We start from the raw sequence: 72,089 nt of genomic DNA on the forward strand, positions 1-72,089 counted from the left end.
AACTATTGGTCAGTTAATTCTCTCACGCATCAATTTACAAATTCATTTTCTTTCACATGGGGCTTGGCTGGTTTAAATTTAATGCACGCATCATATATGTTGTTTAGTTCAGACTTATGCATGTGCATGCATTGTCATTGATTTAACAAAGACATAGCATGATTATGTACATAAAAATAGTATGAGTATGCATGTGTCTGCGTTCTGCGAACGGGGTACCCAGACTTGGTTGCCTGCGGCCCGAGGCGTGGCTCATCCAGCGGCCTAGTACGACCCATCTTCATCAGCAAACACTCAAGACCCTAGCGAGGGTCAAGCCTCGTGAGGCGGACGACACAAGACCTCCTCAGGGGCAGCCTCACTAGGTTGCCTCATGAGGAGTGGAGAGATCAAGGCGAGGGGCACCTCGTGAGGTTTCCGTGAGGTTTCCGTACTCATTTTCCTCTTTGGTGCTAAAGGGGCAAGCGCAAGCGAGGAGTCCCGAGGCATCATGCAAAGGTTTCCATATCAGTGCAATGAGATCAAGACCGACAGGACGGCAGGATGGAGGCCACCGCGGAGCCCACGACGGCGTCACCACCAGAGTCTTTGGCAGGCGAAGACCACCTTTTGTCAGGATAAGTTCTACTAGTTGTCCCCCTTTAAATTGGCCGTTGTGGGATCCCTTCCCGCCTAATATTTGGGAAGAGGACCAGGGCCTCTATAAATAGGACTAGCCACCAACGTAGGGAGGCATCCCATCTGGGACTGGATCCATTCTACCCAGGCCACCATACAAGCTCACCGAGCTCAAGAACACCTCTCCTCAGGAGGTTGTTCATCCCTTGTACTTGTTCATCCTCAGCCTACAAGGCAATCCACCACACCACAATAGTGTAGGGTATTACACCACAACGGTGGCGCAAACCAGTATAAACTCTTTTGTCCCTTGTTCCACGGGTTCGGCGAGCTCAAGGGTTTTCCGGAACCCATAAGGGTTTGCCGGAACCTGTAACCTGACATTTGGCGCGCCAGGTAGGGGTGCACTGAAGTTCCACTCCTCCGGTGGCTCCGCCTCTCCGTCCGGTCCCCATGGCCAGCGCTGCTCCCCCGACTGGATCGGAGGGCGACCACGGTGGTGCCAGGGGGCTCAGGGCCTTCACCCCCGCCTTGCGGGGGTGCAGTGGCCGCACAAGTTCAAGCCAGAGATGCCGCCTCGGTACGACGGCGTGGCGTATCTATCGGCCTTCCTGCTGGCATATGAGGAGGCCGTCCTGGAAGCTGGAGGTGGCGACAAGGTCGTGGACAGCGCTACTCCCCCTCCATGATACTCTATGGCTTCTTGGGAGGAGCTGCGCGGCCTTTTCGTCCCACGCTTCGCGGCACCAGCGCATGTCGCCGTCATGGCCCTCCTCGGCGGCTCGCAAGGGCCCCCTTGGACCGACACACCAAGCAGTTCTTCTGATAGATCGGCGCTGCCTCTGTGCAGCGGGGAGCTCCTCCAGGATGGGCGGTGCCCAAGGCCGACCTATACTTTGACTCAAGGGATCACCCTGCTACCACTCCCGGCTCGGGTGCGCTCCCAATGCTCTTCACGCCCACCATCTACAACGTCGCCATGACCAAGACTCTCATCGACGATGGAGAAGGCCTCAACATGCTCTCTGTGGAAGTTTTCGGCTTGCTTCTCATGTCGTACGGCCGGCTCCGCCCCACAAAGCCTCTTGTAAACACCTTTCTCTATAATTCCCTTCAATAAGCTATTTTCTTGCTCAAATGTAACTTGGCTAAGAGAATCATTAGTGGAATCAAGAGAACTAGTAGAAGCAACAACATTGGTTTTAGCATGATTATTGTTACTACTAGAAGAAGAATCTTTCTTGTTCTTGTTGCTAGATTTAACTTGTGGCATGTAAGTAGACAAGAGTAAACACTTGGCAATGTAAGAAGAACTTTCCTTGTGAAGATCATCATTGATTACCTTTAAGAACTCATGCTATTGCTCAAGGTTGAGCTTTTCAAAGCATAGCTTCTCATGAGTCTTGAAAAGTTCTCGATGATCTTCCAAGGTAGTTTCATGAGCTAACTTAAGAGTGTTTAGTTCTTTAGTTAGACGCTCAATCTCCTTCTTATAATTGTCATTCATTTTATATTGATTAGCATGATTAATAGAAAGTTCATCATAGTTTTCATAACTAGAGTTGTCAACAAGTAAATCAGCATCACCTAGCAAATCATCTTCATCACTATTGAAATCAACATACTCGGGGTGTGATACCTTTGGGCCTTTAGCCATGAAGCATCTTCTAATTCCTTCATTTGGTGATTCAAATATGTCGTAGGAGTCGGTTGACACAAGTGCTAGACCAGCAACACCTTCATCTTGAGTGTATTCGGAGTTGGAGTGCTAACTTCTTTCGGAGTGATTGTCGGTGTTGGAGCCGAATACCCATTCACCAACATGAGCTTGATGTCTTCGTTTTGTGTAGCTCTTTCATGACTTGTCCTTCCTTAACGAACCCTTGTTTCTCTGAGAGGGTCTTCGCTCATAATGATCATCTCTACTCCTTCTCTCTCAAGGTGGTGATTCTTCTCTTCCACTTCTTCTTTTGGGAGAATATTCGCTCCTTTTGTAGGGAGCCGTACACTCATTGGAGTAGTTTCCGTGTCTTCCACAATTGTAGCAATTATGTTGACTTGAAGATATTTTGTCATTGTAGGACCTTGACTTGGAACTTCTTTCCTTGCTTCTACTCTTGTGGAACTTGTTGAAGTTCTTCACCATTAGGCTCAATTCTTCATTGAAGGTTTGTTTCTCACTTGATGATGTGGGAGCATCACATGAGGCTTTGTAAGCACTACTTGACTTGTTGTGGAGCTCTTCCTTATCCTTAAGTGACATCTCATGAGCAAAAATTCTTCCAATGACTTTCGTTGGCTTGAGATCTTTGTAATTGGGCATCATTTGGATCAATGTGCACACGGTATCATATTTTCCATCCAAGGCTCTTAGGATCTTCTTGATGATGAATCTGTCGGTCATCTCTTCACTTCCTAAGCCAGCAATCTCATTTGTGATGAGAGCAAGCCTAGAGTACATTTCAGCGACACCTTCACCATCCTTCATTTTGAACTTGTCAAGTTGACTTTGAAGAACATCCAATTTGGATTCCTGAACGGAGTTGGTACCTTCGTGCATATCAATGAAAGTATCCCAAATTTCCTTTGCCTTCTTAAGACGGCTGATTTTGTTGAATTCTTCGGGGCAAAATCCATTGAAGAGAATATCAAAAGCTTGAGCATTGTATTGCAGCATCTTCAACTCTTCCGCGGTAGCTTCATGGTATGGTTCTCTCCCATCAAAGAATTCACCTTGCAAGCCAATACACACAATAGCCCAAACGGCGGGGTTATGTCCCAATGCACGGAGCGGAGCCGTAGGGCGCGGTCGGGGTCGACACGGCCCCCATGGCCGAGGCGGCCGGAGTGGCGTCCTCATAATTTCTCCTCCAACTGCTCCACCCCTGGCACAAGGTCATGTGGGGGATATGGCGCTTGAATTCATCATCAAGCTGCGCGAACGTCCCCATAGTCTTCTACGACTCCCTCGCCCTTTCACCAAGGTGATGGAGGTCGACCGACCGCTAATGATGCGGCTGCACATGAGCGGCTGCTGCAATGTCACCGTGTGGGTGAATGTTGAGTTCCCCGCACCCTGCATCATGCTCCTAAGGCGTGGGAGGAAAACATTTGCCCGCGCCCACTATCTTGCGGAGGGGCAATGTGATAGCCTGGCTTATTAGGGATGATAGACTACTCATATCAATAAGGAATTCCTTCTTTTCCGGATGGGTGACCGACCGAGAAGTTTCTCCCGAGTGCGCACGAGTGAGGACAAAGTGCGCAGAAAAGACTAGTATTGATCTATGGGGCCAGTCTAGATCCCGCCAGGATTAGTAACCACCTACGGGTGTGTTCGGGGCGTTATAGGCAAGTCCCTCGCTTCAAGTTAGTGGAGTCTGACATGCTCTGCGTCAAGGTCATCGGGTGTTCATGCACTCATCTCGGGTGCAAAGCTCGAGCAACGATGAAAGCTCCTCCTCGAGCAACAGTGACGAGGAGGACACGGATGGTAAAGACGACGATGGTGAGTCCCATGTCGTCGAGCCTTAAATACGGCGAATCGAACTCCAACTAAACATCGATGGCACCATCGTCACCAGCTGGGCACTGGCAGCACCATCATGTGCAGCCGAACTGCGACAGAGTGATTTGTCGAGCGGTGGTTGACCTAGATGCCATCGCCACCTCCAGCTGGACTCCGGTAGGCTCGTGGGCTCCAGCTTCGTCTTCCTTGCCGATCTTCCTATCGAGCCATGTCCCGCTGGTCCTGGCGGGGGTGACTAGGGCATCGCCTAGCCTCTACCTCCATCCCTAGCTTCATCTTCCCTGCCGGGGAGGTGCTCTCCTGATCTTGTCGGGCAGCGTCCCTCTAGTCCTTGCGGGGGTGACCAGGGTGTCGCCCAGGTGCTCCTTTTGCCCTCCTTGCTCTCCGATGTAAAACCTAGGAGGAGAGGGACAAGAAAGGCATTACGGAGCACTTCCCTTTTTTAATCAAAAAGTGTAGGCATTTTTCGTATTTGAATCAAATTTAAGTACTTCATCATCCATGTTAGTACTTGTATGATTTGTACTTGTTATTTCAGCAATTTAAAAGAAAATCATGTCAGGAAACCGTTCATGCTTTTGACGTTTAGAATGCTTTGTCCTCTAGACTCTTCCGCAAGCAAGGTTCCGGCAAGCCTCTAAGCCCATCACAAGCTCTCACGGTCAATGAAGGATATTCCTTCTCCCAGGAAGACCCGATCAGACTCGGAATCCCGGTTACAAGACATTTCGACAATGGTAAAACAAGACCAGCAAAGACGCCCTATGTGCGGACAAATCCCGATAGGAGCTGCACATATCTTGTTCTCAGGGCACACCGGATTGTCCAAACTTCCGATAGGCCAACCCAGAGTTGCCCCTGGTGGTCACCGGTGGCCAACAGGTTGGACCAACACTCAGAGGAGCACTGGCCCGGGGGTTTAAAACAAAGATGACCCTTGAGTCTGCAGAACTCAAGGGAAAAAGGCTTAGGTGGCAAATGTTAAAACCAAGGTTGGGCCTTGCTGGAGGAGTTTTATTCAAAGCAAACTGTCAAGGGGGTCCCATTCCCCCAACCGCGTAAGGAGCGCAAAATCAAGGAACATAACACTGGTATGACGGAAACTAGGGCGGCAAGAGTGGAACAAAACACTAGGCATAAGGCCGAGCCTTCCACCCTTACCAAGTATATAGATGCATTAAATTAAATAAGGGATATTGTGATATCCCAACATATCCATGTTCCAACAAGGAACAAACTTCAACTTCACCTACAAATAGCAACGCCATAAGAGGGGTTGAGCAAAAGTGGTAACATAGCCAAACATCGGTTTGCTAGGAAAGGTGGGTTAGAGGCTTGACATGGTAATATGGGAGGCATGATAAACAAGTGGTAGGTAGCGCGACATAGAGATAGAGTGAACAACTAGCAAGCAAAGATAGAAGTGATTTCGAGGGTATGGTCATCTTTCCTGAGATCCCGCAAGGAAGAAGAACGAGTCCATGAAGAAGACAAACAGACGTAGTCGAACGGATCCTCACAACTCCGGAACGAAACTAAAGCTAACGAGAGAAGCAACCCGGAAAGAAGCAAGCAACATAGTAAACAACCATCACATAAAGATGGCATGATGCACAACCAAGTATGATGCATGTCCGCTTTAAATATGCATGGCATGGCAAAGAGCATCAAACAATACTACAAATTAAGTGAAGTTCAATATGCAACGAGGTGCATATTGAAGAAACACCACATTTAATTATTTAGTTCTCTCCCGTTTAAACTACTCAAAAAAATTAAATGTTGTTTAAACATGGCAAGAGGTGAAGCATAAGTAAACTAAACATTTAGGGAAGATTAAATTAGGCTGGAAATAACAACAACCATTCCGGAAAAATCCCCATGTGCATTTGTGTAACGCCCCGGATACAACTTTCCATATTTGTACTCCGACTCTTGCCTTTTTCGGAGATGCGATACGATATTCCCTCATGGTTGGGCTTTGTCTTTGTTTGCTTTTGTCCATGTCATGCATTTCATATCATGTCATCATGTGCATCGCATTTGCATACATGTTCGTCTCATGCATCCGAGCATTTTCCTCGTTGTCCGTTTTGCAATCCGACACTCCTATGTCCTCCGGCGTCCCCCTCTTGTCTCTTTTTGTGAGCGGGTGTTAAACTTTCTCGAAATGGACCAAGATTTGCCAAGTGGCCTTGGCACACCATCGGGAGACCGCCTGTCAAGTTTCGTGTCATTTGGAGTCCGTTTGATATTCCAATGGTTAACCGGGGAACCGTAAAGGCCTCGTGTGTGTTGCAGCCCAACACCCCTCCAAAGTAGCCCAATAACCCATCCAAACACCCTCCATCCTCTCGGCCGTTCAATCACGATCGCGTGGCCGAAAACCTCACCTCATTTGGACTCTCCTAACTCCCCTACCTATATATATGTGATCCCCTCCAAAAATCTGCGGTCCAAAACCCTAGCGTCTTCCTCCTCGCGCCGCCGGACATGTCCAACCGCGCCGGACATGTCCGCCGGACACGTCCCTTCGGCCAATCCGAAGCCGCCACCTCAGCATCCGCCGCCCCGCGCCCAATCCCCTGCCGCAACATCAGCGCGCCGCCGCCCTATCCCTCCTCCGTGCCCGCCGCTGGCCCGCGGGGCCCGCAGCCGGCCCGCGCGTCGCCCGCGGCCTGAGCTGTCAGCCGCCCGCGCGCTACCGCTCCGCCAGCGTGCGACCGCCGCCCGCCGCCCGATCTCCTCCGACCGCGCCCGACTCCGCCTACCACCGTTCGCCGCAGCCTCACCGGCGTCGCCCGTGGCCGCGCCACCCAATGCGCCGCCCCTGCTCCTCGCGCCGGCGACTGGACCAATCGCGCGCCCCGCCGGACCTCGCCGCGGCGTATCCGGCAAGCTCCATTGTCGTGCCGCCTAGATCCGTCCTCACCGTCTCAAGTGACCCCGTCTCCCACTCCGGCCGTCTTCCCCGTCAACTCCGGCAAGGAATCCCGGCGAACCTCGTAGATCGTGTGAAACCCTAGATCTGGGATCCGGAGGTCGTTTTCATCTCCAAGTTTTTTTCTGTAACATTTTATTGCCCTGTTCATCCTACCATAACTCTGTAATCGTAGCTCCGTTTTGTGTGTGCCATATATCAAAATGTTCATCATGATGTGCTCTTCATTTTGTTCCATTGTAACATGCTTGTTTGAGTCCATCTTGATGCCCAAATCATTGATGCAAGAGTGCTATAAAATGTTAGGTGCTGATTCTTAACATATCATGAGCATTTGTCATTTTTGCCATGATTATTGTGTGCTGCATATGGACTTGAGCTCTACATGTGTTTTGGGCTATGCCATGCCATCTTTACAGGGGTGTATGCCATGTATTTTTGTGATCAATGTGGTGACTAGCACAAGCATGAAAATTAGCTCTCGTAATATTGCTGTTTCAGGAACTTAGAATTTCACAAAGTCCTTTCCGTGCTGTTATTTTAATGCCATGTATTCATGTTGCTACAGAGAGATCCATGCTTCTTTTGAGTATGTTCAGTAAGGGTGATTTGGACATATGGTTGTGCTCTATCCATCCATGTCCCTGTTTGCATTTATGTAGTATCCTAGCATGTATTAATATTTCTCCACTTTTGATATAAAATGTTCCTGGCAGATTGTTTACGTGTTAATCAACTTTGCCAAGGTTGTTGTAGTTGATCCATGAATGCTATGAGATTGTTCTTGCCATGGTTAGCTTCATGAACATGTGTTCCTGATATTGCTATGCTTATCGTGTCATGCAATGCCTTGTGATGAGTGAATCGAGCTCGCAAACATGCCTTCATAATTTTGTTTATGTCATGTCCAGTTTTCTGCTAAGTCTGAATCTGTAACGAAACTTGCGATGTTTACATGGGTGTCATTATGTCTTCTTATCCGTTTTGGCTTATGGTCAGTAAGGTACTTTTGTTATATGCTTTGAGTATATTCATGCCATGCCTTGTATTGCTATGTTCTGTTCTTGTAGCATGTTGTTAACTTTCTCTAAACATTGCTTCCTGATGTTAATTCCTGCCATGTTGTTATTGTCACCAAGTTTGTGATGCTGATATCTTTTGCAGTTTTGCCATGCTTGTTTGAACCATTTATGTTGTGATTTAGCCGTAGCTCAGTGTTCATATTTTGTCAAGCATCTTGAGTAGATCACTGCCATATGATTTGTTGCTATGTTGGAGTGCAGTAGCTTAGTTTCTTGTTGCATTCTAGATGGCATCGTGCTGTTAATCGCAGAATTGTGCCATTCTTGTTTTGCTTGCCATTTGCAAATCGTGCATCCGATTCCGGTGATCTTTATATTGATTTCGACCGAAATCAACTCATCTTTCCAGCGGCACACTTGGTTTGCCAAGTTGAGGCCTGGTTCAATCTTTCCCTTCCGAAGCATGCATATGCATTGCGTATCACATCCCGCATGTAATGTCATGTTTTGCATCATGTTGCTTGCGCATTGCACCGTGATTGATTGTTGGTCCTTTGCTTGTGTTCTTGATTTGGGTAGAGCCGGGAGACGAGTACGTGATCGAGGAACCCATTGAGTACACTTACGAGGATCAAGCTTTCATCAACTCGAAGAACTTTGCAGGCAAGATGACCATACCCTCGAAATCACTTCTATCTTTGCTTGCTAGTTGCTCGCTCTATTCCTATGCTGTGATACCTACCACTTGCTATATCATGCCTCCCATATTGCCATGTCAAGCCTCTAACCCACCTTGTCCTAGCAAACCGTTGTTTGGCTATGTTACCGCTTTGCTCATCCCCTCTTATCGCGTTGTTAGTTGCAGGTGAAGATGGAGTTTGTTCCATGTTGGAACATGGTTATTGTTGGGATATCACAATATCTCATATTTAATTAATGCATCTATATACATGGTAAAGGGTGGAAGGCTCGACCTTATGCCTGGTGTTTTGTTCCACTCTTGCCGCCCTAGTTTCCGTCATACCGGTGTTATGTTCCTTGATTTTGCGTTCCTTACGCGGTTGGGGGAATGGGATCCCCTTGACAGTTCACTTTGAATAAAACTCCTCCAGCAAGGCCCAACCTTGGTTTTACCATTTGCCACCTAAGCCTTTTTCCCTTGGGTTCTGCAGACTCAAGGGTCATCTTTATTTTAAACCCCTGGGCCAGTGCTTCTCTAAGTGTTGGTCCAACCTAGGCGATGTCCGGCGCCCCCTGGGCAACCAGGGTCTATGCCAACCCAACGTCTGGCTCATCCGGTGTGCCCTGAGAACGAGATATGTGCAGCTCCTATCGGGATTTGTCGGCACATCCGGGCAGCTTTGCTGGTCTTGTTTTACCATTGTCAAAATGTCTTGTAACCGGGATTCCGAGTCTGATCGGGTCTTCCTGGGAGAAGGAATATCCTTCGTTGACCGTGAGAGCTTGTGATGGGCTAAGTTGGGACACCCCTGCAGGGTTTTGAACTTTCGAAAGCCGTGCCCGCGGTTATGAGCAGATGGGAATTTGTTAATATCCGGTTGTAGAAAACTTGACACTTAACTCATTTAAAATGAATCAACATCGTGTGTAGCCGTGATGGTCTCTTTCTGGCGGAGTCCGGGAAGTGAACATGGTTTTGTGTTATGCTTGAACGTAAGTAGTTTCAGGATCACTTCTTGATCTTTTAGCTTCTCGACCGAGCTTTGCTTCTCTTCTCGCTCTCATTTGCATAAGTTAGCCACCATATATGCTAGTGCTTGCTGCAGCTCCACCTCACTACCTTTTCCTACCCATAAGCTTAAATAGTCTTGATTGCGCTGGTGTGAGATTGCTAAGTCCCCGTGACTCATAGATTACTTCCAAACAGTTTGCAGGTGCCGATGATACCAGTGCAGGTGACGCAACTGAGCTCAAGTGGGAGCTCGATGAAGATCTTGTTCATTGTGTTGTTTCATTTCCAGTTGATCAGTAGTGGAGCCCAGTCGGGGCGATCGGGGATCTAGCATTAGGGGTTGTGTTTCTTTATGTTGGTTCTATAGTCAGACCTTGATTGTATTCTGGATGATGTAATGCTATATTTATGTATTGTGTGAAGCGGCGATTGTAAGCCAACTCTTTATCCCTTTCTTATTCAGTACATGGGATGTGTAAAGATTACCCCTCTTGCGACATGCCTACTATGCGGTTATGCCTCTAAGTCGTGCTCCGACACATGGGAGATATAGCCACATCGTGGGTGTTACAAGTTAGCAATTGAAGCAAACAACAATGTAAACATTCTTGATGTTGTTATCATGATGCGGATGACATGTTCAAGTTTATGCAATTTTATGAAAATGTTGACATGAGCATATTATGAAGCATTTGTCATCGTGGCGAAAAACGAAAGGGATGCCACGGCAACGAATCCAAAAATGAAGCCACGACAACATATTGGTTCTGGTAGCTCATGAAGATACCGGTGTAAAAGGAAAAGTGACGGGAGCGTGTCATGCAAGGATGGTGGGGTGCTCCCGGATACCGGGTTCCCACATTTCGGTGACAAGGCAAAAGAGGGGAACGACTAAGGTTCACGGGCAGATACAACGTCCAAACATGCATCTCATACAACACATGCATTCGTTCTCGGACGGTCGTTCTCGGCGGTTATACCTTCGAAGCATGCGTTTCGAAGCTGATCGGTTCATAGAGGAAGTAGTCGTTCACGGGTCGTCGAGGGAAGTAGTGGTTCATGTCCGTAGATGTTCGGGGTCACGACACGGAACTTGACGTCCACGGGGTCTTCAGCGATGGTCGTGGTACATGTTCCGTAGACGTTCGGGCGGCGGTAGTGGTACACGTTTTGAAGGGGAAGTAGAGGTTCACGTTTCGTAGTCGTTCGAGGTCGCCAATAGTTGTACACAGTCGTTGTTGGACTTGACGGATCCGATGCCTCCGGACGTAGTGGTACATGTTCGTTTTTGGAGAGGTACTTGGCGTTCTTCATCTCGCAGTGTAGTCAAACTTAACGTATCCGAGGGCTCTGGGCGTCGTGGTACTTGTCGAAATCCACATCGGATGAAGTTGAACATCTTTAAACGGAACTTGGCACGTCCCAAAATCTGCGGGTCTTGGCATATCTTGGTCCTGGAGAGGTCTCCGAAAAAGAACATGGCGTCCACAGGGACATGGAGCCGCGGTCTTGGCATCGAGCAGGAGTCGAAGGCCAACGAGGGGCGTGGTGGACGCTGCTGTTGCCTGCCAGGAGGCGAAGCAAGGCGATGACGAGCTCAAGGCGGTGCTGGAAGGACGGCGACGAGGCGGACTAGGCTGGCGAAGCAGGAGGAAAAACAGAGGAGGTCGGGGCTGGTCCTGGTCACCGGCGAGAAGCAGGGCGTGGGAGGAGGAAGGCCATGGCGCAACTGCAGTTGCTCGGCGGCGAGGTAGAGGAGCCGGTGGAGGCGTAGGTCGAGGCCGGTGGCGCTGCTACATGGCGGCACGGCGGCTGGACGTCACACCGAACGAAGCAGCAGGGTGGCGCTGGTGCTGGACGATGAGGACGAGGGGAACTCCGATGGGGCTCGGGCTCCTGGCGAGCAGGACGAACGGGAAGGAGGACGCGGGTCGACGGGGCAGTGCGGTCCACGAGATGGTGCAGGGCAGCGGTGGTGGAGGAAGGAGTTGCGGGTGCCGGGCCATGGGGTTCAGGCGCGAGAAGTTGGGAGACGAGGGAGATGGGGCGCTAGGACTGGCGGCGCGAGATGAGGGTTCGGTCGGCCTAGGGTTAGGTGTCGGTGGTGCGACTGGGCCTTGGAGGCCGGCCCAGTAGAGAGGGAGGGCTGTGCCTAGGGAGGACGGAGGTTGGGCCTTAGGCCAATTTGGTGGGAAGGAAAAGGCCAGAGGCCTGGTCGGCTGTCTCTCCCTTATTTTACTCTTTTCAAAACAGCAGAAAAAGAGAAAGAAAAGGGAAGAAAAGAAAAAGGGTAGAGAAAGAGTTTGGGCATGGGGATAAATTTCCCTGACTCGCAAAAATGTGTATGATCCATGAACAATAGGAGTGGACATGATTGCAAGAATTAAATTCAAAGTCATTTGAATTTAATTCAAAAGGTTTGAACAAGGACTATGAATTAGAAGTGTCCAAAAATGTTAAGATTTTCAGAGGAGCCTCAAAAATGGGGAAGGAATTGTCGTCAAGGTTTGGGGATCAACTCGAAGCAGAAATAGCATGGGGTTATTTTTGCAAGTGTGTTGTGATAAATTCCAAATTAAAGGAATATTTGATATAGCTCCCTAATATTGGGAGGATATGTTTTGAAGAGAATCACCATGTGAATTCCCTCGGTTTAAATGGACTGAAGATCCATGCAATTTATTTAGTTGAGTTTTAAAACGGGTTACATGATGACATGATGCAATGCACATTATGCAATTGATGAATGCAACGAACAAAACAAATCACACGACGAAACCCAGAAATCATGGAAGGCACCTAAAGCTCTGGTCTTGGGGCGTCACAATACTCCACCACTATGAGAGGATCTCGTCCCGAGATCTAGGATGGCATTGTAGAGAAGCCGGAGAGGAAAAGAAGAGGTAAAACTAAGTTGCTTCTTTGACAAACGAGTGAAACCAAAGAACCTTGCTAGGTTAACCAATTTCGAGAAGAGAATACAACGGAGATGAACAAAGTTGAAAACACTCCGTTAGAAAAGAGGAACAAGGAACATTACTAGAACCTTGTAGGTTGAAAGACATAAGAAAAAGGGTTCCAATGGACAAGAAATACAAGCAAGCACTCCGGTTGAAAACAAGATAGAGAAGGAACAAGAATGATATAATTTGGACAGCACTACGACTGTAAATGGAAGGAATTGAACATGATCTTGACAAAACAAGATGATGGGTCGAAGAGAGCAACATCACAATGCCTGTGGAACAAATGTAAGAATGGAATGAAAAGAACGGAGATGAGAGAACCAACATCTCTCACAACTGAACTTGAGAGAGCACTCTTATGAAAGGTTGAACGGAGTTGTTGGAAATCAACAACAGAAGATATGATTTTCAATGGTCTTAAGGAAAACATCCCCAAATTATGAGGTGAAGACCAGCCACTAACGAAATGAATAAATTGGATTGAGATCAACAAGGAGATAAAAACTCTTTCATCGAGATGAGAAGCGGAAATTGGATCATAGATAAGCACCATAATGGCAACATTCCCAATGGAAGGCTTTAGGTGAAATCTATACCAAGATAACTCCAAGGAAGAAGGTGATGGGTTTAAATATCCCATTCCTGAACTTGTGAATCATGAAACACACATAAATTGTCAAAAATGACATAACCCCATCTCAAAAGATAAGGTAGAAAGAATTGCACTTCGGAATGCAAGATGAGGAGTAATCGATCTCCTCAAAACAAACATGTGTTGAGTACCATGTTTATCTTTGCGTATAGTTTTGTGGGTCATACCTTCGAGAGAAATCTTCAAGAACAATTGAAGAATGAAAAGAATCCTTGACGAACCTCCATGTTGAGCCTTCATGAGAACTCCGGTAATGAAAGAATGATCAAACGAAAGGGAAAAGAAATTGAAAACACAAGGTGAATCCTTGCAAGGACTTAGATGAATCTTCGTGGTGATAAAATTGAGAGATCTTGGAACTCCGGGAAAGTATGAAGCACTTGAACTGAGAATTTACTCATCGTGAACAAACTACGGAAGAATGAATCCATCAGTTGGATGAAGCAAGAATAAGAATTATGTTATGTGTATCCTTCACCAATTTAAATTGATGACAAGCAACGGATTTGGCATACTACTTATTCTCGTAGAAAGCATTAAGATAGATATAGCGCCAACTTGGGAAGGTCTTTGACGAACCACCAGTAGGATTGAAACAACGAATAAATTGATATGATAACGAAGGAAGAGAAATCTTGAACGAACCGCCGTAAGGATTGAAAATGAACAAAGATACTTGAGTGAATCAAGATGCAAAAGAATGAAGAGATCACGAACTAATTAGAGAATACTTGAATGATGCACCGGTAAGATTTGGAGAACGAGAGCTGAAAGCTGGAATGAATAATTTTGAGATGATGGGCTCCGGAGAATCAAACTGAAAGGACTCCTGAATTGGTCCGGATGGGTGAAAAGAATTCTCACAATCGAAAACAATGATGAGATGATGGCATAAAGCTTGACCATGAATCTTGAAGAGAATGGATCAAGATTTGGAGGAAAAAACTCTTCTTTGGTCTTCAAATACCGAGAATGACGACAGAAACACCATCAAGAATTGTTGAGACACTCCGGGATGATTAAAAGAGGAAAGGTTGAGCCAAAGATGAAACGAATTTGAAAGATCTTCGAGAAATACCTATGACTGATGATAATTCATTCTTACGTCAAACTTGGAAAAGAATTTGAGAGTAGCTCCGGAAAATTAGAAGAGTTAGGTAGGATCCTGGGAAAAGACCTGTGGGTTAGGGCCCACTCAAGAGATACACCGTTTAACGATTTAAAATAGAGAATGCGTCGATTGAATTAAATGGCTGGAATGAGATAACAAGCTCGAAATAACTTGAACGGAATCAAGAATGTAACCGTGAATCTTATGAGATATCTTCAGCACTCCGGAATAATTGAATAACGAGAAGNGTGGATGATGAAGAGGTGCACCGGCATGAGAAGACATTTGAAATGAGGAAAGGATATGATCGACAAAGCTTGAATTAAATCCACTAGAGAAGAAAAGAGAACGAAGAATAATAAACTTGAAGCTTCCTTACTATCTTCCTAAGAATCACCGGATAAGAACATTGATTGAAAGGAATGAAGAGACTTATCACAAATAAAAGGATACATGATTAAGAAATCTGAATCCTCGAAGAAAAAGGGTGGGTGGGTGGGAAAATAAAGGCAACTTGGCAGATGGAATGAACAACATTGAGAAAACTTAGAGTTGATCTTGCGGATGTTGAAAATGATCAGATCCACTTGAAGAGAAGCACACTGGTTGGAAAGAATTGAAAAGAAAACCTTGATGATCAAGAAGGATTAGCATCCACATAGAAATATTCTTAGGGAAGGCATGGAATCAACACTTGACATTGAAGCAACTCGAATACCACAAACCAAAATAAAACAAAGGATCTGGCTTGCAGAATAAGCCGGAAACAAACATATGATAGATCACATATCGTATCATGTGTTTGTTGGAAAGACATCCTACGTGATACTTGAATTCCCACTTATAAACTCCCGAAACTTTATGGTTATGCAATCAGGTGTTGGGGATACAGGGGAAGCATAATATCTCACCCAAACTAACAATCCCTACATCCAGCTCTATCCATCCTTCAACACATAACCAAGAAACCTTCGGAAATCATGTACCTCAACCTTCGAAAAGCATCTGTTATACGAGTTATGGCAATACTCCCGAACTCCCGCCCAGTATTGGGTGGTGTCGAGGTTATCTCACCAACAACTGCATAAAAGAGATTTTCGATGTCGGCGAACTCAGGCATTCTATAACTACAACGATAAAATTGTGATGACAACACCTCGGACCTCATCTCCCAGGGACACTGCCACAATTCCTAAATGCCAGGAGGCACCAAGAACAATGTTCTCGTCACAAGACTATCGGAATGATTCCAAGATACCCGCGTGATCCTAAATTTTTTTAGTGAAATTTGAGGGGAGAAAAGTCAAAACTTCTATGCCAGGAGGCCTCACCAGAGCGATGAAGGGACGGAGGAGTAAAAAGAATCCTACTATCTGATATATATATATATATATATATATAATCCTAAGACTCAAAACATTTTGTTCTAGACTCAACAACGTCAGTGATTCGATCAAGCAGGGGGCTCCTAAGTTGGGGATGGCTCTGATACCAACTTGTAACACCCATAATGCGGCTATATCTCCCATGTGTCGGGGACGACTTAGAGGTATAGCCGCATGGTATGTTTGTCGCAAGAGGGGTAATCTTCACACAATCCCATGTACTGAATAAGAAAGGGATAAAGAGTTGGCTTACAATCGCCACTTCACACAAATACAAGTTAAATATACATCATCCAGAATACAAACAAGGTCCGACTACGGAACCAAAATGAAAGAAGACAACCCCAAATGCTAGATCCCCGATCGCCCCAACTAGGCTCCAATACTGATCAACAGGAAACGAAACAACACACGAACAAGATCTTCATCAAGCTCCCACTTGAGCTGGGTTGTGTCACCTGCACTGGTATCATCGGGACCTGCAATTGTTTGGAAGTATCCGTGAGTCACGAGGAATCATCAATCTCACACCCGCGAGATCAAGACTATTTAAGCTTTAAGGGGAGGAAAGGGTAGTGAGGTGGAGCTGCAGCAAAGCACTAAGCATATATGGTGGCTAACTTACGCAAAAGAGAGAAAGAAGAGAAGCAACGCACGGTCGAGAAACTATAAGTGATCAAGAAGTGATCCTGAAGCTACTTACGTTCAAGCATAACACAAGAACCGTGTTCACTTCCCGAACTCCGCCGAGAAGAGAACATCACGGCTACACACGCGGTTGATGCATTTTAATTAAGTCAAGTGTTAAGTTCTCCACAACCAGACATTAACAAATTCCGATCTGCCACATAACCGCGGGCAGGGCTCTCGAAAGTTTATACCCTGCCGGGGTGTCCCAACTTAGCCCATCACAAGCTCTCACGACCAACGAAGGATATTCCTTCTCCCAGGAAGACCCGATCAGACTCGGAATCCTGGTTACAAGACATTTCGACAATGGTAAAACAAGACCAGCAAAGTCGCCCGATGTACCGACAAATCCCGATAGGAGCTGCACATATCTCGTTCTCAGGGCTCACCAGATTGTCCAAACTTCCGGTAGGCCAACCCAGAGTTGCCCCTGGTGGTCACCGGCGGCTGACAGGTTGGACCAACACTCAGAGGAGCACTGGCCCGGGGGTTTAAAATAAAGATGACCCTTGAGTCTGCAGAACTCAAGGGAAAAAGGCTTAGGTGGCAAATGTTAAAACCAAGGTTGGGCCTTGCTGGAGGAGTTTTATTCAAAGCGAACTGTCAAGGGGGTCCCATTCCCCCAACCGCGTAAGGAACGCAAAATCAAGGAAGATAACACCGGTATGACGGAAACTAGGGCGGCAAGAGTGGAACCAAACACCAGGCATAAGGCTGAGCCTTCCACCCTTTACCAAGTAGATAGATGCATTAAATTTCAGGATCTCAGGAATTTCACTAAATCATTTCCTGCTGTTATTTTTATGCCATGTATTCATGTTGCTACAGAGAGATCCATGCTTTGTTTGAGTATCTTCATTAAGGATGATTTGGACATATGGTTGTGCTCTATCCATCCATGTCCCTGTTTGCATTTATGGAGTCCCTTGCATGACTTAATCTTTCTCTACTTTTGCTATAAAATGTTCCTGGCAGATTGTTTACGTGTTAATCAATTTTGCCAAGGTTGTTGTAGTTGATCCAAGCATGCTATTAACTTGTTCTTGCCATGGTTAGCCTTATGATCATGTATTCTTGCTGGTAGAATGCTTAGTTTGTCATGCAATGCCTTGTGGTGAGTGAATCGAGCTTGCAAAGAGGCCTTCATAACTCTGTTTTGCCATGCTCAGTTTTTCTGCTAAGTCTGAATCTGTTAGTGAACTTGCTATGTTTACATGGGTGCCATCATATCTTCTGATCCTTTTTGGCTTATGGTAAGTCAGGGACTTCTGTTCTATGCTTTGAGTAGATTCATACCATGCCTTGTATTGCTATGTTCTGTTCCTGCAGCTTGTCGTTTGCTTACTCTAAACATTTCTTCCTGAAGTTAATTCCTGACATGTTACTTTTTTCACGAAGTCTATGATGTTGATATCTTTTGCACTTTTGCCATGCTTGCTTGAACCTGCTCTTGAGTGATTTAGCCGTAGCTCAGTGTTCATATTTTGTCAAGAATCTTGAATAGATCACTGTCATGTGCCTTTTTGATAAGTTGGAGTGCAGTAGCTTAGTTTCTTCTTGCACTCTAGATGGCATCGTAATGTTAATCGCAGAATTTGTGCCATTCTTGTTTTGCTTTCCATTTGCAAACCGTGCATCCGATTCCGGTGATCTTTATATCGATTTCGACCGAAATCATCTCACCTTTCCATAGGCACACTTGGTTTGCCAAGTTAAGGCCTGGTTCAATCTTTCCTTTCCGAAGCACGCATATGCATTGCATATCACATCCCGCATATCATGCCATGTTTTGCATCATGTTGCTTGCGCATTGCACCGTGATTGATTGTTGGTCTTTTGCTTGTGTGCTTGCCTTTGGTAGAGCCGAGAGACGAGTTCGTGATCGAGAAACCCATTGAGTATGCTTATGAGGATCAAGCTTCCGTCAACTCTGAGAACTTTGCAGGCAAGATGACCATACCCTCGAAATCACTTCTATCTTTGCTTGCTAGTTGCTCGATCTATTGCTATGCCGCGATACCTACCACCTGCTATATCATGTCTCCCATAATGCCATGTCAAGCCTCTAACCCACCTTTCCTAACGAACTATTGTTTGGCTATGTTACCGCTTTGCTCAGCCCCTCTTATAGCGTTGCTAGTTGCAGGTGGAGATGAAGTTTGTTCCTTGTTGGAACATGTTTATTATTGGGATATCATTATTATATCTTGTTTACTTTAATGCATCTATACACTTGGTAAAGGGTGGAAGGCTCGGCCTTATGCCTGGTGTTTTGTTCCACTCTTGCCGCCATAGTTTCTGTCATACCAGTGTTATGTTCCTTGATTTTGCGTTCCTTACACGGTTGGGTTATAACGGGAACCCCTTGAGAGTTCGCCTTGAATAAAACCTCTCCAGCAAGGCCCAACCTTGGTTTTACCATTTGCCACCTAAGCCTTCTTCCCTTGGATTCCACGGACTCAAGGGTCATCTTTATTTTAAACCCCCGGGCTAGTGCTCCTCTGAGTGTTGGTCCAAACTAGAGCCCCTTGCAGCGCCACCTCGGGGAAACTTGAGGGATGGTTTTAGTTGTACGGATTGCTTACCCGGTGTGCCCTGAGAACAAGATATGTGCAGATCCTATCAGGATTTTTCGGCACATTCGGGTGGCTTTGCTGGTCTTGTTTTACCATTGTCGAAATGTCTTGTAACCGGGATTCCATGTCTGATCGGGTCTTCCTAAGAGAAGGAATATCCTTCGTTGACCGTGAGAGCTTGTGATGGGCTAAGTTGGGACACCCCTATAGGGTTTAAACTTCCGAAAGCCGTGCCCGCGGTTATGGGCAGATGGGAATTTGTTAATGTCCGGTTGTAGAGAACTTGAAACTTAACTTAATTAAAATGAATCAACCGCGTGTGTAGCCATGATGGTCTCTTTTCGGCGGAGTCCGGGAAGAGAACACGGTCTCGTGTTATGCTTGAACGTAAGTAGTTTCAGGATCACTTCTTGATCTTTATAGCTTCTCGACCGTGCTTTGCTTCTCTTCTCGCTCTCATTTGCGTAAGTTAGCCACATACATGCTAGTGCTTGTTGCAGGTCCACCTCACTACCCCTTTCCTACCTTAAGCTTAAATAGTCTTGATCGCGAGGGTGTGATATTGTTGAGTCCCGGTGACTCACAGATTACTTCCAAACATATGCAGGTGCCGATGATGCCAGTGCAGGGGACGCTACCAAACTCAAGTGGGAGTTTGACGAGGATTTGGGGCGTTACTATGTGTCTTTTCCGAATGATCAGTAGAGGAGCCCAGTTGGGGCGATCGGGGATCTAGCATTTGGGGTTGTCTTTCTTTATTTGGTTCCATAGTCGGACCTTGATTGTATTCTGGATGATGTAACGCTGTATTTATGTATTGTGTGAAGTGGCGACTGTAAGTCAACTCTTTATCCCTTTCTTATTCAGTACATGGGATGTGTAAAGATTACCCCTCTTACAACATGCCTACTATGCGGTTATGCCTCTAAGTCTTTCTCCGACACGTGGGAGATATAGCTGCATCGTGGGTGTTACAGCGTGGGGCGGCGACGTGCGATGAGGCAAGCTACCAGGTGGTGCAGCGGCCCCAAGGTGACGCATGTGCGCTCCCTACGCAACCACGTCAGCGTTAAGAGCACGTGCCACCAGAGGCTGTGGTGCGTGGGCGTCATGATCGAGCTCCACCCATGCGGCCTGCACTCGTGAGTGTAGCGGGCTGCCGCGCCTTCACCCCAGAGTTGTGCCGCGTCGTTTGGCCTGGCAAGTTCAGGCCAGACCTGCCTCCACGCTACGACAGTACCCCCACCTGCGGATTTCCTCCAGCTCTACTCGCTGATCATCAAGACAGCGAACGGTGAAGAAAAGGTCAGGATGAACTGGTTTCCCATGGCTCTCAAGGACGGCGCGTGCTCCTGGCTCATGCACCTCGTGGAGGGGTTGATCTCCTCTAGGGATGAGCATCGCGAGCGCTTCATCGCCATCTTCCAGGGCACCCGTGACCGCGCCCCTGTGGTGGGTAACCTGCAGCGCGTGAAGCAGCAGACGGGCGAGATCCTACACAAGTACATAGAGCGCTTCACAAACATTCGCCTCAAGATCCCAAAGGCGTCGGACGAGGCCATCATCTCGGCATTCATCGACGGTGTCCGATACGTCAAAATAAAGGTGGAGCTCGCTATCCACGAGGACTTGTGCTCAGCCCTAGAGATGTTCAAACTGGCAATCAAGTGCGCAAGGGACGAAGAGGGCCGCCTCTCACTCATCGAGCTCCCGGAGACCGGCCCCAAAGACAAGAAGGCCAAGGCTAAGGAGGCGAAGCGCAAGGGTCCCGTCATGCTTGTAGCTGAACCCGGGATGAAGCATGGCCATGACCACGACGAGCCTCCTAGGGGTAAACGCCCATTCTGCATCTTCCACAACGTACATAGCCACAACACCAACGACTGCCAGGAAGGTGGTAACACACCATCGGCACGCCCACCATCAGCAACGTTCTCATCACCAAGACCCTCATCGATGGTGGCGTGAGGCTCAATGTTCTCTCCCTTGAGACGTTTGAGATGCTCCAGGTGCCCTATGATCAGCTCCTGCCCACCAAGCCCTTCTCAGGAGTGACCGACGGCTCCACCATACCCCTGGGGCAGGTGTGCCTTCTCGTCACCTTTGGCACACACGACAACTACCACACCGAGCTCATCGACTTTGACATCGCCTGCATCGGCCTCCGGTACAATGCCATCCTTGGATACCTTGCCCTCGCCAAGTTCATGGCGGCAACCCACCATGTCTACAATGTCCTCAAGATGAGGGGTGTGGCAGCATCGTCACGGTCGCCAGCGATCAGAAACATGCGGTGTGCTCCCTCAAGCGCTCCTACCAGGCTGCTGCAGCTGAAAACTCTGACAATGATGGTGTTGTTCTGCCTCCCGAGGCCACCCCCAAGAAGAAGAAGCTTCTCCCCAAGAATCGTCGTGAGGCTGTAGTGCTTGCCGACGGTACCTCAGGTTCCATGCCCGCTGCTGGGGCGGCCCTTCCTCCGCCTAGGAATGTGCGCCCAGCACTTCCCTCAAGACGGGCTGAGGGGCTTCCATCTAGAGAGCCTCTGACCTGACTAGTGTGACGAGGGAGGTGCTCGGGCACCACTTGGAGGTGTGCTCCAACACGCGCCCTTGCCAGCAAGAAGCGAGGCATGAGGCACCAGGCGCATGAGTATTCATTACCAAGGTGATTGAGGAGCTTCAGGAGACGCAGACAATACGTGGTGAGCACCGCCCCGCACCACCCAGAGGGTCATAGCCCTCAACATGGGCAGCGAGCTGTGCGTCTGCGTCAACATCCCAGGCCTCAACAGCGCCGCTTCGCAGGGTCTCTTCTGGCCCTCGTGCGTAGGCCGGAGTGGAGGCTACCCCTACAGCTACGTCAGCATGCCGTTTGGATCGCTGAATGTGGGCACCTTGTACCAGCGCTTCGTGTAGCATGGTATGGCGTGTCACGAGGCCAGATGCTAGGCGGTCATGTCTGAGGAGGCCTCGGACCCGTGCGAGCCCCCTAGGCTTCGCGAGCTCCCCAAGCCTTAGGAGCCGTCTAGCTCATGTGGAGCAACTTCTGCGGCATGCGTCTCCAGCTACCTTGACGCGTCTACAACACTGCTGCCAGGTGACCTTTTGGTTTGTTCAGTTGAGGGCACCCCTCAGGCTGCATTATCCTCAAGGAATCAGGGCTCGCCCCTACAGCTATATCGTTTTGCACATGTACCAGGACTGGCTTTGCCTTTATGAATTTCCTAAGTATTCCAACCTGCACGTCCGGTGCTTCGCCACCGTGAATGTCGCTGCACCCTCACAAACCTGCCCGCGACCACCTCATGATTAAGGACTGGCATGACGTTTGTGCTCGGGTCCATCCCTGCAGCATTTTTAAACCCAAGCGACCGAGCTCTGTCTTGTGGGCCAGCTCCCGTGTGTGTCACCTCCCCGGGTCCTTGGTGCCTTGTTCTCGCATAGGCTAATCGCGAGTGGATGAGTAAGGGTGCACAGCCTGGTTCATACAACAAAAGTTTGGCGCTTTACCGTCACGGGAGCCACGCGCTGGGTGTCTTTCTATGGGATTGTTGCATGAGAAGACTGGGCACGGCATCTGTGCTCGGGTCCGTCCATGCAGTGTCGATAAAACCAATGGCTGAGCTTTGTCTGGCAGGTCGGCAACATTCACGTAACCTCCTGGGGTCATTGGTGTTCGGCCTTCTCATGCGATAACCTTCGGAGGTTCATTTGGCGCAGGGCATCCCCACCGCATAGGTCTCATAAGCGCGCTCGGCGCCAGAAGATTCAGGTGCAACCCACCTTGAGGTAGGACCTCGTGAGTCCCGCGCTGGCTCACGGGTGCCCAGATACACCTCCTCCCATTCTGTCATGCTAGCCACACGTACGAACGGGGTTGTACATGCCCAGGAGTCTGCCCCCATGGGAACTCCCACCCACGCCCAAGTGGAAGCCCCATGCTCCACGCTGGTGGATGACACGGTCACACAGCGACTATGCCCATGCCCAAGTGGAAGCCCCGTGCTCCGTGCTGGTGGATAAACAACTGAGGGCACCCTAGGGGTTGCACCAACCTCAGGATTGCTTCACGGCCCTGTCATGCCGCATTCCCCTAGAATGCGTGCATGAGGGGGCTGGATATGGGGGCTACGCTCAGGCCCAGCCTAGCACACGCCACCTCACCAGGTCCCTTGTACCTGGTCTTCCCGCGTCCCTCTCGGGTGAAAGCTGGCGAAGAAAGGTATGGAGGACACCGGATTAACTTCGTCACAACACACGTTTCCTTCATGAGGGCTTCTCATACACCAAGGGGGACCCTTGAGCACAGCGACTCAGGGGCCTCACTAGTCATGTAGCCCCTCGCCCCTCGGTGTCGTCCTGGCGATCCGGACGCCCCAACAGCGGTCGAGGTATGCACGGGGCTTGGCCCTGCCGACGCAGAGTGCAAAAGCAAACAGGAAAGAAACCAAGCACGAATAGGAAAACTGCGGAGTCCTAACAGTCATTACAAGCATAAAGTGTTCCACAAATTCAAACAAAAGTCTTACGCCTCCGCAAGGCACGAGAAATGTTGCAGGATAAAAACTAGGATGAAGCACCACCATCGTCTTGGCCGTCATCGCCGCCTGTCCTGGTCATAGGGAGCTCGTCATCGGCGATGCTGCCACCATCATCGCCGCTGCTGGCCTCCACAACAATGGGTGTGGCATCGGGGATGCAGAGGAACTTCTTCAGCAATGCATCCACGTGACCCTTCACGGCTTCCGCGACAGCAGCGCGAGACTCTGGAGCGACCAGATGGATCACCACGTCAAAGTCGAAGCTAGGATCCTGTAGGAAGAGCTGGTTAAAGAAGCGCGTCGCAGCTACGATGAAGAGCGAGCGGCACTCCTCCTCCAAGATGGAGTCCACCTCAGCGGTGGCACCCTCAAGCGCTTCGGTGAGCTTGGAGCATAGCCCCGCAAAGCCACCTTCTGCGGCCACCAGCAGCTCTACGTATCCTCCCCTACATATAGAGCATAGCGCCTCACGAGACCTGAGCTCAATGGAGAGGAAGGTTTCATGTTCCTCGGCCGCCTTCTTCTCAGCAGAAATAAGGATCTTCTCCCTAGCCTCCAGCTAAGCTGTCACCTCGGAGACGTGTTAGGCATGGGACGCCTGGGCTTTGTCCACCTACTCCTTCAGATTGGCCAGGCGACCGCGCTCCCCGGCCTGGTCAGTGATCACCTGGGCCAACTTGGGGTCACAATCGGTGAACTTTGCTTCACGGGCCTTGAGACCCTCCTCCGGCTGCTGGTGCCATTGGGCTTGCGCGACTTACTCCTCCTGAAGGGTCATCAGCTTGGCCTCCGCCTCGTTGTAGCGCTTCTTGGCGGATGCTGCACTGGCCAGCGCCGCGTCGCGAGCTTCCTTCGCTTCGGCGGCTTCCTACCGACCCTGTGCGGTGGCGGCTCTGACCATGACCTAGGCCATCTTGGCGGATGTGTCGACCTGGAGCCACCCCGAAATAAGCCCCATGCGCTCCCTCGTGAGGCACCTATCGGCATCTTAGAGGTCGGCCCGGATTCGGCCAAGGGCGATGAAGGCTTTATCCAGGGCCTCGGGCCTGATGAGCGGGCCGCAGTTCGCCAGCACAAGGGACTGGCGAGGAGGCGGCATAGGCGCATTAGCCAACGCCATGGTCAAGGAAGTGGTGGCATGGCAGCTTGGGGCACCGGAGGCTCCGAGCTCCCTTGAGGCACAACAAGGGCGGACAGCTTCGCATCCTGCTGGCCTGCGGGGGCTGGCCCCTCCTGAGGCTATATCACCACATCCTCAGGGGCGCGCTCCGTCGCGAGGGGACAAGGGACCACCTCCTCCACCTGCGTTGGGGCCGTTGATGCCGCAACGAGGGGTGTCGCCTCCTGAGCCCCGGTGCCCTTGACGGACGTTCCTCCAGGCAGCGCCAACAAGGCGACAGGAGTAGGTGGATCACTCGAACGCTCGGGCATGGTGCTGCCCGAGCGCCCGGGGTTGCGTCAGGTCAGCCTGATGCATTTCCACGCCCGCCATGGCCGCAACCAGAGGCTAACGGCTCCCTCAGGACTAGGGGCTCCTTCGGCTCTTGGCTCTCCTTCCACTTCTTCATCACGACGCCCAACTTGGTCATCAGGAGGGGAGTACTATGGGTCTAGTGGCAATCTATGCTTAACTCAAGGGCAAGGTAGGTTACTTACTCATCAGGATCGACCCACGTCCTCTTATTCTCCTTCTTGGTCGGAGCTGGGGTACCCCCTCCTTTCCTTGATGTGCCCTTGGTCGTGCTTGGGGGACCGACGGGGTGCTCTTCGGATGGCATTAACGCGGCGCTGCCGCCTGGAGAGGCAGAGGGGTCGCCCTGTGGGGTCACGGCCGGCAGGGCCACATCCGCCCCAATGGTGGACGCCCCATGTGACAACCCGAGAACGATGCTCCAGATGTCTTCCATTTATTCGCCGATGTTGCCTTGTCATTCGCTTGCATGTTGCACTTTTCCATGTCATCATGTGCATTTCATCTACATGTTTTTCAAAACTTGCATCCATCCGGGTCTCCGAGTTCTCTCCGTTGTCCATTCTGAGTCCAACCACGCTCGCACACGCCCATGCCACCTCCGAATATTTGTTTATTAGTGGGATAAAAATGTTCTCGTAATGTGATGTAGTTGGTGTGCGGTCTTGTTTTATTGTAGGTAGACCGCCTGCCAAATTTTGTCACGTGCGGAGTCCGTTTAATAGCCCATCTGTTAAAAATATAGCGGCATATAGCAGGTCAAACGTCGGACGTTTTTGGTCTCCAAAAACTATTTCCGGGCCGCTCTTCTTTTCTGACCTCTCAGCCCAGCCCCTCTTCACAGCCCACTTGCAGCCCACCTAGCCCATCTTAACCACCCCTCCCACCAGAACCGTCGAATCGCGGTCGGAGGGCTCCAAAACCCCAAACCCTAACCTTCACTATACATAGACCTACACCCTTCCAAATTTGGGCTGAACCTATCCCTAGTCACCCTACCCTCCTTCTTCATGCAGCCGCCGCATCCTCCTCGAAAACCGCATCACCAGTCACCTCCAGCCGCCTCGTCCTCGTTTTCTGGCGAGCCCCATCCCCCGCATGCCACATGGTGAGCCGCTAGTGGCTGCGCGCCATCCAGCCGTCGTCTCGACCAACCCCGAGCCGCCACATGTCCTCCCCGCGCCTCCCACTGCCGCGGCCCTTCGAGGCCTAGATCCGGACCGAACCGGGCCGCGCCCCCGTGCCCCTCCGTGCTCGCTTGCCCCAGCGCTCCAGATCGGGAGAGGATCTCTTGATCCAGAGCTCCACCGTTGCCTCGGCCTCACCGGAGCGCCACCTACCATCGACCTTGACCCCGCCGACCTCCGTCGACGGAGCGCACTGAAGCGCCGTCCTCCCCGTCGCCCGTGCCTCGACCTCACCTCGCCAGCGACCACATCTCCCAGCGCCGGACCTCTCCGACCTCGCCGCCCAAGGCCGCCGCCACCGGCAAGAACGAGCCCCTCCATGCCTCACCGACGAGCGCCATCGACGCCACCCATCCTCCCCACGCCGCCCGATGCTTCGTCGAGCCCAGATCCGCCGCTGCCATGGATGCCCGCCGCCGGGCGCCCAAGCTCCCTCGCCAGAGCCCCGATATGCATTCCTCCGTCCCGGCACCGCCTTGTCCCCCAATCCAAACGTGCCCTTGGTGGCTGTTTCATTCATGTTACGGTTCATGTTCATGTTATTATCTTCATTGCAAAAGGGCATGTTGTTGTTAAGTGCTAAAACTGTTATAACTTGCCCTATTGTTATTTTTGTGTGATTTAATGCATACATCATATGAGCATCTTGTCAACATGAGTGTAGTGCATTTTTATATCCTCTTGCAGCTAGTATTTATTTCATGCCATGATATGAGCAATGATTCTACATCTACGAACACTTACATAAAGTTTTAGGTAACCTTCCTAACCAACTCTCTCCCCGCCCCCTGATTTTCACGCCGGTGGGCCCCCGTATTGTAGCGCCCAAGATGCGATTCTATCTCAATCACGTAATGAATCCATGATTGGGGCACAATAGCATTTAGAGCGTATAGCAAGGTGGATATCATTATAACATACCATGTACTAAATAGATGAGAATACAAGGTAAAGGCTTACACTCGCCACAAGCTACAACATGAATACAACAGGTCATCAATACATAGCAACCATCATGCAGAAGAGAAGTATCTGACTATGGATGAAATCAAACGAAAAAGAAGAATGACATCCACCCTGCTAATCCCAGGCTCCCCAACCCGGAACCTATCCCTTGATCGAAGAAGGCGAACTCCAAACAAGCAAGCATCGCACTCGCGTCAGACCATCGCATTTCATGTACCTTCAACTATTGTTGTAGTAATCTGTGAGCCACGAGGACTCAGCAATCCCATTACCATGGATATCAATACTAGCAAAGCTTAATGGGTATAGAATGGATAAGTGGTGAGGTTGCAGCAAGCGACTAAGCATAATATGGTGGCTAACTTATGAGTACAAGAATAAGATGAGAAATTACGCAACGGTCGCCAACTACTAATGATCAAGAAGTGATCCTGAACTACTTACGTTCAAACATGACCCAACTGTGTTCTCTTCTCGAACGCACCCGAAAAGAGATAGTCACGGTTACGCACGCCGTTGGTGTATTTTAATTCGAATCTAGTGTCAAGTTCTCTATAACCAGATATTAAAAAATCCCATCTGCCACATAACCGAGGGCACGGCACCCTGCAGGGGTGTCCCAACTTAGCCCATGACAAGCTCACGATCCGCGGAGACAATCCTCAATTGTGGGACGTCCGATCAGACTCGGGATCCCGGTGCACAAGACATTTCGACAATGGTAAAACAAGTCCAGCAAGACCTCCCGGCGTGCCGACACCCTGATAGTAGTCGCGCGTATGTCGTCTCAGGCCACGACCGGATGAACACTACGTATGGCAACCAAATACCCCGGGTGAAGGGGGCGGCACCGCAAGTGGCTCTGTTCGGGACCAACACTATCAGCATTGGCCCCCTGTATTAGGTTGAATAACGAACCTCAGCTAGCTCTAACTCCCTATGCGTCAAATTTATTATCATGTCTAGTTATTAGGTTGGGAAATGTTAAAACCAATGTTGGGCCTTGCTGGAAGAGTTTTATTCAAAGCAAACTGTCAAGAGGGGCCCATAAACCCTCACCATGTTAGGGACGCAAAATCAAGGAACATAACACCGATATGACGGAATCTATGGTGGCAAGAGTGGAACAAAACACGAAGCAAAAGGCTAAGCCTTCCACCCATTACCAAGTATATAGATGAATTAATTAAATAAGAGATATTGTGATATCCCATGATAACCATGATATCCATGTCCCAACATGGAACAACCTGTAACTGCACCTGCAACTAGCAACGCTATAAGAGGGGCTGAGCCAAGCGGTAACATAGCCAATCAACGGTTTGCTAGGACAATGGTGGGTTAGAGGTTTGACATGGCAATTTGGGAGGCTTGCAAGCAAGTGGTAGCTAGCGCGACATAGCGATAGCATCGAGACAACTAGCATAGCAAAGATAGTAGTGAGATCCAAGGTGACTATCATCTTGCCTGATAACCCGCTAGGAAGAAGACCGAATCCATGAAGAAGATGAATGGGCGTAGTCGAACGAATGCTCACCGACGCAACGTAATCGGAACTATCGAGAAGAAGCATGGCCAGAAAGAATCAACCAACATGGTAAACAACCATCACATAAACATGGCATCATGCGCAACCAAGTATGATGCATGTCCGGTTTAATGATTCATGGCATGGCAAAGTGCAACAAACGATACTACACGTTAAGTGGAGCTCAATATGCAACGAGTTGCATATTGAAGGAACACCACATTCATTTGTTTAGTTCTCTCCCGTTTATGTACCCAACAATATTAAATGTTGTCAAACATGGCAAGAGGTGAAGCATAAGTAAACTAACTATTTAGGCAAGTTTAAATGAGGCCGGAAATAACAAACAACAATTCCAGAAAATCCCCATATGCATATTTCTAATTTACTACTGTTCTGCCCTAAACCATATTTTATAGTTATTAAACATGCAAAGTAAGTGGAACATGTTAATCTATGCATTTTTCTACCCCATTTACATATAAAGTTTATTAAATTCAGAGCTACGGTTATTTAGTTATTAAATAAACTATTTTAACAAGTCATTTATGTAAATTAAATTGAAACATCAAGCTAAACATTTTTCACATGAATGAAAGTTGAAAATTATTAAAGTAGATGAAAATCTAAGCATTTTACATGTTTAAATCATTTTAATCCGATTTACGATTAGTGAGATATGATATGCATGAACATAAGGGGCCAATATGTAAACATGTAGTTTTCTGTATAATAGACAAAATCGCTGACGGTAAAAAAAACATATGTGGGCCGAAACTGCCTGGCCCAATAGGAGCATATAAAGGGCAGGGGCTACTCACCATGGGCCATGGCCCAGTTTGGTGGAGAGGGAGGCCGGAACGAGGCGCTGCGCCTGGGCGCAGTCAACGCACGCAGGCGACGCGCGGTCGTGGCTCGAGGCAGGGGTGTTGACCTCCTGCTCGAAGCAGAAGAAGAGGAGGAGGTGGCCTGACTTGGCGCGACGGCCTGGAGGAGCTTGGGGAGCGGCGGCGGCGAACTTGGTGAGGAAGGAGGCCGGGAACGCAGGGCCTCGCCGGATCTTGCAAAGGCGGCGACGAACGGAGCAGGGTGGTGGCATAGCTGCAAAGCCATGGCAGGGAAACAAATTTAGAGAAGTGGCACAAAGGGAGGAAGGAGATCAGAGTAGGAGAGGGATGGGCAGAGGGAGGCTGACCCGACAGAGCTCGTGCTCTGGCAAGCTGCTGCTTGTTGCCGGCCGGACGAAGACAGGTGGCCTCGGGATGGCAGGGACTCATCAGGGCAGGGAGGTGCGGTCATGGAGCTCCAAGCGGCGGCTCCATGGTTCCCTGTGAGAGAAACACGATGAGGGGGTGGTCTGGGAGAGCTTCAGGGAAGAAGAGGAAGGGAAGGGAGTAGGGGCGATGAGGACAGCCTGCTGGTTCGGGCGAGGATCAAAGCAGCTACGGCGGTGGCGCTCGCTGGCACGGTGCTGGAGACGGCAGGGGAGCAAGGTCGATCGGGGCCTTGTGTAGCTCAGGCGCAGAGTAGTTGCACACGGCTGTGGACTGTAGGTAGCGCCTCAATCCATTCGGGAATGAGCGCTCGGGCTGGCTGTGCGACGGTAGTGGATGACGGCGGGACAAGGAGGCAGAGGCGCTCAGGCTGGTGGTGGTTGGTTCGTCAGCGGCATAAATCCAGGGAGCTGGTCGGAGGCGGGAGAGGATCTAGATCGGGGCGTCTCTGGTTGGTGTAATGCTGAAAACGAGGGAGGGAGAGAGGTTGGTTGCGGGCTTGGATCCCGAGGGAGAGGAGTGGTGGCGGCGCGAGGGTTAGGGTAGGCTAGGGGCTACGGTTAGGCTGATATATATATATATATAGAGAGAGAGAGAGAGAAAGTAGCACTATTCTAATCCCAGGATTAGAATAACTATTCGGATCACGGAACGCCTATATAGGAGGCGACCCGACCTTCCTGAGGTCTAAAAAAACTCTGAACCCCACCTCCCACTCTTCCACCTCTCGGCCCTCATCCCCGACCCACTTCCCCCACGGTGCAGCGCCTCCTCCCCCGCGGCCGGCGCGCCACCTCCCCTCCTCCCAACGTAGCGCGGCCCTTCCCCTCCCCCCCAGGCCGGCTTCGCCACCTCCCCTCCTCCCGCGGCCGCCACCTCTCCTCCTCCCAACGGCGAGCGGCCCCTCCCCTCCCCGGACCGGCTCGCCACCTCCCCTCCCCAACGGCGGCGCGGCCGATCCCCACGAGCAACCACCACCTCCCTCCCCTAAATCCGCCCTACCTCTCCATCCCGTGTCCCCAGCCGATGGTGCCCGCTCGCGTCGCCCCGCCAACCATGCGAGCCGCTGCCGCGCCCACGAACCCCAGCGCGCCACCGCCCCCGCCAACACGCGAGCCGCCACCGTCCCCGCGAACCCCAGGCGCCGCCGCCCCCGCCAACCACGCGAGCCGCCGCCGCTCTGGAAATCCCAGGTGCCGCTACCGCCGTTGCCTGCCTCCTCCCACGATGCCGCTAGCGGCCCCTGCCACCACGTGCCATCGCGGCCCCCGTCCGGTGCTGCAGCCCCACCATCGGTTATCCCCACATCTCCTCTGCCAACTCTGGTACGTCTTGTTTCCTCGCCTCAAGATCATCCTCAATGGAGATCCATGTCCCTGCTCCACATCACAGCTCCGGCAGGCACCTTCAAGTGCCTCTTCCCCTGCTGGCTCAGAGTATGCTGCAGTCCAAAGTGTCAAATTTCAGCAGGCCATGGCCATGTATCAAAGACGAAATTTTTTGTATAGGAGAAGTCCATGTATTACTGCTCAAATTCAGGGGAGTTTGATTGTCTATGTGTGGGACCGTGACCTTTTTATCTGACTACCAAAAAGATTGTGGATGTGCTGTGCATGTGTGTGCTTAGTACACAAAATGAGAGAAACTTTTTTTCTCATGTAGAGCGAAGAAAGAATAGAGAAGAGAATGGAGTTGCAAAGCTGTTTCCAAAAATATGTGTGTTCAAAAAGATGTTGATACACAAAAAAAATGTGGATGAGAAGTTCATATTTTCTGTTGCGCATAGTTTAGAATGTTCACATTCGAAATAACACACACTTTGGGTGTCAAAAATATTAAAAAGGCAAACACACACAAAAAATTGTTGGCAAGTACAAAATGGTCAATTTTGAAACAACATGTAATGAAGTGAACACTAACAAAAATGTGAGAATGTGAAAATTTTGTACACTCACTCACATAAAAGGACCTACTCATAATTGTTCCTGTTACTAACGAAAAAACTAAGAAGTTCAATTCAAAATAACCAAGAAGTTGTACAAATGTTTATTACATTTTTAAAAAAAATACACAAATGAAGTTCAAATAAAAAGGTACAGTGGTTCAATGACAATAAAAAACTCAGATATTTTCACGTAACCGAGAGAAATTCAAAATGACAACAGACAGAAGTTCGCGTACAGCATGGTGTGTGTTTCGTATGAGAAAAAAGGAGTAAAAAGGTGAAGTCCAAAAATTTTGTTGCTAGAAGTTCAAGTGCACAGACCAGGAAAATTCAAAAAGTTCCCTCTTGTTCAACAAGTTTCCACAACGAAAGCTCAAATTAAAATAACAATTTTTTTTTCAAAAATTAAATAGTAAATGGATTTCCTTGTTTCTAAAAGAAACCTAGAAGTTCAAATTAAAGTAATGGAACCGTTCAATGTTTATTGAAAACTCGGATTCTAACCGCTAATAGAAAATAAAACCAACGTGAGGTTCGAATTAAAATAATATGGAAGTTTGGAGTTTATTTAAACCTAAGATTTACATGTTCGAAAAAAAAAACAAAAACCAATGCCATTTTGGCATTTTTAAAAGCAACTCATCAAAAATGAAAAACATTTCTTAGAAGTTCAAGTGCTCGACGAGGGAAAGTTGGAAATTGCTACCCACTTTATGCACACATAATTCTATCTCCCGTTGGTGTCTATGTTTTTACAAATAAATCAAAATTTTAAAAAATGTGCAGGGGGTCCAAACAAAACTAGGATATTTTGATACTAAAAGAAATAAACCAAGAAGTTCAAATTAAAAAATAGAGAAGTTCGATATTTATAAAGAAACTAAGATTTTCCTTGTTAGTAAAGAATAAAAATGGCGAAGTTCAATTGAATATAGAGTAATAGTTCGATGTATACGGGAAACTCAAATTATTACCGTCTCTAAAAAATAAAACTATAAAGTGCAATTTACAAAAAAAATGTTTAATGCTTATTTTAAAAAATATTTCCTTCTCTAAGAATATCACTAAGAAGTTGAAATTAAAATAACAGAGAAGTTTAAAGTATATAAAAAACTCAGATTTGTTGTAAGAAGTTCACGTGCACCTCCGTGCATGGTTCATAATTTATATTGCGGGACGTCCGATCACCAATTACATGTTTTAAAATGGCATAAAAATGGCGTCCGACCTTCAATTGTATGTAATTCAACGTATACGCAAAAATGTGACAGAAGTTTATAGTGAAAACAATGAGAAGTTCAAGTACTACAAGGAATGCATATTAGAGAATAAAACTATATGAAAATAAAAGTTTAAATGGTTAGTTGAAAGAAGTTCAAGTGATGTGTCCGGAGAAGTTCAAAAATTCTTGCAAGAGAGGGTCACCTTGTATTTCAATGTTCAATTTTTTCCGTATAAAAATCGAATACAATTCTTTACTCAAAAATATAAAAAGGTGAAGTTCAAATTGAAATAACAGAGAAGTTCGGAGTTTATTAAAACCTAGGATGTACTTGTTCAAAAAATAAAAAACACAACGCCTTTTTTTTACACTTTTAAAAACAACTCATAAATGAAAAAATGGTTGCTAGAAGTTCAAGTGCTCGGCGAGGAAAAGTTCAAAAATTCTTGTGAGAGAGGTTCACCGTGTGTTTATATGTCCAAAATACATAAAAAGATGTTGTTTGTTGTGTTTTAAAATAATTCACTCAAACCAGAGAGAAGTTCAAAGTGATAACATCCAGAAGTTCACGTACTACATGGTGTGTGTTTCATATAAGAAAAATCCAATAAAGTGAAACAGAGTGAAGTTCAAACAGACATGCCCCAGAAGTTCAACTACTTTATGAAGTGCAAAAAACAGCACGTCAAAAACAAAGTGAAGTTCAAATAGACATGCCACGGAAGTTCTACTACTTCACGCAGTGCATTTCCGCTCGCGATGAACACAGAAATCATGATCTCGCCATTTTCTAATTTACCTCAAAATGGCAGGAATATTATTTGTGCAAATTCAAGTCCTTGGTCAAAGAAAGTTAAAAAATATATTGTGAGAGACGTTTGTACAAAAAGAATATCATTTGTGTAACACTGACGAAATGGATAAGAAAATTACAAACGAAAATACGTCATAGAAGTTCAACGTGAAAACAGGAGGAAGTTCACTCTGAATGAATTTCAGATGAAAAACTTTCAAAATCGTCGCGAGTATGAAAAAATGATCAACACGGGAAAGTTGCGTGTTTACAGCAGCTTTCCATCGATATATCACCCGCTCAATTCCCGTGAGTGGGATGGAGAGCTACGAGCAGTGGATGAAGATCTACGAGCAAAACAATCACGTGAAAAACAGAGTGAAGTTCAGGTGCACGCACAGAGAAGTTCAGGTTCTTCACACGGTGCATTTTCGAATAATCTGTTTCGCGATAGAGGCAGAACGAATGATCCCGCGGTTTTCGAAATTACTTGAAAATGGCTAGGAGTCAGAGAAAACCATCAACATGAAAAAGTTTCGCATTTTCCATAGCTTTTCAACGGTATATTATTTGCCCAATTCCGATAAAATTTGTAGAAATTACGGCAAAAATACATTTTTCGCCATTTTCGAAACTGACTTAAAACCGTAAAGAATTGGGAGAAATAATACATACCAAAAAGTTTCGCATTTGTTCAAGCTTTCCAACTCCATATCATTTGCTGCATTCGGATGCATGGTTAAAAAATTAGCTCGAAAATACGAACTCAGTAGGACTTGGACCAATTTCTAAATTACTCTTAAACTATTCAAAATTAGAAAAAAAACTTTCAAGATGAAAAAGTAGCGCATTTTCATAAGCTTTCCAACGCCATATCATATGCCTCCATTGGATTAGCCGTTTAGAAATGACATCGTAAAAACGAACTCAGCTGTTCGGTTTACGAAATTTTATGTTTTTTCAAATTAATCTTTAACCATAGGGAATTAGAAAAACTTTCAACATGTGGAAGGAGCGGTTTTGCAGCAGCTTTCCAAGGCCATATTATATGCCTCATTCCGATAAACGGTTTAGAAATGCGATCGAAATTACGATTCATGTTTTTTGTGCGAAGAAAAAACGGTTTTCAAAACTGCTCTTAAAACGCTTATATTTTGCCAAAAATTTAAGATAGTTTTCCAATGGTATATCGCAAGCCCCGTTTGGGCAATGTTGGCGGAAGTTCAACCGAGTTCACAGGGAAGTTCAAGGTACTACTAGCGGGGCAGGTCAGGTTGTGATCAGAATAGTGTTTATGTATATATATATATATATAGAGAGAGAGAGAGACTATTCTAATCCCATAACTAGAATAACTATTTGGATCACGGCGCGCCCTATATGGGCCCGATGAGATGTTCCGGAACTAGCCGAACTCCCACGATCCGTTCCTAACCCCGACCCACTCGATCCCATCCCTAACCCCCCACTCCCTCGATCGGTGGCTACCTTCCCTGAATTAGGCCACCACCATCGCCGCCCTCCAGAATCGCGCCACCATCACGGCCGCCCTCCCGAAGCGCGCCACCACGGCCACCCCGCCCCACAGCACAGCTCCCGGCCTCCCAGCGAGCCGCCGCCCCACCCATCGCACCGCCTCCGTTCCTCCCAGCGCGCTGCCGCCCTGCCCCATGGCGCCCAGTTGCTCCGCCCTCCACTGCCTGATCCCCGCCGCCCACCGGACCCGACGAGCAGTGCCACCCTTGGCCACGGATAGGGGCTGCAGCCTTCTCGGGGCGGCACCGTGACCTTCCCGGAGGGGCCACCGCGACCTTCCCCAGCTCCGCCCTCCATAGCGACTGCCGTCAGCGGCCTTCTATCCATGCTGGAGCTGCCCCCCGCCTGGCTCCGGCCCCGCACAGCCCCCTTGATACGTCTGTAACGTATCTATAATTTTTGATTGTTCCATGCTATATTATATTCTGTTTTGGACATTATTGGGCTTTATTATACACTTTTATATTATTTTTGGGACTAACCTATTAACCGGAGGCCCAGCCCGGAATTGCTGTTTTTTTGCCTATTTTAGGGTTTCGCAGAAAAAGAATATCAAACGGAGTCCAAACAGAATGAAACCTTCGGGAACGTGATTTTTAGAACGAACATGATCCAAAGGACTTGGAACCTACGTCAAGACATCAACCAGGAGGCCACGAGGTAGGGGGCGCACCTACCCCCTGGGCGCGCCCTCCACCCTCATGGTCCCCCTGTTGCTCCACCGACGTACTCCTTCCTCCTATATATACCTACGTACCCCCAAACTACCAGATACGGAGCCAAAACCCTAATTCCACCGCCGTGACTTTCTGTATCCACGAGATCCCATTTTGGGGCCTGTTCCGGAGATCCGCCGGAGGGGGCATCGATCACGGAGGGCTTCTACATCAACACCATAGCCCTTCCGATGAAGTGTGAGTAGTTTACCTCAGACCTACGGGTCCATAGTTATTAGCTAGATGGCTTCTTCTCTCTTTTTGGATCTCAATACAAAGTTCTCCCCCTCTCTTGTGGAGATCTATTCGATGTAATCTTCTTCTGCCGTGTGTTTGTTGAGACCGATGAATTGTGGGTTTATGATCAAGTTTATGTATGAACAATATTTGAATCTTCTCTGAATTCTTTTATGTATGATTGGTTATATTTGCAAGTCTCTTCGAATTATCAGTTTGGTTTGGCCTACTAGATTGATCTTTCTTGCAATGGGAGAAATTCTTAGCTTTGGGTTCAATCTTGCGGTGTCCTTTCCCAGTGACAGTAGGGGAAGCAGGGCACGTATTGTATTGTTGCCATCGAGGATAACAAGATGGGTTTATTTCATATTGCATGAGTTTATCCCTCTACATCATGTCATCTTGCTTAAAGTGTTACTCTGTTCTCTTGAACTTAATACTCTAGATGCATGTTGGATAGCGGTCGATATGTGGAGTAATAGTAGTAGATGCAGGCAGGAGTCGGTCTACTTGTCTCGGAAGTGATGCCTATATACATGATCATACCTATATATTCTCATAACTATGCTCAATTCTGTCAATTGCTCAACAGCAATTTGTTTACCCGCCGTGAATACTTATGATCTCGAGAGAAGCCACTAGTGAAACCTATGGCCCCCGGGTCTATCTTCCATCATATTAATCTTCTAATACTTAGTTATTTCCTTTGCCTTTTATGTTACTTTGCATTTTATCATAAAAATACCAAAAATATTATCTTATCATATCTATCAGATCTCACTCTCGTAAGTGACCATGTAGGGATTGACAACCCCTTATCACGTTGGTTGTGAGGATTTATTTGTTTGTGTAGGTACGAGGGACTCGTCCGTGGCCTCCTACTGGATTGATACCTTGGTTCTCAAAAACTGAGGGAAATACTTATGCTACTCTACTGCATCACCCTTTCCTCTTCAAGGGAAAACCAACGCAAGTGCTCAAGAGGTAGCAAGAAGGATTTCTGGCACCGTTGCCGGGGAGGTCTATGCAAAAGTCAACATACCAAGAACCCATCACAACTCTTATCTCCCGCATTACATTATTTGCCATTTGCCTCTCATTTGCCTCTCCCCCACTTCACCCTTGCCGTTTTATTCGCCCTCTCTCTATCCTCCCTCTCTTTCTCTATTTGCCCCTTTTTGCCCGTTCCTTGTTTGCTTGTGTGTTGGATTGCTTGCTTGTCACGATGGCTCGAGATAACACTAAATTGTTTGACTTTACCAACACCAACAGCAATGATTTTATTAGCGCTCCTATTGCTCGTCTTACCGATGCTGAATCTTGTGAAATTAATGCTGCCTTGTTGAATCTTGTCATGAAAGATCCGTTTTCTGGCCTTCCTAGTGAAGATGCCGCTACCCATCTAAATAGCTGCGCTGATTTGTGTGATATGCAAAAGAATAAATATGTGGATAATGATATTGTTAAATTGAAGCTATTTCCTTTTTCGCTTAGAGATCAAGCTAAAGCTTGGTTTTCGTCTTTGCCTAAAAATAGTATTGATTCGTGGAATAAGTACAAAGATTCTTTTATCTCTAAGTATTTTCCTCCCGCTAAGATCATCTCTCTTAGAAATGATATTATGAATTTTAAGCAACTTGATCATGAACATGTTGCACAAGCTTGGGATAGGATGAAATTAATGATACGTAATTGCCCTACGCATGGTTTGAATTTGTGGATGATTATACAAAAAATTTATGCCGGATTGAATTTTGCTTCTAGAAATCTTTTAGATTTGGCTGCAGGAGGCACTTTTATGGAAATCACTTTAGGAGAAGCTACTAAACTACTAGATAATATTATGGTTAATTATTCTCAGTGGCACACTAAAAGATCTACTAATAAGAAAGTGCATGCGATAGAAGAAATTAATGTTTTGAGTGGAAAGATGGATGAACTTATGAAATTATTTGCTAATAAAAGTGTTTCTTCTGATCCTAATGATATGCCTTTGTCTACTTTGATTGAGAATAATAACGAATCTATGGATGTGAATTTTGTTGGTAGGAACAATTTTGGTAACAACGCATATAGAGGAAACTTTAACCCTAGGCCGTATCCTAGTAATTCCTCTAATAATTATGGTAATTCCTACAACAATTCTTATGGAAATTATAATAATATGCCCTCTGATTTTGAATCTAATATTAAAGAATTTATTACTTCACAAAAGAATTTCAATGCTTTATTGAAGAAAAATTGCTTAAGATTGATGAGTTGGTTAGGAACGTTGATAGAATTTCTCTTGATGTTGATTCTTTGAAACTTAGATCTATTCCACCTAAGCATGATATCAATGAGTCTCTCGAAGACATGAGAATTTCCATTGATGAGTGCAAAGAAAGAACCGCTAGGATGCATGCTAAGAAATATTGTTTTATAAAAGCGTGTTCTTCTAGTTTCCATGATAATAAGATGAAGATCTAAAAGTTATTAATTTGTCCCCTATTAAATCTTTGTTTTGCAATATGAATCTTGATAATAATGGGACTGAATATGATCCACCTTTACCTAGACGGAGTTCCAAAAATTCGGAGTCTTTAGATCTTGATGCTAAAATTGTTAAAAGTGGGATTGAAGAAGTCAAAACTTTAAATATTGATGAACCCACTATTTTGGATTTCAAGGAATTTAATTATGACAATTGCTCTTTGATAGATTGTATTTCCTTGTTGCAATCCGTGCTAAATTCTCCTCATGCTTATAGTCAAAATAAAGCTTTTACTAAACATATTGTTGATGCTTTGATGCAATCTTATGAAGAAAAACTTGAGTTGGAAGTTTCTATCCCTAGAAAACTTTATGATGAGTGGGAACCTAATATTAAGATTAAAATTAAAGATCATGAATTCTATGCTTTGTGTGATTTGGGTGCTAGTGTTTCCACGATTCCAAAGACTTTGTGTGATTTGTTAGGTTTACGTGATTTTGATGATTGCTCTTTAAACTTGCACCTAACGGATTCCACTATTAAGAAACCTATGGGAAGAATTAATGATGTTCTTATTGTTGCAAATAGGAATTATGTGCCCATAGATTTTATTGTTCTTGACATAGATTGCAATCCTTCATGTCCTATTATTCTTGGTAGACCTTTCCTTAGAACGATTGGTGCAATTATTGATATGAAGGAAATGAATATTAGATTCCAATTTCCATTAAGGAAAGGCATGGAACACTTCCCTAGAAATAAAATTAAATTACCTTATGAATCTATTATGAGAGCCACTTATGAATTGACTACCAAAGATGGCAACACCTAGATTTATCCTTGCTTTTTATGCCTAGCTAGGGGCGTTAAACGATAGCACTTGTTGGGAGGCAACCCAATTTTATTTTTATTACTTGATTTTTTCTCATGTTTAGTAATAAATAATTTATCTAGCCTCTGTTTTGGTTGTTTTTTGTGTTTAATTAGTGTTTGTGCCAAGTAGAACCGTTGGGAAGACTTGGGGAAAGTCTTGTTAATCTTGCTGTAAAAAACAAAAAAATTAGCACTCACAAGAACTGCTGCCATTTTTATTTAGAAAGTTCTATTTAGTTAATTATTTTTGCAGATGATTAATAGATAAATTCCCCATGTCCAGCAATTTATTTTAGAATTTTTGGGGTTCCAGATCTTGTGTTAGCTACAGATTACTACAGACTGTTCTGTTTTTGACAGATTCTGTTTTTCATGTGTTGTTTGCTTATTTTGATGAATCTATGGCTAGTAAAATAGTTTATAAACCATAGAGAAGTTGGAATACAGTAGGTTTGACACCAATATAAATAAAGAATGAGTTCATTACAGTACCTTGAAGTGGTATTTTTTTTCTTTCGCTAACGAAGCTCACGAGATTTTCTACTTTAAGTTTTGTGTTGTGAAGTTATCAAGTTTTGGGTAAAGATTTGATGGATTATGGAACGAGGAGTGACAAGAGCCTAAGCTTGGCGATGCCCATGGAACCCCCAATATAATCTAAGGACACCTAAAAGCCAAAGCTTGGGGATGCCCCGGAAGGCATCCCCTCTTTCGTCTACTTCTATCGGTAACTCTACTTGGAGCTATATTTTTATTTACCACATGATATGTGTTTTTCTTGGAGCGTCTTGTATTATTTGAGTCTTTATTTTTTAGTTTTCCACAATCATCCTTGCTGCACACACCTTTTTGAGAGAGACACACATGAGTTGGAAATTATTAGAATACTCTATGTGCTTCACTTATATCTTTTGAGTTATATAGTTTTTGCTCTAGTGCTTCACTAATATCTTTTAGAGCACGGTGGTAGATTTGTTTTATAGTAACCATTGTTCTCTCATGCTTCACTTAGCTTACTTTTGAGAGTCCTACAAAACAGCATGGTAATTTTCTTTAATTATTTTAGGCATTCAAGATTAATAAATAAAATTTTCTTATGAGTGTGTTGAATACTATGAGAAGTTTGAAACTTGATAATTGTTTTGAGATATGGAGATGGTGATATTAGAGTCGTGCTAGTTGAGTAGTTGTGAATTTGAGAAATGCTTGTGTTGAAGTTTGTGATTCCCATAGCATGCATGTATGATGAACCGTTATGTTAAGAAGTCGGAGCATGATGTATTTATTGATTGTCCTCCTTATGAGTGGCGGTCGGGGACGAGCGATGGTCTTTTCCTACCAATCTATCCCCCTAGGAGCATGCGCGTAGTACTTTGCTTCCATAACTAATAGATTTTTGCAATAAGTATGTGAGTTCTTTATGACTAATGTTGAGTCCATGGATTATAGGCACTCTCACCCTTCAACCATTGCTAGCCTCTCTAATACCGCGCACCTTTCGCCGGTATCATATACCCACCATATACCTTCCTCAAAAAAGCCACCATACCTACCTATCATGGCATTTCCATAGCCATTCCGAGATATATTGCCATGCAACTTCCCACCGTTACGTTTATCCTGACACGCTCCATCATTTCATATTTCTTTGCATGATCATGTAGTTGACATTTTAGTAGTGGCAAAGCCACCATTCATAATTCTTTCATGTAAGTCACTCATGCATCATTGCTATTCCGGTACACCGCCGGAGGCATTCATATAGAGTCATACTTTGTTCTAGTATCGAGTTTTAATCATTGAGTTGTAAATAAATAGAAGTTTGATGATCATCATTCATAGAGTATTGTCCCAAATAAAAAAAGGCCAAACATATAAAAAAGAAGGCCCAAAAAATAAAAAAAGGGCAATACTACTATCCTTTTTCCACACTTGTACTTCAAAGTAGCACCATGATCTTCATGATAGAGAGTCTCCTTTGTTATCACTTTCATATACTAGTGGGAATTTTTCATTATAGAACTTGGCTTGTATATTCCAACAATGGGTTTCCTCAAAATGCCCTAGGTCTTCGTGAGCAAGCAAGTTGGATGCACACCCACTTAGTTTCTTTTTGTTGAGCTTTCATATATTTATAGCTCTAGTGCATCCGTTGCATGGCAATCCCTACTCACTCACATTGATATCTATTGATGGGCATCTCCATAGCCCGTTGATACGCCTAGTTGATGTGAGACTATCTTCTCCCTTTTTGTCTCCTCCACAACCACCATTCTATTCCACCTATAGTGCAATGTCCATGGCTCACGCTCATGTATTGCGTGAAAATTGAAAAGGTTTGAGAAGATTAAATACTTTGTCATCGGGGTTGTCATCGGGGTTGTGCATGATTCGAATACTTTGTGTGGTGAAGATGGAGCATAGCCAGACTATATGATTTTGTAGGGATAACTTTCTTTGGCCATGTTATTTTGAAGAGAAATAATTTCTTAGTTAGTATGATTGAAGTATTATTATTTCGATGTCAATATTAAACTTTTGTATTGAATCTTCCGGATCTGAATATTCATACCACAATTAAGAGAATTACATTGAAATTATGCCAAGTAGCATTCCACATAAAAAATTCTATTTCATTTACCTACTCGAGGACAAGCAGGAATTAAGCTTGGGGATGCTTGATATGTCTCCAATGTATCTACAATTTTTTATTGTTCCATGCTATATTATATTCTGTTCTGGACATTATTGGGCTTTATTATGCACTTTTATATTATTTTTGGGACTAACCTATTAACCGGAGGCCCAGCCCAGAATTGCTGTTTTTTGCCTATTCTACGGTTTCGCAGAAAAAGAATATCAAACGGAGTCCAAACGGAATGAAACCTTCGGGAACATGATTTTTGTAACGAACATGCTCCAGAGGACTTGGACCCTACGTCAAGACATCAACCAGGAGGCCACGAGGTAGGGGGCGCGACTACCACCCCTGGGCGCGCCCTCCACCCTTGTGGGCCCCCTGTTGCTCCACCAACGTACTCCTTCCTCCTATATATACCTACGTACCCCCAAACTACCAGATACGGAGCCAAAACCCTAATTCCACCTCCGTGAATTTCTGTATCCACGAGATCCCATCTTGGGGCATGTTCCGGATCTCCGCCGGAGGGGGCATCGATCACGGAGGGCTTCTACATCAACACCATAGCCCTTCCGATGAAGTGTGAGTAGTTTACCTCAGACCTACGGGTCCATAGTTATTAACTAGATGGCTTCTTCTCTCTTTTTGGATCTCAATACAAAGTTTTCCCCCTCTCTTGTGGAGATCTATTCAATGTAATCTTCTTTTGCGGTATGTTTGTTGAGACCGATGAATTGTGGGTTTATGATCAAGTTTATCTATGAACAATATTTGAATCTTCTCTGAATTCTTTTATGTATGATTGGTTATCTTTGCAAGTCTCTTTGAATTATCAGTTTGGTTTGGCCTACTAGATGATCTTTCTTGCAATTGGATAAGTGCTTAGTTTTGGGTTCAATTTTGCGGTGTCCTTTCCCAGTGACAGTAGGGGCAGCAAGGCACGTATTGTATTGTTGCCATCGAGGATAAAAAGATGGGGTTTATTTCATATTGGATGAGTTTATCCCTCTACATCATGTCATCCTGCTTAAAGTGTTATTCTGTTCTCTTGAACTTAATACTCGAGATGCATGCTGGATAGCGGTCGATGTGTGGAGTAATAGTAGTAGATGCAGGCAGGAGTCGGTCTACTTGTCTCGGACGTGATGCCTATATACATGATCATACCTAGATATTCTCATAACTATGCTCAATTCTGTCAATTTGTCAACAGTAATTTGTTTACCCACTGTGAATACATATGCTCTCGAGAGAAGCCACTAGTGAGACCTATGGCCCCCGGGTCTATCTTCCATCATATTAATCTTCCAATACTTAGTTATTCCCTTTGCCTTTTATTTTACTTTGCATTTTATCATAAAAATACCAAAAATATTATCTTATCATATCTATCAGATCTCACTCTCATAAGTGACCATGTAGGGATTGACAACCCCTTATCGCGTTGGTTGCGAGCATTTATTTGTTTGTGTAGGTACGAGGGACTCGTGCGTGGCCTCCTACTGGATTGATACCTTGGTTCTCAAAAACTGAGGGAAATACTTACGCTACTCTGCTGCATCACCCTTTCCTCTTCAAGGGAAAACCAACGCAAGTGCTCAAGAGGTAGCACCCCTCGCCTGGATTTGGCCCCGGCTGCCATGCCACCCCCACGCCTGGGTCCGGCTGCTGCAGTGCACTTGCCCCACTCCTAGGTCCGGCAGCCGTGCCGCCCCCGCTCCTAGGTCCAACCATCAGCACCCCCACCCCCTGGCACACGACCGTTGGTCCCCAAGCACACCGGCCAAGTGTCCACGCCCCATCCCCCGACATTATCCTGCCTCGTTGGCGCACCATGGATGTCTTCCTCTTCTGCCTAGAACTTCTTCTCCAACCTCTTGCCATGTCGGTGTTCCATTCATTCCTCTCAACATGGCTCTTCAGGTACGGCCAAGATTGAATCCCCTGGATTTCTCTTAGGAATCAAGATGAATTTTATCTTCTCTGTATCTGATTTGCGCCTAATCTTGGTTCTTGGATCGGGTGTGGATGGTTGGGGAGGACGGCGAGGACCTCAAGAACCACAGGGAGCTCCTGCCTCTCTCCAAGCTCCAAGGTGCGAATGATGATCCTCAGTTTCTTGGATTGTTGGTGTGTCCCCTATTTGTTTGGGTAAAAAATGCCTCTTTTGGCTGAATATATACGAGCTTTTATTCATTGGATGTCGTGGCCTTAGTCAGCACTTTTAGATGACGACGCCCTCATGTAACTGCTTGAACAGAGGGTGACTTGCCATCGTTCTTGATTATCCTCTGTCGATTCGAACTATACAATTTATGTTCCTCACCCAAAGAAGTAACTGCTGGGTGTGGACACCTGACTGATAAGACGAGTAGAACAAGGGAATGTTTTAAGTTCTCTTTTAGCTTTGAAAATTATCATTTTGAAAAAAAATAAAAAACGGCCCGGTATCTGAATCCACTTTTCCATAAACATGGTGTCTAGAAGCTGGGCTCGGTTCTGTAAACATGGTATACTCTGCTATATTGGCATTTGGACCCAAAGAAGCCCGAAAGCGAAGCATAGCTAGCGAAGATCCGCAAAGACAGAGGATATAACTACATGGTTTGTGACTCCCACCAACTCTCAGTTCCTCTTTGCTTCTCTTTAACCGTGCACACCTTGTGTATGTAATATGATAGTAGTGCACATGCATCACTTGCTGAAGGATTATCTCGATATATGCCCTAGAAAGTTAGCAAACTTTGAGGAGAAGCTCAAGAATTTCTTCACAGAGCACATGCATGCCGACGAAGAGACCCGCGATAGCTTGGAAGGTGGCGGGTACCTTGATGTACGTGACAAGGATGACAAGTGGGTTCCGATCTGGATAAAAGAATGGGATATGACTGTGCTGCCGGCTGGAATTTATCATCGGTTCACCCTCGACGCCGCCAACCATGTGAAGGTACTAACTGGGATCTTTTATGTGTTTTACTGCTAAAGAGTTGTTGCGGTGATTATTTTTTGCATCACATTTTTCATAGAAATATGAATCTGTTTTGTCAACCAAGCTAATTGAAAGCATGAGTTAGGCACTAGATTAGAGGACATCTGTAGAACCATCAAAAAGAAGCACAAGTCGCAAAACGGATCAACAAGATGGTTGACAACTAATTATTCATGTAATGCTACTTGGTGAGGACCACTAAGGAAAAACAATACAATGATGAACTAGCAGCATCACATTCACGGATCAGATGTACGACACAAGTTGGCCAATCTGGGTAGTGTACTCAAGTTTAGCAGAAAGTGTGCTCTCGTAGGATGCAGAAACAAGGTTCATTTTCAGCCGGTAATTAGAGAACTGTGCTGTTAAACAACATCTATAAGCAATTAAAATGAGACGGTGTATATATGTAGAAGTTCTATCTTGCATCAGATATAAATTGTGTCCTTATCAAACTTAACACATTCTGATGCCTTGTCGTGGACAGCTCATGAAGCTCTTCCTCGGAGAACCAGTGTGGATAGCACACAACCGGCCTTAGGAGGACCATCCGGTGCGGCAAGAGTATGTGAAGAGGCTAACGGACAACAATGTTGGTCTTGCTCTGGCGGCACACTGAAGTTTGTTTGTGATTCCTCAACAATGTATTATAAACACCCATGCATGGACATATACATACACTTGGATGAAACTGTGTTATAATCTTGAATATGCAGGTGGCCTCGCTGGCGCACCATGGACGTCTCCGCTGCTGGCAAACGGCAAAAAAATGATTGGCCGATCCAGTCGAGCAAGCTGTGGAAGAACAGCTCGACTTGTGTATGCTTTTTTTCTAATATGGCTGATTGTACCGCCGCCGCTATTTTTAGTTTTTTGCTCACATGCACTGTATTTTTTTGATGTAATGCCTGAGAACTAGCTTGGGAATAGATGCAGTATGTTGCTGGAGTTTGTGCAACTTTTAGTCAAATAGAAAATTTTGATGAAATGCACGCAGTTGTTGTTCGGCAGTGAAATTCATAGTCTTTGCAGTACCCAGTTAACGTTTTTGAAGTTTAACACTGCAAAAAGAATGAAAGTAAATATACTATACTTTGAAAAATAAAATGGAACACCGGAATCATATGGTGTTGTTCATATATAACCAAGAGAGGAGTTTAAAGAATCTTAACTTGTTGCATTTCATAAAAAAACAGTGGAAAAGCATGAACTAGCTAGGTGTCCTAGTTCAAATATGTACCATATCATCAACTTGAAACAGTATGTCATTCGCAAAAACATTTGGGGAGAATATGAAAAAGTGTGATATTACATTGCATTAAAAATAGAGTTTTTAAAAAACTCACGAGGATGTTGATATTTTAAAAATCCAGAAGTTCAAAAAAAAAATTGATCACGAAGTTCAAATGAAAAGGAGGAACATTTCAAAAGAATTTCTAAAAAAATGGTTATCCCATTCTAAAAAAACTAGAAGTTCAAATTAAAATAGTGGTGCGGTCCAATGTTTATAAAAAAGGGGTTTCCCCATTACTAACCAATAAATTTAAGAAATTCAAATTTAAAAATTGGTAAAGTTAGATGTCTATTAAAAATTTAGATTTTTCTCATTAGTAAAAGAATAAAACCAAGATGTACAAATTGAAAAAATGGTGATGTCTATAAAAAAGGAATTTGAGCAAAGAATGATTTCTCACATTAAAAAATGATTTCAAATTAAAAATAATGGTGTAGTCGAAAGTTAAAAAAAATCCAAAATTTAACTTTTCAAAATTAATAATAGCCTAGAAGTTCAATTTAGAATAACAAATCATTCGATTTTCACCGTTTAAAAAAACCCGAGAAGTTCGGTTCAAGAAACCTAAGAAGTTAAAATTTTAAAACAGAGATTTTCCTTGCTGCTAAACCAATAAAAATCGAGAAGTTCAAATAAAATAACGAAGAAGTATACGGAAAAATCAAATTATTTCCGTTTCTAGGAAAAATAAAAGTAGGAAATTTTAATTTTAAAATTTATCTTTGATGCTTATTTGAAAACATATTTTTTCAAATAAAAAATATGAAGTTCAAACTGAAATAACAAAGAAGTTCAAAATTTACTAAACCAAGGATTTACGTGTTCAAAAAGTACAAAACACAACTCCATTTTTTTGCATTTTTTAAAACAACTCATCAACGAAAAAATGGTGAAGTTCAAATAATATATAAATGATTTTCCCTATTTTAAAAAAACAAGAAGTTCAAATTAAAATAATGGAGTGGTCCGATGATTATAAAAAATAGAATTTTCCCGTTACTAACAAAAAACTAAGAAGTTCCAATTTTAAAAATGGTAAAGTTTGACGCCAATAAAAAATCAGATTTTTCTCTTCATTAAATGAATAAAACTCAGAAGTTCAAATTTTAGAACATCTTGATGGTTAGATGTGTGTTAAAACCATGTGAGTGCATGTGTGTAGGTGTGTGGCAACACAAAAGTTCAGATGAGGAAAAGGTAATAAAATGAAACCTAAAAATGTTCATTGCAACAAGTTCCCAAAAGAAAAGGGAACACACCATCGAAATATCCACATGGCTAGGAAAATGAAAAAAAGCTGATTTTCCCCATTCTATAAAAACTAGAAGTTCAAATTAAAAATAATAACGCGGTATCATTGTTTTAATAAATAAAAAAATCCCATTACTAACCAATAAAACTAAGAAGTTCAAATTTCAAAAAAGGTGAAGTTCGATGTCTATAAAAAATTCGGATTTTTCACATTATGTAAAAATAAAACCAAGAAGTTCAAATTTTAAAACAAAGAGGTTCAAAAAACTCGATTTTCCTCATTACTAAATAATAAAACTAAGAAGTTCAAATTAAAATAACAGAGAAGTTCAAAGTTGATAAGAACCTCAAATTCTCGTTCTAAAGAATAACTAATAAGTTCAAATTAAAATAAGGGAACAACAAAAAAGTTTTAAAAAGATTTTCCCCGTTTTTTAAAAACTTTGGATTTTCCATGATACTAAAGATCAAACCAAGAAGTTCAATTTAAAAAAACAGAGTAATTCAATGTACATTAAAAACTCAATTTTTCTCGTTACTAAAGAATAAAACCAAGAAGTTCAATTTAAAAATGTGGAGAAGTTTGATATTTCATGAAAAACTTGAATTTTTTGGTTACTAAAGAATAAAACAAATAAGTTCAATTCAAAATAACGAAGAAGTTTGATGTTTCTAACGAAACTACAATTTTCATATTTCTAAAAATACATAAAATAAATTCAAATAAAAAAGTTAGAGCGGTTCGATATAGAAGTTCGATGATTATAGAAAACTCAGATTTTCCTCGTTATTAAAGAATGGAAACAAGAAGTTCAAAAATAAAAAACAAGAAGTTCAACATTTAAAAATGGAACACTTTCAAAATTTAATAAAAAGGATTGAGAAATAAAACCAGGAAGTCCATATTAAAAAGATGGAGAAGTTCGATGATGGTAGAAGCTCAGATTTTCCTTGTTATTAAAGAATGGAATCAAGAAGTTCAAAAATAAAATAACAAGAAGTTAAACTTTTAAAATAGAGCGCTTCAAAATTCATAAAAAGGGATTAAGAAAATCCGATTAAAAATTCTTAGAAAAAACTCAGATATTTTCATGTAACCAAGACAAGTTTAGATTGATAACTGCCAGAAGTTCACGTACTACACGGTGTGCATTTTGTATTAAAAAGGAACAAAAAACAAAGGCTAAAAGTTTTTTTGTTATAAGTTCAAGTCCTCCATCGAAGAAAGTCAAAAAAATTATTGTGAGAGAGGTTTGTACAAAAGAAATATAATTTGTGTAGCACTGACGAATGGATGAGAAAATTACAAAAGAAAATAGTTCACAAAAGTTCAACGTGGAAACAGCAGGAAGTTCAACTACTACAGTGAATGAATTTTAGATGAAGAACTTTTAAAATCATCATGAGTATGAAAAAACGATCAACAGGGGGAAGTTGCATGTTTACTACATCTTTCCACCGATATATCACTTGCTCAATTCCGGTGAGTGGATGGAGAGCTACGAGTAGTGGATGGAGAGCTACAAGCAAAAACACACATGAAAAACAGAGTGAAGTTCAAGTAGACATGCCGAGAAGTTCAGGTTCTTCACGTGATGCATTTTCGAAGGATCTGTTTCGCGATAAAGGCAGAACGAATGATCTCACCATTTTTGAAATTACTTGAAAACAGCTAGGAATCACAGAAAACAAGAAACATGAACAAGTTTCGCATTTTCCTTAGCTTTTCAATGGTATATTATTTGTCCCATTCCGATAAAGTTTGTAGAAATTATGGCGAAAATACTTTTTAGCCATTTTCAAAATTGATTTAAAACAGTAAGGAATTGGGAGAAACAATATATAACAAAAAGTTTCGCATTTCCTCAACCTTTCCAACGCCATATCATTTGCTGCATACGAACTCTGTGGAACTTGTACCGTTTTCTAAATTAATCTTAAACCTTTCAAAATTAGGAAAACTTTCTACATGAGAAAGTAGAGCATTTTCATAAGCTTTCCAAAGCCATATCACTTGCCTCAATTGGATTAGCCGTCTAGAAATGACATCGAAAATACAAACTCGGCTGTTCGGTTTGCGAAATTTTACAATTTTCCAAATTACTCTTTAACCGTAGGGAATTAGAGAAAACTTTCAACATGTGGAAGGAGCGGTTTTGCAGTAGCTTTCCAACGCCATATTATTTGCCTCATTCCGATAAACAGTTTAGAAATGCGATCGAAAATACGATTCACAGTTTTTGTTTGAAGAAAAAACGGTTTTCAAACTGCACTTAAACCGTTTACATTTTGCTAAAAATTTAACTTGAGTCATGATACTGCTGTCCATAGATTTCCAATGGTATATCGCAAGCCACATTTGGGCAACGTTGGTGGAAGTTCAACCTAGCACTCAAAGAAGTTCGGGTCGAACAACTCAGGCAGTAAAATTGCAAAAAACACAATTTCATTACAACCCGAGAGCAAAATCCGCCAACGAGCGAGATTCCTATTTAAAACTGGTATTTAGTTGCTAAAAAACGTTTCTAGATTACACTAACATCATATAGAACACGATTAAGAAGAATAACTTGCGGGGGAAGCCACGGTTGCGAAGATAGCGTGAAGGTCGGGTTCGTACAGAGGGAAGTTCAGGCGCGTTACTCAGGCAGGTCAGGTTGTGATCAGAATATTATTCTGATCCCGTGATTAGAATAGTGTTTTTGTATATATATATATAGTGAGTGGTTAGGTTAGGGGCTATTCGGTCCCTCTGATCGTAATCGGACGGTCTGAGAAAAAATAGGCTAGGAGAGTCCACCAAAGAACTAGTGATATTTTAGGTATGTTTGGAGATGAACTGGACCCATGGGTAACGACAACCTCGGTCAGGTAAGTTTCGTACAAGTTGCGAGGAGGGGAAACGTGGGTTGTGTAGAGATGTGAGGCGGTCGTGTGCAAGTGTGCTTAGTCTAGGAACGGTTAACGAAAACAACGAAGAGAAGCGGCAACTACTAACAGATGCAAGATTTGGAAAAAAACATCCGGATGCAATGCACATGATGCTATGTTGAAATGCAACAAACAAATAAACACACAGCGACAATGATAGACATGGAAGGCGTCTTGAGTGTCGGTCTCGGGTCATCACAACACTCCTCCACTTACAACAGATCTCGCCCCGAGATCTAGGGATGACAAACGGAAGAGGAAGAGAAGAGGTAAAACTAAGTTTCTCCTTTGACAAACGAGTGAAACCAACAAACCTTAAAGGTTAGACAATTCCAAGGAAAGAATACAATGGAGATGAACGAAGTTGAAAACAGTCCGTTAGAAAAGAGGAACAAGGAACATTGCGAAAACCTTGTAGGTTGAAAGACATGAAACAAGAGCTTCATGAACCAAAAGAATATGACCACACCGGTATAATGAGATAACCAAGGAACATGATTGAGGAACTTGACAAGATGAGATGATACTTCGAGAAGGGCAACAACACAATGCCTCCGAAACAAATGAAAGAGTGGAATGAAAAGAACAGAGAATAACATGTAATTTGGAAGAGTAACATTACAAAGAAGGGTTGAATGGAGTTGTTGGAAAATCAACAATGAGAGGAATAAGATTTATTGTGGGTTTGTGGAAAACATCTCAAAAGTTGAGGTGAAGTTCTCCCACTAACAAAACAATTGATTTGATTGAGAGCACCAAAGATAAAGAGATAACTTCAATCATTGTTAAGCACCCCAATTAGCAACATTCCTTAGGGAAGGCTTTAGGGGAAATCTTTACCAAGATAACTCCACGAAGAGATTGATGGATTTAAAATACCTCATTCTTGACAACATGTGAATCAAGAAACACGTAGGGAAATTATCAAGAATGACATAACACCACCTCAAAAGATAAGATAGAAAGAACTGCACTTCAAAATGGAAGAAGAAGATTACTTCAGCTCCTGCAACAAGAATCTTGAAGAACACTTCGAGAATGAATGAAATCTTTGATGAACCACCATGTTGAGCCTTCGTGAGAACACCGGTAACAAAAGAATGATAAAACAAAAGTAAAGAGAAATTGAAAACACAAGGTGAAGCCTTGCAATGATTTAGATGGAGCTTTGTGGCGGAATAATTGAGAGAGCTTGGAAATTCGAAACAAAATATGAAGCAATTCAAAATCGAGAATTTATTCCTCATGAACAAACTCCGAAGGAAGAAATTAATCGCTTAGATGAAACAAGAATAAGAATTATGTTTTGCTATCCTTCACCAATTTAACTTGGTGAGAAGCAATGGATTTGGCATACCACTTATTCTTCTTTGAAAGGATTGAAGAGTGATATAGCACAAACTTGAAGAAGTCTTCGACGAATCACCAGGAGGATTGGAAAGAACGAATGAAATGATACGATAATAAAGTAATAGGAATGTTAAATGAACCATCGTAAGAATTGAAAACGATTGAGGAAAAGAGAACGAATCACTGGGAAGAATTTAGAAAATGAACGAAGATACTTGAGGGCATTCAGATACGAGAGAAGGAAGAGATCATGAGATGACTAAAGAATACTTGAACGATGCGCAGGTAAGATTTGGAGATGAATGGAGAAACAACAATTTAGGAGAATTGTTGAGCAAGAGCCAAAATTATGAACGAATAAATCTTCTAAATTGATAGCCTCCGAATGATCGAGAAAGGAAAGCAACTCCTGAAATTCTTCGGATGGGTGTGAAAAGGATTCTCATAATCGAAAACAATTATGAGGATGGCATGAAGCTAGAACCATGAATCTCAAGAGAATGGAGCAAGATTTAGAGAAAAATTCTTCTTCGGTCTTCAACACTGAGAAGGACGACGAGGAACACCACCAAAGTTGTTGAGACACTACGTAACAATGAACAAAGAAAGGTTGAGTGAAGGATGAAAATAATTTGAAACCAGTCCTGTAGAAGGCATCTAACTGATGAAAATTCATTCTTACATCACACCTTGAAAGGAATTGAGAATAACTCTAGACAAATTAGAAGAGTTAGGTAAGATCCTGGGAAAAGACCTGTGGGTTTGGGACCACTCAAAAGAAAACACCATTGAACGATCTTAAAAGAGAGATTGCACATGTTGAATTAAATGGCTCGAAAGAGATAACAACCTCGAAATAGCTTGAATGAATTAGCAATGGAAATGTGAATCTTCTGATATATCTTCAACACTCCGGGGAAGAGATAGAGAGAGTTGAATAAGTAAGAGAGTCTTGGAAGAAATGCCAACATGGGAAAACATGTGAAACAAAACAAATATATATGATCAACACCGAAGCTTGAGTTTAGTCCACCGAAGAAGAAAGAGAACGAAGAATGATGAACTTGAAACTATCATCAATACAAACTACAACATGAATACAACAGTTCATCAATACATAGCAACCATCATGCAGAAGAGAAGGATCTGACTATGGATGAAATCAAACAAAAAAGAAGAAGGACATCCACCCTGCTAATCCCAGGCTCCCCAACCCTGTAGCGGCCAGACCTCAAATAGAACAATCTCCGTGCTCCGGTGTCATCCCTGGATCAGTAATGCTGGCACCACACAGTACTTGAAGGATTTATAACAGAGTAGAAATCACACACTTATTACATCGAGTGTCGCAAAAGAGAACTTATTACAATAAATATGGCTTAAGGCCATCTAATAACGATAACAGCGGAAGGCTTGGAAGATAAGTGAGTCCATCAACTCCAACGACATCACTGAGTATAGAACCACGACCTAAAACTCCTTAATCATCGTCTGAAAAGTTTGCAACATTAATGTTGCAGCCCGAAATGGGTCAGCACATGGAATATGCTGGCAATGTAACACATTGAGAATAATGGAATGAAACAACTATTCTATATGCATATTTGGCTGGTGGAGAGCTCTATGGTTACAGTTTTGCGTAAAGCCAATTTTTCCCTACAGCAAAGGAATGAATTTATTTAACTATCATGGTGGTTGTTAAACATTGAGAATGGTTGAAAGCATTCTCAATACCAATTAAGCATCATCATTAAACAAACCCATCAAAATTAATTTTTTTTGAGTAACATGATGAGATTCACATGATAATCCAAGTACTAGATACTCAAGATGTCCATAACCGGGGACACGGCTAACCATGATTAGTTTATACACTCTGCAGAGGTTTGCGCACTTTTCCCCACAAGTCTCGATTTTCTCCGTTGGATTTCTCGCACTACACGGTGTTTGAGAAATGGATGACCGAGACATAGTCTTTCAGAAGCGCTAGCACCTTACGATGGGTAGACCGTACCACCTACATCCCCTACATCTGCTAGTCTACCACTGTAAGAGTTCGCACGACTTAGTCAACTATGCTAGAGCCCATAATAGCTTGTGGCGGCACACGGAAGTTTCTAGCATGAACAATCTCATGATCCCTTTGAGCCTGGATGGCGGTCCGAAAAACAACAGGCAAATCCTAGAATACCCAAGTACCTCAATCCACCCAAATGTGCGTTTAAGTTGCCACCTTAAATAAACTATTAATTAACAATCTTTCATCTTTCATGGATACACTCACCCAATCCACGTCTACTAGCATAGCATGGCATAATAAGCAAACATAGAAGTAACTCCCAAATGTTTGTGTAACACCCCGGATGTAACTTTCCCTATTTGTACTCCAACTCTAGCCGTTTCTGGCGTTAAGTTATTTTATTTCCTCAGGTTCGGGTTTTGTCTCCGTGTGTTGTTGTCATTGTCATCCATCTCATATCATGTCATCATGTGCATTGCATTTGCATACGTGTTCATCTCATGCATTCGGGCATCTTCCCCGTTGTCCGTTTTGCGTTCCGGCGCTTCGTTCTCCTCCGGTGGCCATGTCTAGCTTTCTTTCGTGTGTGGGGATTAAACATTTCCGGATTGGACCGAGACTTGCCAAGCGGCCTTGGTGTACTACCGGTAGACCGCCTATCAAGTTTCGTACCATTTGGACTTCGTTTGGTACTCCAACGGTTAACCGAGGGATCGAGAAGGCCTCCTGTGTGTTGCAGCCCAACACCCCTCCAATTTGGCCCAAAACCCACCAAACTCTGCTCCATGTCCTAGAGCGTTCGATCACGATCGCATGGCCGAAAACCGCACCTCATTTGGATTCTCCTAGCCCCCTCTATGCTTATATATATATCTCCCCCATTCGAATCACGGACGAAACCCTAGATTTTTTCTCCTCCGTCGCTGCCGGACACGTCCGGACGGACCGGACGCGTCCGCTCCGCCCGCCCGCACCAGCCAGCAGCCGCCACGTGTCCCTTGCGGGACCGCTTCGCCGCCGCCGCCGCTGAGGCCCGCTGAGCCCAGCACGGGCCCCCGCGGCCCAGCTCCTCGCGCCGCCCGCGCCCTCCTCCTCCCTGCGCCGCGCCCGCCGCCTCCCTGCCGCGCCAAAGCCCCGCCGCCCGAGCCGCCACTCCGGCCAGCCGCCCGCGCCGATGCTGGCCGGAGCCGTGCCTCGCCTCCTGGTGCAGTGCCCCGCTGCCTTACCTCATCGCCTCGCCGCCCCGTGGCCGGGACCAGCGACCCCGCGGCCCTCTGCCGTCCTCTCCGCCAAGACCGAAGCTCGCCGCGCCGCCCAACACCATCGCCGGTGACCTCGGCTCCGGCCATGAATAGTGCCGCCGCCACCTCGGGCTCCGTGCGATCCAGATCTGGATCGGAGCTACAGTAAACCCTAGGAGAGGTTGATTTTTTTACTAAGTCCCGAAATTCTTGATCCATATGCTCCTGTTCGCGGCTCCGTAACTTTGCATCCATAGCTCTGATTTGGGCGTATAGCATATCAAAATGTTCACTTCAGAGTATACATCATTTCATTCCATTGCATCATTTTCATTTGAGCTCATCTTGATGCCCGAAATTCTGTTAGAAGAGGGCTACTTGAGTTAATTGTCAGATCTGTTACTCCGTTTAGCACTTTTGTCATTTTTGCCATGATTATTGTGTGCATGATATGCCCGTGAGTTCTACATATGTTTTGTTAAGGGTTTTGTCATCTTTCGAGAGGTGCAACCCATGTATTTTTAAGATGTGTGTGGTGACTTGTGCAAGCTTGCAAAGTGGTGCACTTGCTAATTCTATTTTCAGGGACTTAGTAGTTTCACTAAGTCCTGGGATTGTTTAGTTCTTGATGCCATATGTTCATGTTGTTTCTTAGTGATCCGTGGATCTTTTGAGGATGATCAGTAAGGGAGTTTTGTTAATCTTATAGTTCTCTATCCATACATGTCTTTGTTTGCAATTATGGAGCACGCTAGCTTGAGTGAATCGAGCTCTACTTTTGCTTCGCTGCGAATCTGGGCAGATCGTCAACTTGTTTGCGATTTTGCCGATGTTATTGTAGTTGATCTGTGCATGCTATGCCATTGTTCTTGCCATATCTAGCTTGAATTTTGTGCCTTCTTGATGGGTGTATGCTTGTCTTTCCATGACTTCCGTGGTGAGTGCATCGAGCTCGTAAACATGCCTTCGTGAGTTATGTTTCAGCATGTCCCAGTTTTCACTAAGTCTGAAAACTGATTATGTTTTTGCTATGTTCGTGTGCTTCTTAGTATATTTTGTGATCCCTTTTGGCTCAAGGTCACTAAGGTACTTTTGTTAAGATTGTTGAGTAGCCCCATGCCATGTCTTTCTTTGTCATGTTCAGGTCCTGTAGCATGTCGTTTTGTTGCTCCGAAGAAGGCTATATGATCTGAAATTCCAGACAAGTGTTAATTTCACTAAGTCTGAGATCTGTTTTACCATTTGCGTTTTTCCATGCTTGTTTGAACTTCCTAATGGATGAATTGGCCGTAGCTCAGTGCTAAACTTTTGTTAAACATCTTGAATGCTTCCCTGCCATGTATTTTGACGCCATGTTTGGGTGCTGTAGCATCTTCATCTCTTTGCATTTAGATGCCTACTTGCTGTAAATCGCAGACCGGTGTCATATTTGAATCGCTTGCCATTTCCAAACCGTAACTCCGATTCCGGTGTTCTTTATATCGTTTTCAAGCGGTTTCATCTCATATTTCCAGTGGCACACTTGGATTTCCAAGTTGAGGCCAGGTCCATGCATTTCCTGTCATATCTTGCATTTGGCATCCCGCATCGCATCCCGCATAGCATATCATCATTTCATCATATTGCTTGTTCTCGCACGTGGTTGATTGTATCCTTGTTGCTTGTTTGTCTTGTTTGGGTAGAGCCGGGAGACGAGTTCGCTAACGAGGAGCCCGTTGAGTTTGCTTGTGAGGATCCAGTCAACTCTGACAACTGTGCAGGCAAGATGATCATACCCTCGAAATCACTACTATCTTTGCTATGCTAATTTGCTCGCTCTTTTGCTATGCCATTGCTACGATGCCTACCACTTGCTTGCAAGCCTCCCAAATTGCCATGTCAAACCTCTAACCCACCATGTCCTAGCAAACCGTTGATTGGCTATGTTACCGCTTTGCTCAGCCCCTCTTATAGCGTTGCTAGTTGCAGGTGCAGATTGGAGGCCGTTCCTTGTTGGAACATTTATTTACTTGTTGGGATATCATTATATTGCTATGTTATCTTAATGCATCTATATACTTGGTAAAGGGTGGAAGGCTCGGCCTCTCGCCTAGTGTTCTGTTCCACTCTTGCCGCCCTAGTTTCCGTCATATCGGTGTTATATTCCCGGATTTTGCGTTCCTTACGCGGTTGGGTTATAATGGGAACCCCTTGATATTTCGCCTTGATTAAAGCTTTTCCAGCAATGCCCAACCTTGGTTTTACCATTTGTCACCTAGCCCTTTTCTTTCCCTTGGGTTCTGCAGACTCAAGGGTCATCTTATTTTAACCCCCCCCGGGCCAGTGCTCCTCTGAGTGTTGGTCCACCTGTCAGCTACCGGTGGCCACCAGGGGCAACTCTGGGCTGGCCTACCCGTACCTAGGACAATCTGAGTGTGCCCTGAGAAAGAGATATGTGCAGCTCCTATCGGGATTTGTCGGCACATTCGGGCAGTGTTGCTGGTCTTGTTTTAACCTGTCGAAGTGTCTTGAGTTACCGAGATACCGAGTCTGATCGGAACGTCTTGGGAGGAGGTCTATTCCTTCATTGACCGTGAGAGCTTGTCATGGGCTAAGTTGGGACTCCCCTGCAGGGATTGAACTTTCGAAAGCCGTGCCCGCGGTTATGGGCAGATGGGAATTTGTTAATGTCCGGTTGTAGATAACTTGAACCTTAATTAATTAAAATGTATCAACCGAGTGTGTTACCGTGATGGCCTCTTCTCGGCGGAGTCCGGGAAGTGGACACGGTGTTGGAGTAATGTTTGCGCAGGTTGCTCTCTAGTTTCTCGCTCGTGCTTTGCCTCCTCTTCTCGCTCTCCTTTGCGAATAAGTTAGCCACCATACTTGCTAGTCGCTTGCTGCAGCTCCATATATTTACCTTGCCTTACCTATAAGCTTAAATAGTCTTGATCGCGAGGGTGCGAGATTGTTGAGTCCCTGTGGCTCACAGATTACTATTACACCAGATGCGGGGCCTGATGATTCCGCTCCAGGAGACGCGTGTGAGCTCAAGTGGGAGTTCGACGAAGAACTCTCAACGATACTACGTTTTCCCGATGATCACTTGTGCCCAGTTGGGCGTGATGGACCGTGTCGCATGTTGGGTTCTCTTTTATTGGCGCCGTAGTCGGGCCATGAGTGCGGGATGATGTAATGTTATTTATGTACTTGATTGACTGGCGAGTGTAAGCCAACTATGTTAACTCCCCTTCTATTATTACATTACATGGGATGTTTGTGAAGATTGCTTAACTTGCGACATATGCCTTCAATGCGATTATGTCTCTAAGTCGTGCCTCGACACGTGGGAGCTATAGTCGCATCGAGGGTGTGACAAGTTGGTAATCAGAGCCTTCCCCGACCTTAGGAGCCCCATTGCTTGATCGTTTTTAGCGGCCGAGTTGTGTCTAGAAAAATGTTTTGAGTCTTTAGGAATTATATATCGGAGAGTTTAGGAATTCTTTTTACTTCCCAGTCTCCTCATCGCTCTGGTAAGGCATCCTGACGTAGAGCTTTGACTCTTCTCTTCTCAAATTTCACTAAATTTTTTTTTAGGATCACGCGGGTATCTTGGAATCGTTCCGATGGTTTTATGATGAGAACATTGTCTTGGTGCCTCCTGTCAGGGGTTTAGTGGAAGTGTCCCGGGGAGTTGAGCTCTGAGGTGTTGTCATCATAATTTTATCGTTGCAGTTCTGGAATACCTGAGTCTAGTACGCCGACATCGAAAATCTCTTTTATGAAGTTCGTTGGTGAGATAACCTCGACGCCACCCAGTACTGGGGCGGGAGTTCGGGAGTATCGCCATAACTTGTATAACGGATGATTTTCGAAGGTTGAGGTAGATGGTTTCCGAAGTTTTCTTGGTTATGTGTTGAAGGATGGATACAGCTGGATGTTGGATTTGCTAGTTTGGGTGAGATATTATGCTTCCCCTGTATCCCCAACACCTGATTGCATAACCGGAAAGGTTCGGGAGTTTCATAGGTGGGAATTCTAGTAGCTCTAGTTTTTCTTCCACGGATATTGGTTTGAGATTGGGATTTCTTACCGATTATTCGTTCTTGATCCGTACCTTGTTGATTTATTTCTCTACCTTAATTCTACGTGGCTTCTCATTATGGATATGTGACCATTTTAAGAGGAATGCATTCGTTCATTTTGTTCGGATGTGAAGACTATATGTTGCAATTTTCATTCCGTTGGATTCAGCTTCAATATTTATCTGTCAATGTGCTAATGGTGGTCAACCTCTTCAGGATGGCTCCTCCAATGCGCACGACTCCGAATCCTGATCCGCCACCACCTCCACCTCCTCCAGAGGCATGGCAAGCTGTGATGGCCGCAACCAATGCAAATACACAGCTGATCATGCAAATTCTTCAAGAGAGCAATCAAGGCAGTCAAGGGAATCAAGGCAGCAATCAGAGTCACTTTGCTACACTCAACCAGTTCCTTGCTCCAGTTGCCTTGCATTACACGGGCCAAAGACTTTCAGCAATTGTGTTGAGGCAACCGATGCCGACGATTGGCTTATGGATCTGTGTAAGCATTTCGAGTGCAGTAACGTCAGGCCTGAGGACTTTGTTAAGTTCGCTTCCTTCCAACTCAAAGATCAAGCTGCAGAATGGTTCCAGCAGTACAAGGACTCCAGAGGTGGACGTGTTATCACTTGGGATGATTTCCGTCGAGAATTCCGAGCTCATCATATTCCCAGAGCGTGGTTGAAAGCAAGCGTGAGGAATTCCGCAATCTGAAGCAAGGCTCTTTGTCTGTCTATGACTACAACAAGTTGTTCCAGAAGCTCGCCCTCTTTGCCAAGCAGGACGTCCCTGATGAGAAGAGCATGATATATCAGTTCAGGGGTGGTCTCAGAGAAGAAATTCAGCTCGCTCTTGTCCTCTTTGAGCCCTTGAGGTACGATGAGTTCTACAACATGGCATTGAAGCAAGAGGCTGCTCAGTTGAGGTGTGATGCTTGCAAGAAGCGAGTCAGAGATGTTACTCCTTCTTCCTCTACTCAAGTGGCCAAGCAGCAGAAGTTTTGGCTTCCTCCTCTGTTCCATCAGCCGTATCAGCAGAAGAGCAAAGGTGGCAGTGGTTCTTCCCCCCCCCCCAACCCCGGCTTTCAGAACAAGACTTCGTCTCAAGCTCCAAGATCGAGTGCTCTGTATCACCGTCCGCTTTCAGAGGTCACGTGCAACAAGTGCCAACAGAAGGGTCACTATGCCAACAAGTGTCTCAACTAGAGGTGTCTTCCTCCTCCTCCTCCTGTCATATCGGCAAGTACAGCTGTGGTCAAGCATAACCCCAAGCATGCCAAGGTCAATTTGATGAATGCAGCTCAGGCAGAGGACTCGTCAGATGTGATCATGGGTAACCTTCCTGTTAATGATATTCCTGCAAAAGTTCTTTTTGACACTGGTGCATCGCATTGCTTCATCTCGAGACTGTTTACAAATAGGCATGAATTGGTTTCGCAAGTTTTGCCTAGTCCTTTTGCAGTTGTTTCTCCCGGTAAGCGCATGCAGGCTAACTCCATCATTCCGGATGTTTCTATCACTTTGGGTGACTACAAGTTCTTGGCTTCTCCTACGGTTCTCGGTGACTCGGATATTGATCTTATTCTCGGGATGGATTGGCTTTCTAAGCACAAGGCTCAGCTTGATTGTGCAGCCAGGCAGATTCAATTGACTCATTCGTCTGAGGATGTAATTGTCTTTGCCGCTCGTGATGATACCATTCGTCTGTTTTCTCTCAATGAGAAGGGTGAATTGGATGCCATCTCTCAAATTCCAGTCGTTTGCGAATACCAAGACGTCTTTCCAGAAGAGCTCCCAGGAATGCCTCCGCACCGGCCAGTTGAATTCGTTATTGATCTTGAGCCTGGCACGGAACCTGTGTGCAAGCGTCCTTACAAGCTCGGACCTGAAGAGTTGAAGGAGCTGAAGAAGCAACTCGATATGCAAGAGAAAATGGGTCTTATCCGACCTAGTTCTTCTCCATGGGGTTGTGGTGTTCTTTTTGTGAAGAAGAAGGATGGAACGGACCGACTTTGTGTTGATTACCGTCCAGTGAACAAGAAGACCATCAAGAACAAATACCCACTTCCCAACATCAATGAGCTGTTCGAACAACTCAAAGGTGCTCAAGTATTCTCCAAGCTTGATCTTCGTATGGGTTATCACCAGATTCGCATTCGTGAAGAAGATATTCCCAAGACAGCATTCAGAACAAGCTTTGGTTCATATGAATACACTGTCATGTCTTTTGGTCTCGCCAACGCTCCTCCTACGTTCTCTCGCATGATGAACTTCATCTTCAACGCCTACACCAATGACTTCGTTTTGGTCTATCTCGACGACATTTTGGTTTTCTCCAAGAACAAGGAAGATCATGCCAAGCACTTGCGTTTGGTTCTCGATAAGCTCAGAGAACATCAGTTCTATGCTAAGTTCTCCAAGTGTGAATTTTGGCTCGATGAGGTTCTTTATCTTGGTCATATCATCTCTGCCAAGGGCATTCCCGTGAATCCTGAGAAGGTGTCTGCAATTGTGAATTGGGAACCTCCTTAGAATGTGAAGCAACTCCGCAGCTTCCTTGGTCTCGCAATCTATTGCCGAAGATTCGTTGAAAACTTTTCTAAGATCGCGAAGCCTCTCTCAAATCTTCTTCAGAAGCACGTCAAGTACATTTGGTCTCCGGAGTGCGATATTGCTTTCAACACGTTGAAAGAGAAGTTGATCACTGCTCCAGTTCTGACTCCACCTGATGAATCCAAGCCGTACAAGGTCTTTTGTGATGCCTCTCTCCAAGGTCTTGGCGCAGTATTGATGCAAGAGAAGAAAGTTGTTGCTTATACATCTCGCCAATTGAAGCCTAATGAGAAGAACTACCCCACTCATGATCTCGAGTTGGCGGCAGTTGTGCATGCTCTTTTGACTTGGAGACATCTTCTATTGGGAAGCAAAGTGGACATTTTCACTGATCACAAGAGTCTCAAGTACATCTTCACTCAGCCTAATCTCAACCTCAGGCAAACTCGTTGGGTCGAAATGATTCAAGAGTATAATCCGAGTATTGAGTATACTCCAGGCAAGGCCAATGTGATTGCTGACGCTTTGAGCAGAAAGGCCTACTGCAACAGTCTGATTCTCAAGCCTTATCAACCCGAGCTTTGTGAAGCTTTCCGCAAACTTAATCTTCAAGTTGTTCCTCAAGGTTTCCTCGCCAACCTTCAAGTCTCTCCTACCTTGGAAGACCAGATTCGCCAAGCCCAGCTTCTTGATGCTATGGTGAAAAAGGTGAAGATTGGGATTGCCAAGAGTCAGTCCAAGTACAAGTGCTACCGCCTTGATGACAAGGACACTCTCTTCTTCGAGGATCGTATTGTTGTGCCCAAAGGTGACCTCCGTAAAGTGATCATGAACGAGGCTCACAATTCTCTCCTCTCCATCCACCCTGGGAGCACGAAGATGTATCAGGACCTTAAGCAAGCTTATTGGTGGACTCGAATGAAGCGCGAGATCGCTCAATTCGTGAATGAATGTGATGTCTGCAGAAGAGTGAAGGCAGAACACCAAAGGCCAGCTGGTCTCCTCCAACCTCTTGCCATTCCAGAATGGAAGTTTGACCACATTGAGATGGACTTCGTGACTGGGTTTCCAAAGTCCAAGCGTGGCAATGATGCTATATTCGTTGTCATCGACAAACTCACCAAAGTGGCTCATTTTCTGCCTATCAAAGAGTCGATCACTGCAGCTCAATTGGCGGAACTCTATACCTCTCGTATTGTCTCTCTGCACGGTATTCCTCAAGTGATCTCTTCAGACCGTGGCAGCATCTTTACCTCGAAGTTTTGGATTCTTTTCAGAAGGCCATGGGCACCAACATCCGCTTCAGCACAGCTTTCCATCCTCAAACAAGCGGTCAAGTCGAGCGTGTCAACCAGATTCTTGAAGATATGCTCAGGGCTTGTGTGATCTCCTTCGGCATGAAGTGGGAGGATTGTCTTCCTTATGCTGAATTCTCCTACAACAACAGTTTTCAAGCAAGTTCGGGCAAGGCCCCTTTTGAAATTCTGTATGGCAGGAAGTGCCGTACCCCTCTCAACTGTCTGAAACCGGTGAACGTCAGCTTTGGGTAATGACTTAATCACAGAGGAAGAAATGTGCAAAGTCATTCGTGATAACCTCAAAGCAGCCCAATCCCGCCAGAAGAGCTACTATGATAGTAAGCACCGTGATTTGGCTTTCGAGATCGGAGATCATGTTTTACCTCCGTGTCTCTCCTATGAAAGGTACTCGTCGCTTCGGTATCAAAGGAAGCTTGCCCCTAGATACGTGGGACCTTTCAGATTGTCAGCAAGAGAGGCGACCATCGCCTATCAACTCGAGCTTCCTTTCAAACTTTGCAAATGTTCATGAACGTGTCCATGTCTCTCAGCTTCGAAGTGCCTTCAAAGACTCCTGACCGCACCGCCAACTCGAAGGACATTGAGCTCCAAGAAGATCTCTCTTATCGTGAGCACCAGTTGCTATTCTTGAAGAGACTGAACGCAAGACTCGCAACAAGTCAATAAAATTTATCAAAGTCAAGTGGTCTCACCATTCCGACCGTGAAGCTACCTGGGAACGCGAGGATCACCTCCGTTCTGAATACCCGGCGTTCTTCGAGACCTAGATCTCGGGACGAGATCCTTTCGTAGTGGTGGAGTGTTGTAACGCCCCGGATGTAACTTTCCCTATTTGTACTCCAACTCTTGCCGTTTCCGGCGTTAAGTTATATTTATTTCCTCGGGTTCGGGTTTTGTCTCCGTGTGTTGTTGTCTTGTCATGCATCTCATATCATGTCATCATGTGCATTGCATTTGCATACGTGTTCATCTCATGCATTCGAGCATTTTCCCCGTTGTCCGTTTTGCATTCCGGCGCTTCGTTCTCCTCCGGTGGTCATTTCTAGCTTTCTTTCGTGTGTGGGGATTAAACATTTCCGGATTGGACCAAGACTTGCCAAGCGGCCTTGGTTTACTACCGGTAGACCGCCTGTCAAGTTTCGTACCATTTGGACTTCGTTTGGTACTCCAACGGTTAACCGAGGGACCGAAAAGGCCTCGTGTGTGTTGCAGCCCAACACCCCTCCAATTTGGCCCAAAACCCACCAAACTCTGCTCCATGTCCTAGAGCGTTCGATCACGATCGCGTGGCCGAAAACCGCACCTCATTTGGACTCTCCTAGCCCCTCTATGCCTATATATATCTCCCCCCATTCGAATCACGGACGAAACCCTAGATTTTTTCTCCTCCGTCGCCGCCGGACACGTCCGGACGACCGGACGCGTCCGCTCCGCCCGCCCGCACCAGCCAGCAGCCGCCACGTGTCCCTTGCGGGACCGCTTCGCCGCCGCCGCCGCTGAGGCCCGCCGAGCCCAGCGCGGGCCCCCGCGGCCCAGCTCCTCGCGCCGCCCGCGCCCTCCTCCTCCCGGCGCCGCGCCCGCCGCCTCCCTGCCGGCGCCGCCCGCGCCGCCCGAGCCGCCACTCCGGCCAGCCGCCCGCGCCGACGCCGGCCGGAGCCGCGCCTCGCCTCCCGGTGCAGTGCCCCGCCGCCTTACCTCGTCGCCTCGCCGCCCCGCGGCCGGGACCGGGACCCCGCCGCCCTCCGCCGTCCTCTCCGCCAAGACCAGAGCTCGCCGCGCCACCCAACACATCGCCGGCGACCTCGGCTCCGGCCGTGAACAATGCCGCCGCCACCTCGGGCTCCGTGCGATCCAGATCTGGATCGGAGCTACAGTAAACCCTAGGAGAGGTTGATTTTTTTTACCAAGTCCCGAAATTCTTGATCCATATGCTCCTGTTCGCGGCTCCGTAACTTTGCATCTGTAGCTCCGATTTGGGCGTATAGCATATCAAAATGTTCATCTCAGAGAGTACATCATTTCATTCCATTGCATCATTTTCATTTGAGCTCATCTTGATGCCCGAAATGCTGTTAGAAGAGGGCTACTTGAGTTAATTGTCAGATCTGTTACTCCGTTTAGCACTTTTGTCATTTTTGCCATGATTATTGTGTGCATGATATGCCCGTGAGTTCTACATATGTTTTGTTAAGGGTTTTGTCATCTTTCCAGAGGTGCAACCCATGTATTTTTAGGATGTGTGTGGTGACTTGTGCAAGCTTGCAAAGTGGTGCACTTGCTAATTCTGTTTTCAGGGACTTAGTAGTTTCACTAAGTCCTGGGATTGTTTAGTTCTTGATGCCATATGTTCATGTTGTTTCCTAGTGATCCGTGCCTCTTTTGAGGATGATCAGTAAGGGAGTTTTGTTAATCTTGTAGTGCTACATCCATCCGTGTCTTTGTTTGCAATTATGGAGCACCTAACTTGAGTCAATCGAGCTCTACTTTTGCTTCGTTGCGAATCTGGGCAGATCGTCAACTTGTTTGCGATTTTGCCGATGATATTGTAGTTGATCCGTGCATACTATGCCATTGTTATTGCCATATATAGCTTGCATTTTGTGCCTTCTTGATGGGTGTATGCTTGTCTTGCCATGACTTGCACCGTGGTGAGTGCATCGAGCTCGTAAACATGCCTTCGTGAGTTATGTTTCAGCATGTCCCAGTTTTCACTAAGTCTGAAAACTGATTATGTTTTTGCTATGTTCGTGTGCTTCTTAGTATATTTAAACACCACTTCAAGGTACTGTAATGAACTCATTATTTATTTGTATTGGTGTTAGACCTACTGTATTCCAACTTATCTTTGGTTTATAAACTATTTTACTAGCCATAGATTCATCAAAATAAGCAAAGAACACACGAAAACAGAATCTGTCAAAAAACAGAACAGTCTTTAGTAATCTATAGCTAACGCAAGTTCTGGAACCCCAAAAATTCTAAAATAAATTTCTGGACGTGAGGAATTTATCTATTAATCATCTTCAAAAATAATTAACTAAATATCACTTTCCAAATAAAAATGGCAGCAATTCTCGTGAGCACTAAAGTTTCTTTTCTTACAGCAAGATTAAAGAGACTTTCCCCAAGTCTTCCCAACGGTTCTACTTGGCACAAACACTAATTAAACACAAAAAACACAACCAAAACAGAGGCTAGATAAATTATTTATTACTAAATAGGAGCAAAAATCAAGGAATAAAAATAAAATTGGGTTGCCTCCCAACAAGCGCTATCGTTTAACGCCCTAGCTAGGCATAAAAGCAAGGATAGACCTAGGTATTGCCATCATTGGTAGGCAATCCATAAGTGGCTCTCATAATAGATTCATATGGTAATTTAATTTTCTTTCTAGGGAAGTGTTCCATGACTTTCCTTGACTGAAATTGGAATCTAATATCCCCTTCCTTCATATCAATAATTGCACCAATCGTTCTAAGGAAAGGTCTACCAAGAATAATAGGACATGAAGGATTGCAATCTATGTCAAGAAAAATAAAATCTACGGGCACATAATTCCTATTTGCAACAATAAGAACATCATTAATTCTTCCCATAGGTTTCTTAATAGTTGAATCCGCAAGGTGTAAGTTTAAAGAGCAATCATTGTCGTGGTTCTAAGTCTGACAGTAGTGTAGGGGGGGTAAGTATGGAGAGGCAAGATCTTAGCTATGGAGAAGTTGTAAGCACGCAAGGTTTACGAGTTCAGGCCCTTCTCGGAGGAAGTAATAGCCCTACGTCTCGGAGCCCGGAGGCGGTCGACTGGATTATGCGTGTATGAATTACAGGGGTGCGAACCCTTGTCTCGGAGGAGGGGGTGGCTTATATAGAGTGCGCCAGGACCCCAGCCAGCCCACATTACAAAGGGTTCAATGTACATTAAGGCAGGGCGTTACTGGTAACGCTAATAATAAAGTGCTATGATGACCATAAAAGCTACTTAATAACCGACCATTAGCATGCGGAGTGCCTTTAGGTCTCCTGACTGTCGAGTGGCTTGGTCTTGGTCGAGTGGTTGCTTCTTGGTCGAGTATCTTTGAGTCTGTCGAGTGGAACACCTCCAAGTCGATTGAAAGATGATTTCTTCTGGAGATGTCCTTGCGTAGGTCAGTTTGGACAGGTCCATGCCCCTACCCTAGGTACATAGCTTCATCATTAGCCCCCGAATGGATCGAGGTTTGAGTGGGAAAGGGATTGAGCACTTCTCTGACTCATTTTTCATGCCATGAGCATTTCTTGTTTCGGATCAATGAACCTGAGCGATGGCAGCGACTTCCTTTCCAGTCGCCTTGATCCATTCTTAGGTTTTTGTCGAGTGAGTTTCTTTACTTGAAAGGCTCCGAGTGACGGTGCAGAGGAGACCTTTGGTTTGACAAGTTGTTCCGCTGCCTGTAGATTTTGTGGGATCCGAATTTTGGGAAGCGCGCGGGACGGGGGAGGCCGCGGTAATCGGATGGGATAGAGTGGAGCCGCCTCGATCCCCGTGCCACCTTTTTCGCCACGTATCGCACGCGCTATTGTTACGGGATTTGACAGAACCGCCTGGGCCTACCAGTCAGCCACTCGGAAGCGGCCTCATATAAGGCGTTGGACCGGGGTCTCCCGAACAGTGCGTCCCCATTATCTCTTCTCCTCCTCACGCTCCTCCGCTGCGTTCACTCTCGCCCTCGCACCACTGTTCCGTACGCGTCTCGCCGGCGACGATGGGGAAGGAGAAGACGGCGGCTCTGGAGCGGGCAAAGAAGGCGAGGTCGAAGGGGAAGGCGACCAGTCGGGGCGGATCCTCCTCGCGAACCGGCCTGCCGAAGGGCTGGATCCAGGGCGACTGGATCCACTCGAGGCTCACCCAAGAAGACCTCGACGACCTGGCCGAAGGAGGGCTGATCCCCTATGACTCGGCGCGGCTTCTGGGGAAGGAATCTGAGCCGCAACCCCGGGAGGGTGAGCGCGTTCTTCTTGCCACCCACGTCGACCGTGGATTTTCCTTGCCTCCTCACCCTTTCTTTCGAGGATTTCCGAACTTCTTTGGGGCACAACTCCACCATTTTACTCCCAACACAATCGTTTATCTCGCCACTTTCATTTCTTTGTGTGAGAATTTCCTGGGTTGCCGGCCTCACCGGGGTCTTTTCAAGCATATTTTCACTTGTCGCTCCCAGACAGTGAAAAAGGCTAATCCGAGTGATGAGAGGACCCAAGTGATCCAGATGTGTGGGGGTCTTGGTATCCAAATGAGAGGGAAAAGCTCCTTTCCGGCCATGATTCTTCCCGACCCAGTTCGCGGATGGCTGTCGACCTAGTTTTACTGTAAAGACCAGTCGATGCCAGGGCAGTCGACTGGCCTCCCTCCCTTTACCATGGACCGAGTGAGGAAACCATCCCCTTTGAAGGTGCTCCCGGAGGAGAAAGCGCAGGTGAGGGTGCTGGTCGAGCGAGTGGTCCAGCTTATCCGTGACGGGGTCACCGGTATGGATCTCTTGGAGGTCTTCCTCTAGTGGCGCATCCAGCCTCTTCAAGCCCGAGACCATCCGACGTGGATGTATTCGGGTCTTGAAGACTCCAGTCGGATTCACCTGGAGGAGGTCGATGACGACACACTGGAGAAGTGGCTATCAGGCATTACCGGAAACAAGGATAACCCCAGGGGAGCCAGGAGAGTTCCCCCATTCGACCAGTCTCATGCACCAGAGAAGGTCTGATTCTGAGTTTTTGCTTGTAATTTGAATTCACTCGCGCAGCTGCCTATACTGCGTCGACTGACTTTGTTCTCCCTGCTTCCTTTCAGGCCATTATTGAAATGTATTCAATGCCCAACGGACAGCAAGAGCAAGCTCTGGAAGGCAAGGCGAGTGGCGGCGACAGTGGCGAGTGGATTTCCGACGGTGAAGGGGATGGAGGAAGCGACGACTCAAGCGATGGAGAAGAAGTCGAGTCGCCCCCTCGCAGGGAGAGGCGATCCAAGCTTGACCAAGAACGACCGAGCGCCCGCGAAAAGTCAACTACTCAGGCTGGTCAGTCTTCGAAGCGTCCTCGGATCTCTTCACCAACCCCGACTGAGAAGGCGCCAAAGCACCCCAAAGTTGCAGAGCCGAAGACTTGAAAGACGTTGCCGAAGATCAAGATTGATATCCCCGTCGCTTCCGCGTGAGTGTCTCTCTTTGTATTCACTCCATGCTCCGCGCTATTTGTTTTTGTTGTTTTAACTGGACGAACTTTGGAACTGTCAGCGCTGCCACTTCCGGGACCTCGGCTTACAGGGACGATGATGAGGTGATGGAGGATGCGGTCACTTCTAATCTGGGTATGATTTCTGCCATACTGTCTTTGTTCGGTCGATTCAACTACAATGTGCATCATTGGGTGACGTGATTTTGCAATTGAACTTTGCACAGCTCCCAACATTATTGACCTCCCCGATGATGACGAAGAGCCCGAGAGGTCTTTGACGAGGAGGAATAGGCAAGCTCCTGCAAGCGAGGCGCTATAGTCGACGCCGAGGGCAGAACCAGTCGTTCAGGACATTGGCGACGCCAATCGGGGTTCTGTTACCTTCGCCGTGCCACTGTTGAGTGCCTTGCCTTCTTCGTCGACTTCTCAGGCCCCTGTCGACCCACCTTCAGTTTTTGCGACCCATCATGTCCCAGCAGACGAAGTGAATGTTGCTAGGGAAGCGATACGCCAGGCGGGTGTCATGATGGAGAAGATGAAGATGGTGTGGGACGCTAGTCAGGCTACCTACGACGCCAGCTCGGCTCTCCAAAGCAACGTTCAGGTTAGTTGGTCACCGCTTGTTCTGTTAGGATATGATATCTGAAGACTCTTTCCGAAAATCTTTGCTCTGAAAATCTTTGCGTTAGTACACCCACTGGGTGCGTTGGTTGAACTTTGAATTAGTGGGGGCACGCTGAGTGCACCCACTGGGTGTAGTCCCCGAGACTACGATGGACTACGGGTAGTCGACTAGTCTTTGTATTTTGTCGAGTGTAAACCGAACTGATATTTTGTCTCTTCCACTCAGTCTGGTCGAGTGGGGTCAGAACTGGTGGGGGCACGCTAAGTGCACCCACTGGGTGTAGTCCCCGAGACCGCGGTCGACTGCTGGCAGTCGACTATGGTCTGAGTTCTTTCTCTTTTTTTCTCCCTGCACTCGACTCCGGCGGGCCGGTCGAGTGGGATCAGAACCGGTGGGGGCACGCAAAGTGCACCCACTGGGTGTAGTCCCCGAGGATATGGTGGACTGCGGGCAGTCGACCGTAGCCTTAGTACTTATTGACTTTGTTGTTTTTCACTGTAAAAATAACTTCTCCCCTTTGATTTCAGAAATCTTGTGATCTTGGAGCTCGCTTTGCTGACATGGAGAAACAGCAGATCCAACTGAACCTTGACTTGGAGCTGGCCAAGACAGAGCTGCAAAGGGTCAAGGACGACGCCACTGGTAAAACGAATTTGTCGACTAGTCTGTCTTAGGCTTGAGTACCCTTCTGCTCTTTCTGAATCAGGCATCATTTCTTTGTAGAAAAACTGTGAGAAGCTCTGGCGAAGAAGGATCAGGATTTGGATGCTGCTCGAAAGGAGGCTGACGACAGAACCGCTCTAGCTGAACAGAAACTGGCTTCGGTCGGCCAGTTAGAAGAAGAGAATACCAGGCTGAAATCTTCTCTGAATGAGGCCAACAAGGAGTGCTCGTGCTGGAAGAAGGAGAATCTCATCCTGGGCGAGAAGATGGAAAGCATTGCTCGCAGGAGGGACGATCTGGAGAGCTATCTGAGGGGCCTTGCCAAGAAGTTGTTCATCAAGCTTGAAGGTGCACATTTTGTTCCGACTGATTTTTTTATGTCGACTCGATGTACGAATATTGACTTATCCTCGTGAATGCAGAGTATTGCCAGAACTTCGAGGAGGAGACTGGGCGGATTGAGCCAGGTTTGGACCCAATCAATTCTCCCGTAAAAGATGAAACTGCCTTGAATCTGCTCCGACTGGAATCTCGCATCGACGGTGTCGTGGACTACTTGGCTCGACTGAAGGTCGCCATGTCACGGATCGACCCGGCACTTTGGCCAGAGACCTCGCCCCAGAATGATCTCGAGTCCCTGATGACTTGACTTAACGAAATCCCTGTTCAAGTGCAGGAGTGGAAGAAATCTTGTGCTCGGTGTGGAGCTGATGTGGCCCTGTCTCTGGTTCGCGTCCATTGCAAGGAGGTGCGTCAAGATAAGCTAGCGGCAATCAAGGTCGCCAACACCCTAGAAGCATGACTTCCGATCTTTTATGGAGACTTTCATCGCTGCAGCCACTCGGATCGCCGACGGCGTCGACCTAGACGAGTTCGTCGAGCCTGCTAGTCCTCCTTCCGCGGAGCGAACAAACTTTTATGCCTCACCTTAAATTTGCCTCGGCATGCCGAGTGGTTTTTGTAACCGTTAAACTCTTTCGGGCTGAAAGCCCGAGCAC

General features: G+C 45.7%; 1 pseudogene; it reads left to right on the forward strand.

The window, feature by feature from the left end:
* Nucleotides 1-31,175: 31,175 nt before the first annotated feature.
* On the forward strand, nt 31,176-46,193 carry LOC125554713 (annotated as a pseudogene).
* The last annotated feature ends 25,896 nt before the right edge of the window (nt 46,194-72,089 follow it).

This window comes from Triticum urartu, chromosome 4 (genome assembly GCF_003073215.2).
Source record: "Triticum urartu cultivar G1812 chromosome 4, Tu2.1, whole genome shotgun sequence".
NCBI classification, from domain to species: domain Eukaryota; kingdom Viridiplantae; phylum Streptophyta; class Magnoliopsida; order Poales; family Poaceae; genus Triticum; species Triticum urartu.